This window comes from Epargyreus clarus, unplaced genomic scaffold (assembly GCF_041222505.1).
Source record: "Epargyreus clarus isolate Ecla_fem2 unplaced genomic scaffold, WU_Ecla_fem_2.2 ptg000009l, whole genome shotgun sequence".
Taxonomy (NCBI): Eukaryota; Metazoa; Arthropoda; class Insecta; order Lepidoptera; family Hesperiidae; genus Epargyreus; species Epargyreus clarus.
This window is the reverse complement of record NW_027332217.1, coordinates 7,886,700-7,958,788: the sequence shown is the minus strand read 5'-3', so window position 1 is coordinate 7,958,788 and position 72,089 is coordinate 7,886,700. Positions and strand designations below refer to the sequence as shown.

Below are 72,089 nucleotides of genomic sequence, written 5' to 3'. Positions count from 1 at the left end.
GTGTATAAAATACACACACACACGTTAAAATTCGCCATGTTCACCACTAGCTATATAAATAGGGTTTAATACGCCCATATGTCAGGTGATTGCCACAAATTAATTTATACATAAGTCTGACGGCTTAATTCTGAATGCGTCAGTACTAATACGTAGTTAAATTGAGCTGTTTAATTAAATCACATGCATGCATATATGAAATATTGTGTCAGAGCCAGTTACGTTCTGAAATGCGAGGTTAATATTTCCTGTCAGGGTCTTATGTGACATAATTTTAATTAAAGTCATCCGTGTTGAGTGTTCTAGTCATTATCAGGGTGGCTCGTTAGGAGATTTACATACATTAGGAGTATTTGCTTATTTATGTATGTTCTATGTATTATGCGAATTGTAAGATATCTGTAATATATGTTTGTTATAAATTTATTATCTTTAGCATGAGTATAATACGCAAACGGGTTTTAAGGGGTATGGGGAGTTACACCCTAGCTTCGGCGAAAAAATATTCGCAGGGTATTTACTTGTTGTACAATATATGTATATTTAGAAAATTAAACGTAAGTGCAGCTCGGTTGTAAGGAATTTTGAACATTATTTTGTTTCATTTTGGCATAAATAAATGCTTTTCAAACACTATTTAAACATTTTAATTAAAAGTACATAGTATCGTTCTTACAGCAACTATCATTTATATAAAGCTATTATTGGAAATAATTAATTAATATTTAGTATTTATTTGTATTTAATTGACGTAGGCATTGAGAGTTATGTCTTATTTTCCGTGAAGTTTTGGGAATGTAGTTAACCATTGTACATCTTTAAACTTTTGATAACAACGCTAATAAAATATAATAATAATAATAGGTAGTCAGATACGATTATATATAAAGTTATTGCCCTAATAACAATACCCTATTACAGGTTGAAAAATACATTACTCGGAAAACAAAATTATGTTGTTTAATGTATAGAACGAAGCTGTTACAGAGGTCACAAAAGAAAAGGTTAGCAACGACACATGTTGCCCCGGTTTACATACAAATGTATCAGATGTTTAGCATAAATTGTTGCTGAAATAAAGCCAAGACGTTTTTGCAAACGTAGACGCCAGAACATGCAATGACACACCTGATTTATGAACGAGTGGTATGGAAAATTTGTGAAATTGGTACCACAAATTTAATATTTCTTCAATTAAAGTAATATAATTTCTATCGTCTTTAAACCATTACCGTCCCACGGCTGGGCACGGATCTCCTATTAAAATAAGATGGTGAGGCCATAGTCTACCGCGCTGACCAAATGTGTATTGGTAGCTCACATACCTTTGTAAGCTTTTTTTTATTTCTCAGGTATGCATGATGATGACATTTTTCCTTATCATGTTTTCCTTAACCGTTTAAGCAAATGATAACTAATTTCTAATATAGGTGTGTGCTAATCTGAACACAAATTACAAATAATAGTGTTTATCTACGCAAACAAATGACGTTTTAAGGTAAAAAATCAAATTGGATTATTCCTATCATTATTTCATTATCAATATAATATTTTTATGTAATACAATTAATGTGCAGTCTTAGTAAATTTTGCATATTAAAAAACAGCATTTTCAGTGTACAAAGCAAAGTAACGAAATGTTTTTTTTTCATAATACAAGCATTCCCATACAAGCAGCAGACAAGCATGCAATCCACCTGATGGTAAGTGGCTACTGCCGCTTATGGAGATCTGTAATTAACCCCAGATAGGATTAGATATTCCTACCTGAGGTCGGCCACAGATGCGCCGCTACCCCTGAAAACTAAGCTGGAATGCCTCGGAAAAGTATGTCTCCCTTACCACACTACAGTCCGCCTTATTAGAAGTTGTTTAATATAAAATTATAGGACTTATATTAAAACCTATTTTAAATAAACATTCCAATTGTATTTAAAAATATATATTTTAAAAATGTATTTATATCGCATAGTTCAGTCGTTTGAGAGTCAACTTAAGTAGATATATTACTTACATTAATTTACTTAGTATAGTAACGATTGCGGGAAGTCTAGCAAATCTAATATTTAATTAAATTTATCTCCGGTTTTGCAAATGGTAAACATTTTAAGCTTCCGTCTCTGACCTTCCATCTCTTATCATAAGTAACTGCAATCATAATGATGTCAATCTTTCCACAGAACATTTATTTGCTCATTCAAAAATATAAAGCTTTTTAACCTAATTAGGTTAATATACTTACGATGGTTTTCCCTCCAAAAAAGTGGTCTTCGTATTAATGAAGTGCTTTAATGAGGTTTAATGGAAAACCGCTCTTTGTGGGCCGTAATTACGTAACCTGGGTAGGCTCTTGTAAAATGTTTTTTGATGTAATAAGGTTTGGTACCCTAATCTTATGTATTTCAGAAGAAAAGTCTGGTCTAAATTAAGCAGTTAGGTTTTTATATTATACTCGTAAAAGAAGGTTCACCTGATGGTAAGTGTTCACTGCCGCCCACGGACATCTGTGACCAACTCTATATATAACAATTTCTACCTAAAGCCGATCACAGATGCTGATGATGTAAGTTAGCCGGCATCCAGCATACCTTTTTACGGAAACGTAAAATTTCTTTACGCTAAAAATGAGCGTAGTAAATCCTCTCATCATTATTTTTCTTATTATCATTACTATTTTCTTAAATCTCTACTTATTAAAAACTGAATACACAGCTAGAAGTACATAAAGAGTTGCAGCCTAGAAATACAGCAATAGTAACCAAAGAAACATTTCAAAAGGCAGGAATATTTTCTGCAGAAATGTACAGATAAACCTGCATATTGATGGTCCGCATGCCATGTTGGATTTGAATACGTCGCGCAACCATGCATGCATGCTGCTCATGTTACCGCATAAAACGTTCAGTATTACTTCGCCTTATTTGTATGCAATATTTCCATATTCTACTAGTGTGGGTTATGTAATTAGATCGTATTTAATATGTATAGTCCGCGTAAAACTGCTAGTCCGCTCTGAATATAGAAATGAATCGCGTCACCATAGCAAATGGTATGACAACACCTACTTGTAACAACTTCAGCGGACTAGCAGTTTGGCGCGGACTATACTTTATTATCATATCCTATTTGTTGTATTTAATAGATACATATAATAGGACCTTTTTACATAGGTGTGAAACTTTCTGTAATTTTTCATATACCAGACAATTCTTGATTATTTAATATCTATTGTATTTTAAAATTCAAGACAAAGACGCTTTACATTCTGCGCTATATTACATTATTGCGTCCTTTCATCTCTAATATCCACATTATATTTAATAAACCTTAATAAAATAACCTGATATAACGCCACTAACAAAATAAACCCTTGTTGATATAATGTATTGTGTTTTATGTATCGTAGAACTAGTAAGCGAACATGCAGTACATGGCAATGAAGCCCATAGACATCTGTAATCAACCAAATAAGACTAAATTCCTATCCTACTTGAGACCGTAAGCATCGGTCACAAATGCCTTGCTATCGCTTCTTTAAAAGTATTATCCTGTGAAATATTAAAGGTAGAGCACGGATAAAACACAAAATCTTCGGCCAGTGTTAGATCACTCCTAAACGTCTAATTCCTTATTCATTGTAATCCGGCCCGGCTTGCTCCGTCTCTCCGGTAACGTTAATCACAACGTTTATTTGTTTCTTTACTTTTGATTTTTGTACTCTTTTAAGCTCTTCTTAACAAGCGTATTCGTGGAGAAAGGAAATAGTCTGGAACAGAGAATTTTACCACATATTTTAGAGCGTAAATATTAGTATTATTTTGTAGTAGTATAATTAGTCAAACATACGGTTTGTACGGCTAATACAGGTAAAAGCTACCTGAGTATTTTTAATTGAATATAGAGACTGAAGCAGCAAACAAACGTGTAGATTACTTGATGGTTACAAACACTAGCATTGCCGCTTGTAGACATAATATGTAAGCACACAAGCTTAAGTGAGTTACTACCTCGACGACTGAGTTGGAACGCCTTGTATATTTCTTTTCTACAAAGATAAGTATAGATATCTTACCGCCTTGTAATTGAAGCAAGCCATTAAATGACTTAAACGGCTGACAATTCTGCCAGCCGTTTAATTGCTGTCATGGTGTAATTTACGCGGAACAATGCCGACATGCGCAGTTAAGACACGAAATCGAAGAAAAGGTATGCGAAGCATGCATATGCGAAGAAATATCGTTTCATTCGTAAATGATCTAACAACTACATTAAAAAAAAATACATTTTTTAAGTATTTTTCAAACATGAAAATAGATGAAAGTGACGATTGTCAAAAGATTACATTTTCTTGTTAGGAGCGAGTAATCTTTACTAATCTATGCTTTTCTACCACAATCTTCGAACTCGTATACAAGAGCGTTTGATACCTCTGCAATAACTTGCATTTTTGCATGTGATGAACACGTGATCACAAACCATGAAACTGGATCAAAATATCGAAAAGCTCGCTTTTTCTGACAATTAATATTAAGATATCTCAATTCCCGCGAAAATATGAATCTAAAATCATATATCACAGTCGGTTATGTTATGAAAACATTTACATGGGATGGATCTTTAAACCATTTATGATAGCACCAACGCCAAATCAGCTTATAACGCCAATATTAATCTTTTATAAGGCATTACATCTTAGTCCTATAGGACAGCGACGCATCTGTGGCTATTCTCATATTGATGTTGGTAATAAATATCGTGTGCTGCACTAATTACTAACATACGATTGAATGCATGCTCATTTGTTCTAAACACACGATAGTTTGCAGAATATCTACGAGATGTGCAGAGTTAAAATATTTTAATAATCTTATGAATAAACTAGCTGACCTGGCAAACGTTGTGTTGCTATATAAATAAAAAAATGTTAAGGGTGAACAACCCTTATCACTTAAGGGTATGAAAAAATATAGTAGCCGATTCTGAGACCTGCAGAATCTGCATATAAAATTTGGTGAAAATCGGTAAAGCCGTTTCGGAGGAGTACAGTAACTAACATTGTGACACGGGAATTTTATATATAAGATAACGCAAGGAAGTAGAAAGTAAATAGTAAGAAAGATAAAATATATGATAATATTTTAAACTATTTGGTTGTAAATTGTTTTTATTTCGAGCCTAACTAGGTTACTATTCATACTTTTACTTCAAATAGTGAAGCAAGTTCTTTCATGCATCGTCAACATTCTGACGCCTTACCCGGGTCAAGTGATAGAATTTTTTGGCAAAGGTAGAAAGGTTTTCAAACTTTGGAAGTCATAGTTGTTAACTGAGAGTAAAATCTCGTAACTATGTATCGTTAAAATGTAACGAAGTAGAGAAAACCCTGTAAATTATAATGAGAGAAATGTATTTAGACCGAAAAGTACTTTTTGTTGCGAAGCATGCAATCGTCAACCCATCATTGTCCCACTGCTGGTCACAGATCTCCTCTCAGAGTAAGTGGGTTTCTGATATTTGAAATATTGAATAATATTCATTATACCTTACATATTAATATTTCTTTTGCGATCAGGTTACGCACGAAATCAGTAATAACTAAATACGAATATTAATTACATTTTTGAGTCGGTATATAATTTTACTCAGTATTTTTTATTATATATTTTTTTCAAAATAATTAGAAAAAATATAGTAAGGATTCGAGTAAATACACTACACAAAGGAAAATGTATTAACTTTAATTAAATTCAGAGTGAGGTTAGCGCATTAATTAACCTTTTAACTCTTTCTACCATTTCACTAATTATCATGAGATCTCAAGTTAAACTTTTCTAAATTTTACCATGAGAAAATTAATATTATTTAAAGTTAAAAATAACGTCTAATATGAATCGCCAAAGAGCTTTAATAACATTAACGATAACATAACATTTATTCTACATCCTATATATAAGACATATTTCGCAGCAGATAGCAAAATAAAAATAACGGAATGACAGGTAAAGAATCGCCGTGGAGTTACCGAGGACAATAACATAACAGATTTTGACAATGGGAAATAAAAGGAAAGGCACGAAAACGATAAGGAAAATTGTAAAAGTTAAGTATTATTTCGCTTGTATTTACCGTAATAATGCGTAAGGGTATTGTTACGCCATCTATCCCATTTATTCTCCTATTTGTGAAGACTACTAATGAATCTCTGTTTTTATTTGTATTTACTTATACGGTACGTGTTTTTATTGTAAAAAATGTATTGAATAATTAATGTGAATTTCTAAATACTTTTTAAAATTTTACGTAAACCATACCTCGTTTACGTTAAAATTATTATAAGAATGTTACTAAACGGATATGTAAAAATATACAACACCACACATACCACCAACATGTGTTTCGCTCCAAAACGGAGTATCTTCAGGGTAAGTTGACTCTACCACTATTAATCTCCAAGACATAATCTCTACTCATCATCACCAATACACAACTATGTATATTCCTTCACATAGGTTACAAATTACAAGGCATAATCTTAAAATCAAAAGTATATTTTTTCAATATATAAATACTAAATCTTATATATAAAATTCTCGTGTCACAATGTTAGTTACCGTACTCCTCCGAAACGGCTTACCGATTTTCACCAAATTTTATATGCATATTCAGTAGGTCTGAGAATCGGCTACTATTTTTCATACCCCTAAAAGATAAGGGTAGTTCACCCTTAAAGTTTTTTTATTTATATGGCAACACAACGTTTAGCGGATCAGCTAGTACTTAATGTAATAATAATTCCCTTCAGAACAAATAAAACAATACGTACGAAAGGCTTAAAATCGTACTAAATTAGGATTAAGTCGTACTTTGATAAAGAAGTTTGTCCTTTAAATGCAATTCTCCCACTCGGTTTCTTAATTAAACCGTTTGAAATCCTGGATGATTACATTATGCGAAGACTCTCTTAATTTCTGCTCTCAACTGTACTCGTAATTTGAGTGCTGTCCCGATTTAAATTTATTTTTTCGTCGTAGCATTTTAATTAGAATTCTTCCTGGAATCGTCCGATTAAATAATCTGGTGTATTTTTATTATGTAATATAATATGTATTATGTAATATAATAAAAATACACCAGATTATTTCATTAGACGATTCCAGGAAGAATTTTAATTTAAATGCTGTTACATTTTGTTTAGAATAAATTTCTCAACAAGATCGTTAGTAATAAGAAGGTTACGAATATTATAGGTTTATTATAATATTTAAGTAGCGAAAGATTACAGACCTATGGAGATCTGCATGTATAACCGCCCCCATGGGCGGCAACGTACATGCACCGTCAGATGAATTTCTTTCTAGAACTACAATATAATTATAAAAAACAATAAAGATTCAACCAATTTCTCTTTTTTTGCAAACTGAAAATGATGAAGATTATGTTCAAATTTTAAGCACGTCGTGTATTACTCGTAAGTAATTATGGAAATGTTTAAAAACGAGACACTTCTAATAAATTCACGCAGAAGTGTGTACATTGGATTATTCACAAGTATTAAAAGAATCCACCAGTAATGTCCGTTTTAATATATAAACACTGGTAACAAATTGCAGGTGATGTCAATAGGTGAGGCACGTTTCAATTACCGCGGTCCGACCTCGGGCAGCTCGACATCTGACGCTCATTCAGTACTTTTTCACTTGACTTCTATTTTTTTATATACCTTTGAAAAGGTAAAGACAAAACAGTGAAGTTTCTACACTATTTGAAATATTATTTGTCAACCGATTTATTTTTGTTGCGTAACAATTGATGAACAGTGTTATTAGAAGAAATTTTTGGACACATTCAGATTATGGTCGATTTTTATGTTTACGTTTAGTGTTAAGTAATTATATTTATTTATTTCTAAACATGAGAAACTTGTAACAAATTGAAGCGAATAGATCTATATGATTTTAAGTATTTCGTTAGTATTAAATATGCGTTTGTATTGTCCGTTTTAATATATAAAACACTGGTAACAAATTGCAGGTGATGTCAATAGGTGAGGCACGTTTCAATTACCGCGGTCCGACCTCGGGCAGCTCGACATCTGACGCTCATTCACTGCCATTCAGAACATTTACATGTAAAAAATATTTTCAGCACTTTTTGATTAAATGGAAAGCAGATTCCAAGTATTGTTGCACTTATAAATCAGGTAATTATCCGCATTTCTTTGGGTTTTAAAGTAATTGTTTAGTTAGCCGCCAAAACGCTAAGGATAAAATGTAGATTTAAGAAAACAAATCGAATCGAATTTATTTGTGAAATGTAGAATAAGTATGTTAGAATAAGTATTCACTGATATAATTCTTTAACATCAATGAATAACATTAAAATTTATTTGGTTCGGTAATGGAGAAACCGTATTTCGTTATTATTAAAATGCGCTTTTATTTTCCGTTTTATTATATAAAACACTGGTAACAAATTGCAGGTGATGTCAATAGGTGAGGCACGTTTCAATTACCGCGGTCCGACCTCGGGTAGCTCGACATCTGCCGCTCATTCACTGCTCACTCAGTACATTTTGACTTAGCTTCCATTTTTTTAAATATACATGTAAAAAGACAAAGATAAAACAGTAAAGCTATTGCAGTATTTGGTGTATTGTTTGTCAACCAATTTCTTTTTTTGTTTATTAACTATTGGTGAGCACTGTTTTTATTAGATATTTTCGAAAACATACAGATTATGGTCGAATTTTACGTTTGAATTTAGTGTTAAATAATTATAATGATTTATTTTCCAATATAAGTGACTGGTAAAAAAGTTAACCAAAGTTTAATTGATTATGTGTATTTGGTAAATAAAAAAATGCGCTTGTATTGTTTGTTTTGAAATATAAAAGTCTGGTAACAAATTGCAGGTGATGTCAGTAGGTGAGGCACGTTTCAATTACCGCGGTCCGACCTCGGCCAGCTCGACATCTGACGCTCATTCACTGCTCATTCAGTACTTTTTTATGTAAAATATTTACAGTATATTTTTAAAATACTTTTGACAAAAATATTTAAAATATTGTTGCGCTTACGAATAGACCAGGTAAGTGCACGTGTATGTGTTTTAAAGTAGAGATGGGTTGTACTAGGTAAATTTGGGACTAGGTATGCCTGTTCCTAGTATTAAAATATACGTGATCCAGAAACCTGTTCCACCTAGTCCCATAAAGTCTCATTAGTTAGTACAATTTGGTGTGGACTAGGTACTTATTCTTGGACTAGGAAGCTAGTTCGTTCATGCCTTGTACAATACGTAAGGGCGGTAAGGGTTGCACACGCACTCACTAGTAATAATGAATTGTTATCTTTCCTTCATACTTTATACAGGCGTAAGACTGTCAACGTTAGATTCATCGAAATAGTAGTTTGATTTATCATTAAAGGTTTCGTGAGCCGGCGCGGCGTCTACATCGATTCATCGTATTCATCGATTTTATGTTTGTGCATAAAGCCAATTTAGTAATATTGTTAGGTACAGTTATTAACCATCAAAATATATTCAAAAGGCCATAACTGCTTTATCACCGAAGTATACCTCAACAAAAACCTTTGAAATAATATGAAAATGTGGTTATAAAAATGTCATTCATATTGTAATTTATCCTTCTTTTGCTAGCGACCCTTCCCAAGTACTTATTATTTGAATGATGATGTGATATTATGGCAATAGGTGGTTTTATAAGGGTAATTTTCAGTATACTTAACTTTTCATATACTTTAATATAAATTTCTAAACCAGTAAATTATATATTATTACTAGCTGACCCGGCAAACGTTGTGTTGCCATATAAATAAAAAAATGTTAAGGGTGAACAACCCTTATCAATGATTGGTATGAAAAATAAATTATACACATGGTGTATTTTTTAACTAAACTATAATCTGCAAAAATCTGCATGATGCAGTTTTACTTTTTATCAAAATCGGTCTCTTAACTCCTTTCAGCATTTTTCACTAATCCTTATAATTTGGGATTTGGCCCTGAAGGTCCATTTGAAAAATGAAAAATTCATCCTGTATTTGACTTCGAAAAATCTGGGATGCAAACTTCGGACTCTTGATGGAGGCATCTACAAGGCTATCATTGCTTATTATTTTATTCAGTAGGTACCTACGTAATGAGACTCTTCTTTGTGATTGAAAATACCCAGTCTCTTGAGTTTTATTCCAAGTTTACTCTGTATACTCGCATAATATCAACATCGTTTGTCGACACGTTTACAATGTCCCGGACACGCTATTGTTCGTGCAAGATACGTAATCTTATATTAAAATATCAACTTTGCACGGTTCAAAGAATTTATGTAGCGAGGGAAACTGTCCTCGCTCTCAACGATATACGACTCATATAACGTAACCATACGTGATGTTTTGAACGGGACTGTCCCATTTTCCGCTACTGTGTCCTGGTGTCCGAAAGAATAATTCGGAGACACGAAGATGGCAGATTTTAGAAAAAATAAAAATAGTAACGTTTAGTTCATCATCAACCCATTAGTGTCCCACTGCTGGGCACGGGTCTCCTCTCAGAATGAGAAGGATTAGGCCATAGTCCACCGCGCTGGCCGTATTGGTAGACTTCACACACCTTTAAGATTTTTTTTAATGTAAGTCTCTCAGGTTGCAGGTTTCCTCACGATGTTTTCCTTCACCGTTTAGTAAGTGATACTTAATTTCTAATACGCACATTGAAACTTCGCAAACGCAAACAACGCAACTTTGAAAAATCAGAGGTGCGTTCCTGGGATTTGAACCTCGGACCCCTCGATCGAGGGGCCGAGTTTCTTAACCACTAGGCTATCACTGCCTTTAACGTTTAGTTAGCGAAATTTTAAACAGGAAGCGGAAGTAGGAATAGTTCCTATTTATTTTTCGCAGTATTATTGAATTACACATTTTAGGGAAAATTTACTTTCAGGGTCTTTTTTTGTCGACATACGAGTACTTGTTAAAGGGGACAGCAAACTTAACTGCCGCCTTAAACTGCACGAGCCTCACAGAATGAAATGTTACATAATTATGTTTTCTAATTTTTTACCCAAAGATACTACATACATACATAGGTGTCCCGTTTTGAAGTCATATAAAAGGGTCAATATACTCATACATAAACTTAAAGCTTTAAACAAGGATAACACTGCTATTTGAAATTTGAAATGAATTGTCGCTTGAACAGTGAAGGAAAACATTGTGAGGAAAACTAACATGCCTGAGTTTTCTAAAACACTATTAGAAAATATATTTTTTAAAGTATATCGTAAATAACATTTGGTTAGAGAGTTGATTTACCATCGAAGTTAATGAGTACTGAAAAGTGTTATGTCGACTTCCCGCTACTCGCCAAGAGATGGCGTTACACGTTTCTAAATCACGCTATCGAAGTTTTCTTAACTTCTTGCATATATACAAACTCCGAACTGAGACTACCAGAGCACGGCCACTCCCCGAGCATGATCACCCGACCCGGCCGTAGATCTTCCTTTGCCAAAGTGTTAAATAATGCTACAATGTTAATGTTAAAGGACAATATGAGGGAGAAATAGTATAACCAGTAGAACAATAGTTATAGATGATGTAACAATAAAATCCTTATCCTTACCAATTTTATAAATCCGAAAGTAACTCTGTCTGTCTGTATGTCTGTCTGGTTGTCTCTTCTTCGCGCCTAAACCACTGAACCGATTTTAATGAAATTTCGTACAAAGATAGTCTGAGACCCGAGAACGGACATAGGATAGTTTTTATCCCGGAAATCCCACGGGAACTAGGGATGGCGATCTAAAATCTATTAATCGGAGAATTGATGTTTTGGACCAAAAAAAAAACGATTATTTTAATCGATATTAGAAAGGATTGAATCGTAAACATGCATTCGATCAAGTGATGATCTTTAGCAAAGTTGTTGTCCATGAGCCCGCGAAGGTTCCAGAGTTGGTACGACCAATTTTCGCCAGATGGTGTCACTGTCGTTCCAATGAAGGTACGAAGGTTTCAGTTTTATGTATGTTAGTATGTCATATTTGTCATATTTGTGAACTCGACGTTCGACGTCGAATTGGCATAGCAAAAAATCCTATGACAAAACTTAACAAAATATGGATCGACAGGAACATCAGTGTGAAAACTAAACGCAAACTGGTGACAACATTGGTTTTCTCAATCTTTCTTTATGGTTCGGAAACGTGGACACTTAAAAAGGCCGAACGTATGCGGATTGATGCCTTCGAGATGTGGTGCTGGAGGAAAATGCTGCTAATATCCTGGACAGCTCACAGAACCAACGCTTCTATCCTACAAGAACTTGGAATCACATGTCGACTGTCAACCATCTGCCTCCGCAGAATTTTTGAGTTTTTCAGCCACATTGCTAGGAGAAGAGGCGAGAACCTGGAAAAGCTTCTGGTAACCGGAAAAGTTGAAGGCAAGAGACCCCGGGGGCGCAGTCCGATGCGTTGGTCTGACCAAATCCGCACAAATCTCGACACCACGGTATACAGTGCCATAGCCGAAAATAGAGGCAGATGGCGCGAGATCATAAAGAGAAAGATGACTAATAGAGACCACGACCCTCAGCACTGAGGAGAACGATGCAAGGAGGAGGAGGAGGAGTATGTCATATTATTTTCTTTTAAACGCGGACGAAGCCTCGGGCAAAAACTAGTGTAGAATAAAAATTGTTTGTGCTGATACCAATGATATTGTAAGAAAACCAATATGTATAGTAAGTATAATTGACCACATCAAAACATAATATACTTACATAGATATTTACATACAAAACCATTAACATGTCTAAACTGCGAAACAGCAAATATTTCTCTGCTTAATTAGTTTAGCAAGGATTACGAGGTGATCAATAATGCACATTAGGATAGTGCTCTAATGTTGACCTTTCGAAGTTCCGGTAAATAGGGAAGGAGTTAGTTACGAGTATTCTATCGATATAAATATCCATATTTATATCATAGATCTAAAATACATTGAATAATGTCGAAAATATCACGCGATATATTTGAATGTTGGCCAGTCATAAAATTTTCATGTAAATGATGACCTTTCTTTCCAACGAAGTCCAAGGATTACTTAATTTGACTGTTATTTCGTCGACCCAGACTATAGATTAGTAAAGATTACTCACTCCTAACAAGAAAATGTAACCAGTTTTGATAATCGAAATAGTTGTGTAATACAATTTTGCAACGTCTTCTTGCTAAAATGTCCCTAAAATATTTGAAATACTTATTTATTTACGCAGTATTAGTTATTTATTCGTAAATTATCTCTAAAACTTTTTTTATTTGTCAAGAATTCAAAAAAACAAATGACAAACAACTGAGAAATCAGCCGTTTAGTGGCTTCATTCAATTTCAAGGCGGCGAAGTATCTTTACTTATCAAAGATCCAGACATATTATTAGATTTTTCAAGTATTAGCAAAAAAATAAATTAAATAAATATAATCTCTACAACACTATATTTATATCGTTATATCGTTACATCCCTACCTGTGGTAAACTCCGCGGTTATCAAGATGGCGGCATTAGGCCTCTGCTTCGTTAATGGAATCTTGACCCGAGACCTTTACTTTGTTCGATGTTCAACATTTACTTAAACTCCCATTCCTCTTTAATGTTATTTAACTAAAGAAGTAAGAGTTACGTCATTACAAATGGCAAAATAGCAACATATTCTCCTAACATTTTTACAGTATGTTATAAACTTACATAAATAAAAGCGCAAAGACGAATCATCCCAATCCCTTTGTCAACTTTTTTTTGTCTCTTTTCTTTGTCAACCGATGTTTTGTTTTCTTCGGTAGATAATAAAGAGCTTGAGTGTTATTAATAAAAAGTTATTAATATTATCAGTTATATTATATTATTTTTTAATCACTAAGCGACTACTAGCTAGCTAGTATTACTACATTACGAAATAAACTTAGATAGATAATAGATAAATATTTTATGTTTACCTGATTGATACCATTGCTCAGAACTTCAGTACTGCAATTTTCCAGTATATATCATACTAGAGTATATAACATACCTAGATAGTCCAGTAATTGTAGGTAATGATTTAAATTATCGAGAATATATACATTATTGTTTATAAAAATACATTTATTTAAAAATCAGATGCACATGGGCATCATGTAGTCGAATGTTATACTATTAGTGCAGTTAAAGACAAACAATGACGAAATATTATTTGTCTAATATAGAGATTAGACGACGAACATAGTTGCTACAAATACTCGTATAATACTCGTTAGTCAATTCATTTATGGTAATAAATGAAATTATTCTCACCGGACAGACTTATCGATTATCGCCCCCGCATTCTAAGGCTTGTATTCCTATTTCTGTGTTATATAATTGTAACAAAGTCGGGAAACATTTAATCAAGTAGCCTATTAATAGAGAAGCTACTGTCTGTCTTAAGTTCAATGTGTACTTATGTATAAACATATTTTTTGCGTCACGTAAGTAAATCCGACCTCAACTAAGATTTATTTCGTTATTAGAGTGAACCATACATTAAAATAAAACAAGAATCATGTGGATATGTCGAACATGTTACGTTTAAGCGTAAGAATAGTCTTTTTTTGTACCATTTCAGTAAGAAGCATGCACTCCAACATGCTGCCCATTAGGCATAAAGTCAACTTAAGATATGGTTGGAATCCTACTTCGTTTAGCCATGCTATCCCCGAGGACTAATATTAATACCGTTGTTATAAGTCATAAATAGATAACATTGTAGTTCTTCTGAAGTCGAACCACGAGGATTACTACCACCTTCAAACACTCCCAATTTCATTATTCTGTTTTAATTTGGTATTTAATAAGTAATGTACATGTTTTAATATTTCATTATAAATTTTTCAGTATGATAAATTTCAAATTTATTTACGTTTCTGTAAAGCAATCTGTTAAACTAAAAAGAATACTGAATATGTTGATATACAGCTTGATAGCTACAGTTATAGCTTGAAATAACAACACAGCACTCAACGATCGGATCCCACGGGGGAGGTAAATAATGGTTGATTTACGACCATCCCTCTATTGTTGGCTTGACAAGTGTCACTTTATTTTACTAGCTTTCATCCCGGGATTCATCGCTGCCTTTATAGTACACCCTTTTAGTTGAAAAAGCGATAGTACCTGTTATCTCTTACTATTTTTTATTTAAACTGTGCATTTTTTAATAATAGTAGAGTATCAGATGAGCATGCAGTCTACCAGATGGTAAGTGGCTACTGCCGCCCATGGACATCTGTAATCAACCCCAGATAAGATTAAATTCCTACCCGAGATCGTACCACAGATGCGCCGCTACCTTTGAGTACTACCTCTACTTCTAAAATGGAATGGCTCGAAAAAGTCTCCCTTAACACATCCTTCAAACTAGAACACAGCAGCGCTTAACACTGCTCTTATGAAGCAGAAATAAGTGTGGCGGTGGTGCCACCGGAGTCGATCCACTGAGAGGTCTACCAACTGTGAGCACCAGTCATTCTTCTCTCTATTACGAGGTTCAACATTTTTATCTATCTTCAAAGCCTTTAATAAGTTTTAAAGATGTTAAAGACGTGAAAGTTAAAAGGACAAAGGTTAGTCATGCGCAATGTTTATTAACTTGTCGAGACAGTTCTAATTTAACAAGATCAACAACAATTGTTTGTTCAGCATTTCCAGAGTAATTTAAAAGGGTCTTTACTGTAAAACTAGGCATCGTTTGTGACGTAATTCCTTTCAAGGTTTTACTGTAGGTATATTTACAAGGACACTGCGAGCAAATTAAAGGCAAAAGATCGATACCTTCGAAATGTGTTGCTGGCGGAGGATGCTCCGTATTCCATGGACAGCAAAGAGGACAAACATCTCTATACTGAAGGAGCTGAATGTAAAAACAAGAAATAATTATTTGGAGGCAGATGGTTAAACTATCAACCATCTGCCTCCAAAGAATTATTATTCATACTTTGGCCATATTGCACGACGGGAAGACGACTGCATGGAGAAGATCAAGGTCGTTGGTGGAGGGTAAAAGACCGCAAGGCAGATCGCCAACCAGATGGTCTGGCCAGATCAAGGACTTAACCAAGATGGCTGTCACAGAAGACCTAAGAAAAGCAAAAGACTGAGCACTTTGGCGAAATTTGCAGTACACTTGCATAGTAGACCACCACAGCAGGCACGACATTCAGCAATGAATAAGCGACTAAGAAGAAGAAAATATGTACAAGATTGTAGCTTTTTCTTATAATATAAGAGTAGCAGACGAGCATGCAGTCTACCTGATGGCTACTGCCGCCCATGGACATCTGTAATCAACCCCAGATAGGATTAGATAGTCCTACCTGAGGTCGGCCACAGATGCGCCGCTACTCCTGAGGACTACGCTGGAACGCGTCGGAAAAGTCTATCTCCCTTATCACACCCTTCAAACCGGAACACAGCAGCGCCTTACACTGCTGTTACTAGGTAGAAATAAGTGTGGCGGTGGTGCCGCCGGAGTCGAACCACAAAGGGTTCTACCATGTTTTGTAGTCTAAGTACTAGAAAAGAGCTATGATATCTCATGTATTTTGTAAGAGGCAACCAAGAGGGCCTCTGGGCGGCATAAATTCTCGAACCACTCAGCCAGCAACCTCTGAAGGGCGAAGATATGTGTAGCCGCATATCGTCGTAGACAGCCGAGGCTATGGAAGTCGCATCGTCCTCCTAGGCAGAGTATGTCAGCGATGCCGTGCACGACTCTCATTACGCTCCGTTCAAGATCCCAGAGTTTTCTACAGAGCGCTAATGACGGTGACTGGGGAAATCTTGATACAGTAAGAATCCCACATAACCCAATATCGCTCCCACTGCAAATCTTTAGTAGGTTTCTCATCACAAGAATTATAAGTGATATTACTATAATATTAATCTAACTCATAATAATATCTGTTTGACCAGGTTTTACATAAATAATCCAGAGCAAACAGAAGGCTATCAAGTGACCATCTCACCAATTGGACCAAAGTGCTCTCATTAAATATTGAGATATCGGCTAATAGCAACTGAGATTCTGGGAATTATTTAGGGGAACTAAAAGCTTCTAACAATTATTTCAATATTAATTAAGCGAAAAATATGCAATCTTGTAAAGGTTCAATTACCTACCGCAGGTGGCATTATAGTTAATTTTTTATTATTTGATTTGTTTGATTTCTCTTGCTTTTTTTTATTATTAATTATGAATTGTGGGCTATTTTGCCAGGCACTTTTAAATATTAGTATTGAAGTGAAACAGTTCAAAATAACCTTCGATTTATATATTTTTAGTACTAAGGAATCACTAACTTCACTTATATTTTTTAATAATTCGTTATATTCTTACGAGCTTAGCATCTTTCCTTTCAGACCAGCTGTAGGTATTTTATAATTCCCCTTTTTTTTAGAAAATAACATTGTTTGTTTCAATAATCCTGTATTATTACAATTATTACGATAAATTACTATATTATAAAATAACTTATTAAAAAAAGAACCATTGTAAACGATGAAAATAACAACGTATAATCGGAAAAAAATAAAACAACACGAAACTCTTGCTCCAAACTCCTTTGATCTGTACAAAAACAGCTTAAACCACTTTAGTTATCGGTATTCGCTTAGCGGCTCTTCAGATAAATCTTTGCACAAACGAAAACAATAAGTAGCTACATAATCGCTTGTCGTGCTATTCGTATCTTTGCGGAAAATCACCATTGAATTAATAAACTCAACAAGAACCTTCAAAGAATACAGAAAACTTTTGTTTTTCCGACAATTACGGGTACATTTTTAAAAACAAAATTCGTATTCTTACCATCATCATTGAATGGATTTGGCTGTCACAACAAATCGCCCAATTAGGGTGATGGTAATTACATTTATTAAATAAAATCTGCCTATTTACAACACGATTGCACAAAGTTATCTTCCAGTTAATTGAATATTAATTTAACAAAACAAAGTTTAAAAACTATATAAAAACGAATTTGTATAAAAAAAAACACATGACCCAATCCATTCGTGCAAAAAAGAAAGATGGCGTCATTAAACTTTGTAATAAGCTTTAAAATGCTTGGTTCTAAAATTTTTCGTTATCTAAATGTTACAACATTTTAAACAACCATTAATAAGCATCCAAGCCCAGAAGAAGAATTGCCACTGTTATGTCCTTAGCACACATGTTATTTTTAGCATCAGCGCTTCGCGTTTGGGCGATTGTATCGATGCCGCATTTTTGACGACATGCTGCGTTCGGTCGCATTATTGAAAACGCGAGTTTTAGTGACTACATTAATGTTGTAATTCGTTTTTCGCGTTCTATTGCTACATCGAGCATAAATGTAAGTACGATTAACGGTCAGACGTATACAATGGACTTTGGTCGTACTATCGAAAACGCAGGTTTCAGTCATTACATTAATTTTGCAACTCATTTCACGTTCAATTGCTACATTGAACATAAAGGTATCTATTGGCGCTCAGACATATACAAGATTTTGGTCGTTGCATCTAGCTTCCGCAAAGCAACTAAATCGCCAATCGCTGATACTAAAAGTGGTATGTCTGCTGGAGCCCTTACTGCCTTTATAATCCCTGTAAGTCTTCATGAATTACAGTGATATACTTTTGTGTTAGCTATTAAAGTAGAATTGGAAAGATTTTGTCTAAAAGCAATGCAATTTCAGTTTTACGACTATCGTCGTATCTAAATGTCTTAATATGATTTTCAAATGCTTATATAACAACTAGAAGGTGGTAGAACCCTTTGTGGTTCGACTTCGGCGGCACCACCGCCACACCTATTTCTGCCCTTATAACAGCAGTGTTAAGTGCTGCTGTGTTCCGGTTTGAAGGGTGTGGTAAGGGAGGCAGACTTTTCCGAGGCGTTCCAGCTTAGTCCTGAGGGGTAGCGGCGCATCTGCGGCCGACCTCAGGTAGAAATATCTAATCCTATCTGGGGTTGATTACAGATGTCCATGGGCGGCAGTAGCCATTTACCATCAGGTGGACTGCATGCTCGTCTGCTATTCCTATTTTATATAAAAAAATGTGTCTTTATGTATGAATTCATTCAGATATTGTCAAATGTTGATCTTTGGTAGACAAAACATCAGATAGATCGTTAATTAATAACGCGCCGAATGATCTTTATTTTTTTTTTCGTATCATGTAAGAACAAAACTCAGATAATAGCGGTAAAGTCACGCACTAAATGTATTTTTAGATTAAAGACGCAAAAACACCCATTCTTGTTAAGTGTTGGGATAGGATTGTAATAACAATTTTCATAAGAGCTTTTCTCTGTGAATTGGATAAACAGGGCTAAATTATCGTTCTGTTACTTATGAGATCGGTACAAGAAACCTTCTGAAAATAAATTCTCATTTAGTTTATATTGTGTTTCGTGTTGTGTAATAAGGGTTAAGCTTATTTATGGACTTTAATTTAATATTTTTGAGACATTCAAACTTAACTCTCAATGGTACTAGGACATCTGTGGTAGGATTTTAAATTTATCGTGGGTCGATTACAGATGTTTATGGGCAGCACTTGCCTTCGACTGGACTCATCAGGTTCGTCTGATAATTCTATATTTTATAAATATTTATAAAATAAGTGCGACTCGAACACGCCCACGGAGGGTTCCGTACCACCAAAATTTTCATATATATTTTTTATGTTTAGTAACTGTTTACAGCAGCCATTAAGTAAATATATTATAAAAATTTAAACTGTCTGCTGATTATGGTTAAATAGATAAAGCGAAAAATGTTGAAAAATTTTAGCGGTTTATTGACGACCCCATTTATTTTCATTTTTTTTCTATTTTTAGTATTTGTTGTTATAGCGGGGTGGCCGTATACGTACTCTGTAAAAATCAAGTATCGATCTATTAAGGTTCAGAAGACGAGCCCTGTGACAGACGGACAGACAGCGAAGTCTTAGTAATAGGGTTCCAGTTTTACCCTTTGGGTACAGAACCCTAAGAACATACATTCTAATGAATGTATGTTCTTAGGGTTCTGTACCGTACTGTACTGTAAACTAATGTTTACAAAGTGCGTTTTGATAGACTTCATACAATTAATACAGTGTGTTACAATGTATGTAACTGTGTTTCAGCTGTAAACTTACTATTATGACCTGTTAACTGATAACGACCCCGTATTTAACGGTCCATACTTCACTCTGACTACCACAACATAGTAACCATATCTATTAAAAGTTGACTTTCTATCGCGTCCGTGGGATCAATATTTTTGACCACCTCTCCACCCATTTCTAGCGTGAAGCAATCCTTGCGTTATACTGGAAGATGGCTGGCGACCACCTTAATCTTTAGGAATAGCAACGCACCTGAGAGGTAGTTGGATCTTGTGCTGTTCTGGTGGAAACGTACCTGGTGGAAATATTTTTTATCTATGTATCATATAAAACGTTAGACGCCCATAAGAATGTAAAACAAATCAACATTCCATACAAAGAGAATTCAGTGAAATAAAATCAAGCATCACCGCATATTTTCTTGGAAATAATAACATCATTTTCTCTCAGCGACGGTACTTTGTTCCCGTGAGTAGTCACACTTTTCTGCGTAATGCTCAATTTATATTTGAAGAACAGGCGAGTAGGGTACGTTGGGGTAACATCGGCACTGCCGCCAAGACGAATGAATGAATGAACGAATGAAATGAATTAAATAACGGAATAATTTGATTTTTTTATTTGCAACATCATACATGGCATAAATCAAAGTGGTGTTAGATTTTGCTAATTAAAATTGCTTGAAATTTTAGTCACAAAGCCATTATGTTTCCCCGACAGTATTACTACTGTTCACAATAAGAGACAAGAGCTGGTTTTGTTTTCATAAATCAGAAGACAGATTGATTCTCATTATAATTTGAACAGTACCCTTAGTATCAGTTTTACTTTTGCTCGAAAACGTTCAATGTTTACGAATTCGCTCATACAGCGCCCCGTGGATCATATCGGAACTACAATTCCGCAGTATAAGCTTCAAAAACGGAACTATTACACTATCAAGATTGAATTAAAAATGTAAAAATAAATCGCAATCTATTTATATTTCTTAAATTAAATGTCTTTTCAATTGACTTACTTTTAGTTCCGATAAGGTCTACGGGGGCGCTGTATGACCGAATTCGTAAACGTTGACCGTTTTCGAGCAAACCTAAAATCTCTTACTAAGGGTATAGCACGATATGATCGGCGAACGGTAAAACTGTCAGCCCGACATAATGTAAACGGAACCATAAGATTTTAGCCCAGTAGCACTACCATGAGTTGGCATAGAAACGCCACTATAGAAATTGTAAATAGAAAACTATTGTCATTTTACTAGTGAATAACAATTACGGTATTTCTTGACAACGTCTGTCAAATTAATGACTCATGGGACCGAATTTGTATGGCAATAGATCATAATGACATTCGCTAGCGATTTGATTTCGATAGGTTTTTTACGTATCGAGTTACGCCACTACGGATTTTAGTTCTACGAGTAACCACCAGAGGCGCTGTACAATTCTTCATACATTTATTTTACGCAGTCGCTAGCAAGTAATACTTTTGTAAACTCATGGTAGTGCTACAGCGCCGATCTTACCCCAACGTACCTAGTGCTTGAGGAATAAGAAAGCGCAGTGAAATTCAACAAGGAGACGCAGTCATCTGCTTTGAAATAATGTCACGAACTTGTTAGGGCCGCTAAGAAATGAGACTTTACTTTTGCTTCTGGCTTTCGTACTGTTTACAGCTTCACTGAGACTTGACTGTTTAACTTGGGATTGTATTTAACTTAAACTGTTTTGAATGCAAATGGATACAAAGTACTGACGACAAATCCACACTATGTAATTTTGGATAATAACAGAAATATAACCAATCATTATTTCCTTTTAGAGCTTATTAGAGCGTAGAGGTAATTGAATCAAATATTCGAATCTAATAATCTATATATATATATATTATATATATATATATATAACTCAAAGGTGACTGACTGACATAGTGATCTATCAACGCACAGCCCAAACCACTGGACGGATCGGGCTGAAATTTGACATGCATATAGATGTTATGACGTAGACATCCGCTAAGAAAGGATTTTGATCAATTCTACCCCCAAGGAGATAAAATAGGGGATGAAAATATTACTTCGTAACGCAAACGAAGCCGCAGGCAAAAGCTTGTAGTATTATATATTCTAAAATGCCCTATGTTCTGTAAGTGAAAAATGTAATCAATGCCTTGGAAATGAGAAACGTAATTCGATTTTTTTTTAATTACGAGTTCTTTAATTGGTATTATTTGGCTTACATTATTCTCCGGATAAGTCCGCAATTCCTCGGAAAATGGCTAACATATCTCAAAGTGCTGAATGTTTTACTTGTGAATACATACGGAGAACTCATTTTCCAAAATTAATTCAGGAACTTGTTCTGAACAAACAAGACTATTTTAGCTACTATTTCTGGAAATAGATGCCAAACCTTAAAGGTACGTTACAACAAAGTACTAATGAGTTTTTACCTCAAACAAAGAATTAAAATAGGAATACAAGTAGGCACTATTGCTTATCTTCTTATATATACAATTCTCGTGTCACAATGTTAGTTTCCGTACTCCTCCGAAACGGCTTTGCCGATTTTCACCAAATTTTATAATATTTTATATGCATATTCAGTAGGTCTTAGAATCGACTACTATCTATTTTTCCATACCCCTAAGTGATAAGGTTTGTTGTTGTTGATAAGGGTAATTTTTGTTGTTGTCAGCTAGTATTTATTCATATCTGTTATTCACGGTACGAAATAATATTCACGACAATGAAACATGAAACGTCTTCTCAAACATGTATCTATACGGGTGAATCAGGGAAGCCTGAACCAAATTTGGCAAAACATTTACACACAGATAGAGTACACCGAAAATCATTATCTACTTTCAACTCATGGGTGTCAAAATTTAAGATCTCTTCGTAGAAAACGAAAATCCATACATGATAACCGTAAGTACATTCATATGTTTAAAAAAACTATATGTATGTATGTCGTTTCTAGGTCTTGTTTTTACGTTGGCTTCACTACATAAAAATGTCAAGTCACAAATTGAATTTAAGGCAATTGAAATCATTTACAATCATTACAACTGTATTTGTCTGTTTCAGGAAAATCCTTTTTTATTAAGAATATTTCCTTTATTCACATATGTATAAGTTATAATCCAATAAAACACCAAAACTTTTAATGGTACTTACCATTAAATGTTTATTTTTAATCACTGTAAGATCATTTTAAGGTTTTTCTTCATTTATTTTCCTTTCTAGAATTCATCTACCAAGTTTTTAAATTACGTCGATATTCATATTCATTCATATGTATGGATGTATGAGTTTCTAAGTACCCAAAGAGTTTTGAAAGTTCCACAGAAAGTTCAGCATACGTTTTCATGGAAGACTCCCTAACTTCTGTTCCACTTTCTACTATAATTTGAATCAGATCTACGAGTCGTGAACCGGTGCATTCAATTCAACTGTACCCTTACCAAGAGTTACGTTTTGACAAATACGACTGTTTTGGTATTTGTTTACGTATTTATCCATATGAATTCCAATCAGCGCCCCTAGCGGATTTTATCAGAGCTATAGTGTCAGTAACGTAAAACATTAAATGTCTAAATTGTCAAAATGGCGCTTTATGTTTTGTCTTTGCGAACATGTGAGGCCGACAAAAAGACTCGAGCACTTACTTATTACGTAAGTGCTCAAGTCTTCGTCTTTACGTAAGTTATGTTAGTCTTCTGTAGTCTACTGAAGCAAACGGAACAGAATAATGGATTGAGTAAACGTAACGTAATATTGTGGGATGTTTTGAAACTCATGGTAAGGGTTCTGATTACAATCCAATTTGTCCGAATTGAAAATTGATTAGAAGTTGATTAAAAAGATATAGATAGAAAAATAAGATGTTTTCATCAAGTGAAAAATGTGGCTATTTTGCTAACCGGTAGGTACAATATTGATTTTTTTTTACTTTCAACAATATCCATTTCCTAATATTCAACACCCTAAAAACAATGAAGTAACAAAATAGCTACACTAACGCTATAGGTCTAGAATGCCAAATAAATTGAATTAAATACAAGATTATTCTATCATCAACAACCCATTACTGTCCCACTGCTGGGCACGGGTCTCCTCATAATGAGAATTAGGCCATAGTCCAACGCGCTGGCCAAGTGCGTATTGGTAGACTTTACATACCTTTGAGATTTATTTTTATATAAATCTCTCAGGTATGCAGGTTTCCTCACGATGTTTTCCTTCACCGTTTTAGCAAGTGATAATTAATTTCTACTACGCACGAAATTTCGAAAAATCAGAGGTGGGATTTGAACCTCGGACCCCTCGATCGAGAGGCCGAGTTTCTTAACCACTAGGCTATCACTGCTTTGTTCCTATCACATTCTACTAAATAGACGTGATCAAATATTATGTGTCAATAATCTGATCTCGCAGTCTACCAATTTGCACGTGGCGAGCGCGGTGGATTCTCCTAACCTAACCAATGACCTGACCTTGAGTGACCTTGAGTGACCAGCAGTGAGGCAATTATGGTTTGACGACGAATCTGACATTGATTCACAGTTTTGGGTTAATATGATTCAAATTGATAGATATATTAGAGTTAGAAGCCAAACGGCTATTAAATGTCTAGAAAGGATTTAACAAAATTGAGATAATTCTTTTTCACGTGCGATAAATACCATTCACAGTTTTATATTGAAAAATCGTACCGAGAAAGACTGTGGAGGGGGGTCCTTTCCTTTTACACAAAGATTTGTGGAAAAGGAAAGGTCCATAAATATTTAATGCAACAATTTACGTTGTACAATCCTTTGGATGTTCAACAATACGTAGAAAACCACTATCAACTAGCAAGTAATTGAAATGTCGTGCAGTGCAACCCCTGTGGAGGGCCAGATAAGTGTAGCCCACGGAGTTACAAGCAACGTAGAGCGCAACCATGCCGCCAATAATATATCTTGGTACGAATCGTAGGCAGGTGGGCTAAATTAACTGTCTAAATCTACAAAACGTGGGCAAACGGGCGATAGCTGTTTAAAAGGAGTATATTATAAGTAAGCTTATCTGTAGTGATTTAACAGCACCTTTCTTCTTTCTTCTCTTTCTTTTTTCTTTTCTTTCTTTTTTCTTTTTTCTTTCTTTTTTTTTTTTTGTTTTTTGACTAACAGTTAGTTAGTTTCACTATAATAACAACCTATGTGGAGTGCGTCATACCAGTCTGACTCGCAAATTCAGAGTTCTTGCTAGGCATGATGGACATATGAATGTAGAATTCTGTCAGCGGTATGGCTGTTTATGTATTCGTCTTTGTGTCTTTATATACTCATGACACAGGGAAACCTAGTTAGGGACTATGCATTTAGTAACCGTCTACATTTGCAATTTTTATTACTGAATGAATAAATAAAGTAAGGAAAATATTATGCAGTTCACTTGAGCTTTAATTATGACAGTCCGTTTCATTCAGTTCGTTTTACTCAATAAATTAGGTGTTCTTACGTATGAATACTGTTCGCACCCAAGCAGCAACGCTCTCTACTTTATTATTACTCAGAGGTCCAGCAACTCTACAATAGCGCTAGTCACCACACCCAATCCAATCTGGTCCAGTGAAATATTCTTAACCAAGAAACAATTTGTTTATCTATTTCGTTTGCCTAGCTCGAGCTTAATAAAGTTTTAACCGTACTTTGGGAATATTTTGATTCATGTTTAGTACGATACTATTATATAATGGTTAGTTACAAAATTAAAAAATTAATAGTACTTTCCAAATGAAATAAGTAAAAATACTACTTTTGATAATAGTACTCTTGTTAATAGTACTCTTGATAATCTACACTAATATTATAAAGAGGAAAACTTTGTTTGTTTGTTTGGTTGTAATGAGTAGGCTCAAAAACTACTGGACCGATTTTAAAAATTCTTTCACCATTCTAAAGCTACATTATCTATATATTTGATAAATAGATTTTAGAAAGATAGATTTGATAGATAGATTTTGAGGCGGTACAAAGTTTGCCGGGTCAGCTAGTAAAATTATATGTCGGAAATGGCGGTACTAAGGCGCTTCCGGAGCGCTAGCGCCATCTAGTGGCACTCGATGAAGTAAGTGTTGGAATGCGCCGGTGTGGGAGCCGACCGGGCGTGAGAGCGGGTCGACAGTTCGACACTAGATTATTGTTGGCGGTCGGCCGGTGCGGACACTAAAATTATCACGCGTTCCTCGAGCTACTTATACCTGCCTAACTAAGTTAATTCTAATCGAAGTAATTCATGTGTTGCAATAATGACCACTGAAGCCCACAGGAGATTACGATGAGCGTTAAAGAACCACCTATTACGAAATATAGGTGTTTGTCACTATGCAACTCTTGCTTCTATTGTTATCGTTAGGGTTTCGTAGAAGTATATTATTTAACCTACGCCACCCACACTCCAATGATATTGGTTGTTTTAATTTATATCTTCAATCTCTACAGTGATCTATTCGTAACGAAAAGGTGTGAATATACCAAAGATAGCTGAATTACAAGTAAAACAATTAAGTAACTAGCACAATATTCATAATAAACACCTAGCAATTTAGATTCCTCACATATTGCTCCGGACTTTATCAATATATACTGTCTATATAAATTACTAGCTGACCCGGCAAACTTTGTACCGCCTCAAAATCTATTTATCAAATATATTTCATATAAAATATAGCCTATGTTACTCGTGGATAATATAGCTTTCGATTGGGGAAAGAATTTTTAAAATCGGTCCAGTAGTTTTTGAGCCTATTCATTACAAGCAAACAAACAAACAAAGTTTTCCTCTTTATAATATTAGTGTAGATGTCACATTTACGGTAAATAGCATTTTGACGTATATAAAAAATGAGATAGCTATATCTTATTAAGGGTTGTCGCGGTCAATTTGACTTTTATCCGCTGGAGGAGAGCCAGCGGAGGATTGATGTAAGTCATAAAACTTTAGAACACTCGAAACTCTGATAAAAATAAATCTGCAAGTGCAATGTGCTTTTGAGATGGTTTAAGCAGATATTGCATTTCGGTATAAGTTTAAGCCACGGATGTAGGAAATTTGGACTTCCAATCGTTCTATTAATTACTTGCTTTTATGGCAAAAAAAAATATCGCGAAAAAAGTTACGTCAGACCACTACTGACACCACACTGTTATTAAAATAAACGAAATGTACCAATTCCAAATGACTGGAATAGTGAACTTTGGCTCAAGTCACTGTCATATTAAAAAAAACCTGCGCTTAAGAGGAGGTAAAAGATATAAAAATTACTTCGTAGAACAATAAACAATATTAAATTAACGAGAACCTTGTTTTCAAAACACAAGCCACTACGTTTCTTCATAAAATTCCAACTCTGACTCAAAATAAAAGTTTATTTCAGCTCGAAACGTTTCTAAACGTAGAATAAATCGAAACGATTAATCAAAAAGTCGCCGCATCAACACAAACTGACACAGAGACTGCAAGTTTCGTAAGAAAACGATTAAAATCGGAATATTACCTGAAAGAGCATTAAATCACAAGCACATTTCTCGAAGCAGAGAGTTATATTTCGAGACGTATTTGTAAGACCAGAGCCAGAAGTAGCGATTCGTAATCCTTCCACAGATAAGCATTTTTCATATTTTTTAAGTATAGTATATAATTGCATGCTTTACATTTATAAAATAAAATAAATAAAAAAAAATCTGTAATATGACATTGCTCAACCAATTTAAGGACTACTTAATGTAAGTAATTGAAACTGAAACTAAAGGTTTTAAAGTGAAATGCATAACTGTATAATTACCTATTTTCTGAAAAGCCATTAAATCTCAAGCACATTTCTCGAAGCTGGACGGTCAGAGATACATTTGTAAGCTTAAAGCCAGAAGAGCCTGTTTTTATTCCTCTGCCGGTTGTTTTTTCTTTCATTTCAAAGTTTAATGTACATATATTCAAATTATACACTAAAACTAACCTAAGTATATTTACTTCTGTGATTTGAAATGGCATAATAAATTTAAGGGGTGTTTTAAACAAATAACTTAAATCTGCCCAGAACTGCAAGTTCCGTAATAAAAATATTAAAACGGTGGGAATATTTCCTGAAAAAGCATTTATTCTTGAGCATATTTCTCAAAGTAGTGTTTAGAGATTTGTTTGTAAGCCCAGAGCTAGAAATGGTAATTCTCAATCCCACCAGAGAAAGGCTTTTTGCGCTTTTAAAGTTTTGTATACATTAGCTTTTGTTACATTTGAATAATAAATAAATAAATCTGTAGTTTGTGTGATTTGAAATTTCTGCAACAATTTTAATACTTAGCAGAAAGATACAGGACTTGTATATTTTTGCGTCTAGACTACTCAGTCTTTTTACATGTAGTAGAAGGCAATAAAGGAAAGAGCTAAATAATGGAATTGACAGTCAACAGTAGATATCTAAGACAACATGGACACTTCATATCCCAAAAATATTTGAAATTAGTATGGAAATGTTGTTATATATTTAATCGGTGCTATATTTTAATGCACCCTTAAGTAACTAATAATTTTAGAAGAATAAAGTAAATCGTAAAACGAGATACTTTTCCGAGACATTGAATAAATCTAGATTATTATTAGAGATCGTCATATTATTGGTACAGTGTTTGTCTCGGGTGTGTTTTCTAATAAGCAAGCAGGCAAGCGAGACGAAATTTTTGGACTTATTTTTATTTTGTTACGACAAAGATGTATAATTTTATACGGGTATACTTGTGTACACCTATTTTTTATGTTTATTGTCAAAGAATAGCAAATCTTTTTTATAGACACGTACACAAAGATACCCGGAAATCGGCGATCAGCTGAAGTTTTCGCTATACCCCCATATTGGAATAGTGCCAGTTATCATACATAACGGTGTTTTTACACAGCTTTTTAAATTCAAAAACCGTCAAAATGCCAAACACAAAAAAGAATCGTATGTTATCGTAAATATATTTCGTTCGTTAGACATTTTTATTTTTAAAGACCAATAAATTTCCGGAGCAGAGAGCAACGTGCAAACAAAAAAGTTTTACCAAGTGCAAATTTCCATAGTTAGGTGCGAAATGCAAACAAACTAAGCTATTATATTCATTCAGGCCATTAAGCCCAGAACTCCACTTAAACCGACGGTGGTGTACGAAATATGTAGCGCAATCTGTTCTGTTAATAGGACAAGAAAACAAATAGGTGCGCCAAAAACGCCTATATATTTGATGTTTTCCTTCTTACGAAAACCCGTTTTCAGGCACCTTTGATTAGCCTTGCATCGCTCATTTTTATGCACAAACTTTTATTGTGGTGTGTCAAAGGACGAAATAATCGTGACGTGAATAATGAAAAGACAATTTGCGTTGACGACGCGATTCCTCCGCGAGTTCAACGGACGCCTGGGTGCGTGCGAGCGGGCGGCGTAACCACCCCCTACTGGAATATTTTATTCTACTATTTTACACAATACTTTAAATAGAAATTACTAATGAAACTTTAAAAAATAGATTTACATTTACTTAATTCAAAGTGTTTTTTATTACCCGACTGCCAAGGAAGGGTTATGTTTTTCGCGCGTATCTTGTATGTTTGTCTTTCTTTATTTGATCCGATCTAACAAACGGCTGGATGAATTTCAATAGGTAAAGTGTCATTATATTTGTCTTAATGACCTGAGTGTCCTTAGATAGGTGTTAGGAAAAAAAAAACAAAATGGCGGATTTTTGGCGCGAAATAGTAACACATTTAAAAAAAAAAGTTAAGCGAACCTATCGAGTAGGGTATCAAATGGAAGGAAATTAAACGGAGATTATAAAAACATATTTGTATATATATATAACAGTAAGGTGACTGACTGATTGACTAACTAAATGACTTTTTCATTTTTCAGAAATCAACGTACAGCCTAAACCAAGGACCTTACAGTTCTGAAATTTTGCACACAGGTTCTCTATATAGCTTGAATAAGTACTAAGAAAAGCCTTTTGGAAATTCTACCCTTAAGAGGGTAAAATAGGGGAAAACAGTTTTTTTGAAATCCTTTAATTTTGAAGCAACTACTATAAAATTTTGTATTTGGCTGTCTGGATAGGAACAAGGACGCACTTATTTATCCCCCTCCGAAAAATCAACCCCGTAGAAGGTAAAATAAGGGTTAAAAGTTCATTTGAACAATCGTCAATTTTGAAGCAAACACTATGACATTTTGTTTCAGGCTTGTTGGATAAAAATAATGAAATGCTACCTCTAACGAGGTAAAATAATGACCGAAACTTTGATTTACCGAAGTTATATATTTTATAGACCGTAAATGGTGAATTTTTTCGCGAAATAGTAACACGTTTTAAAAAAGTTAACCAAATTTATCGAGTAGGGTGTCAAAATAAAGGAAATTAAGAGGAGATTACACATACATTATTTTATATATCTAATATATAAAATTCTCGTGTTAGTTACCGTACTCCTCCGAAACGGCTTTACCGATTTTCACCAAATTTTATATACGTATTCAGTAGGTCTGAGAATCGGCCACTATCTATTTTTTTTACACCTAAGTGATAAGGGTTGTACATCCTAAACATTTTTTTATTTATATGGCAACACAACGTTTGCTGGGTCAGCTAGTACATATATACTCGTATATACACATCGAGATGACTGTACGACTAAATGAGTGAGTTGCTGTGCCAGAGATCAACGCAAAGGGAAACCGCTGAACTTAAGCGTGCTAGAATTTTACATATAGGTTCTTTATATAGCGTAAATGAACACTACGAGGATAAAATAGGATAATATTGTTTGAACATCTTTTGTTTCTGAAGCACACCAACTATGAAACTTTGTATTTGGCTTTCTGGATAAAAATAATGAAATGCCTATTTCACTGCTTTTGGAAATTCTACTTCAGCCTTTTTGGTGCAGTCAGGTTTTTGATTTTTTTAATTAATTATTTATTTATTATTTATTTACTTAATTAGTTTTATAAATAGAGCATTGGCAGACAAATGTCGTTTGCGTATTAATATTTAGTGGTAGAGAACAATAAAAGAATTTAATTAAATATGTTTGTGAGGCATTAATTAATTCGCGAATGTTTGGGTGGCGGGTGCTAGCTACACGCATGCGCGGCGAGGCTTCTGCGCTCCGAGCCCGCGGCCGTCAGCTCGACGACGCCACCCGCGCGGGCGGCCGCTGTCGCCTGAACCCACGCTATCCCACTCGATTGTAAATCGATACCTTCTCGATCAAATCAACCAAATCGAGCTAATCCAATGTGCTAACAACTCCAGTGCTCAATGCCGTCGACAAATCACAACCCACGGGACGGTACCGCGAATGCAACGAATGCTCGCTTAATTAATTGTGTTCGGTGTTTGTGTGTTTATGCTGTGTGCGTAATGTATTCATAGCTATGCCATCTGAGGGATGTCTTTCGCTACATGGTTAATGGAACGTCAATGCTGCACGACTTGAAACATCGAACAGGTATGTAAATAATTATTGTCGCTGTAAATACAACATAATTTAATATTGGTTGGTTCCGTTATGTCAAACACTCATTTTATGAAATAAATTAAAAAGATAGCATATTTGTACATTTAATTTGCAATATCTACATTCGATAATTAACGTTAAATTGATACATTACCCAAATTTGACTGTAATACCTTTTCTATACGTATTTTATGTACTTTTATCCTAATATAAGTACCTCTACGGCAGCGTATACCTTCTAAACGTGCCACAATTTATTTTGAGCTCATAAATATCTTAAAAGCGGCCAGTCGTGTGTGAAATTGCTGGTTTGATGGAAGATCAAAGACTGGGAGGCATCAACACGCTGGCATGATTGATTCCTGACATCGCTCGCTTTATTGGCAATGGTCGAAGGTCAATGCACGCTTAAGCGGTATTTCATAGAGTCACGTCGTTTTCGAGAGATTGGAAATTTTGACCTCAAAAGCTGCGACATATTAATGTATTTGATAGGTAATAAATTAAAAGTGACACGATCGAAGTATTAACGAAAGTAGTAGAAGAAAATCATTTAATTTTACTTAAGTTTTAAGGAAATGTTCCGATATAATATTAATATTAGAATACATAAAATAATCTTTATTTCTCGACCTTGCTTGAACAGGCTAAAGATTAAGCCTAATCCGATTTTATCGATAGAATGCATGTTTATTTCAATCAAGTCAAGTATTTCAATCGTTGGTAAAATGTTGTTGAATTAATAATCATCATAAATAAATATTATTGATATTATTTGAAGGTGGTAGAACCCTTTGTGGTTCGACTCCGGTGGCACCACCGCCACACCTATTTCTGCCTAATAACAGCAGTGTTACGCGCTGCTGTATTCCGTTTTGAAGGGTGGTAAGGGAGACATACTTTTCCGAGGCGTTCCAGCTTAGTCCTCAGGGGTAGCGGCGCATCTGTGGCCGACTTCAGGTAGGAATATCTATCCTATCTGGGGTTGATTACAGATGTCCATGGACGGCAGGAGCCACTTACCATCAGGTGGACTGCATGCTCGTCCGCTACTCATATATTATAAAACAAAATAAACATTATTGTTAGTATAAGAGCTCAGTTACGTACTTATTTGTTTTACTGCATTATAATAATTCCCGTTTCGGACTTTTTTTACAAATACAGTTTTTTGAAAGGTGGTAGAACTCTCAGTGGTTCTACTCCGGCGACGCAACCGCCACACTTATTTCTGTCTAATAACAGCATTATTAAACGCTGTTGTGTTCTGGTTTGAAAGGTGTGGCCATACTTTTTCAAGTCATTCCAGCTTAGACCTCAGGGGTAACGTCGCATCAGTGGTAGACCTCAGATAGTACTCTGATCTTATCTGGGGTTGATTACAGATGCCCATGAGCGGCAGTAGGCACTTACCGTCAAGTGAACTGCATGCTTGTTTGCGACTCTAATATAATAAAAAATATATATAAAAAAGAGTGAATTTTGTAAACTAGACGTAACTAAATCCTATCCTTCCTATAAATAATAACGAAAAATTCTGAAGTACAAAACCGATCTTGACATCATCTAAATAGAATACTTAATTAGGTTGAAAAAACAATTTTGTTATCCAGAAAACGAATAAGTTAATTATGTGAAAAATACGAACTGAAATACTCCATCAGATATACGAGTACATAACATATCAAATACACATACCTATGTACAATCCCATCTCTGGGCAATACCAACTTAACCCACTTGACTTCGTGCAGAAACGCGCGGTACGAATCGTCAACGACCCCAGGATCTCCGATCGGTTAGAACCTTTAAGCTTGCGGAGGGACATAGGTTCCCTCTGCGTGTTTTACCGGCTTTACAATGAAGAGCGTTCCGAGGAACTAATTGACCTGGCGCCTACGTCACCATTTCATCCATCCACACCGACTGGACTCGTGGCGGTCCTCCACGGTTCGGTTTGCACGGACGTTCTTACCACGGGCGTGCAAGATGTGGAATGAACTTTCTCCTGAGGTATTCCCGGTGCGCTATAACATAGGGCTCTTCAAAACAGTTTTAAAAAGAGCTCTCCTCTCCTCCAAAGCCACCGATTTGTTGCATTGGCGACTCCTCTGGTGTTACAAATGTCCACAGGCGACGGTGACTACTTTCCATCAGGTAGCCAGTCTGCCTCATCGTTTAGGTATAATTTAAAAAAAAACAACATTCGTTTTAAGAAGTCTGCAAATATATTCACTCAAATTACAATAGCAAAAGTAGGTTCTAATTATACTTTATGTTACGAGTATCATATAAAAACTTAACTTGTTCAGTTCAATGTTCGCTAAAACAGCTAAGCAAGAATATTCTATTTTTATCACGTAAAACAAACACATACATATTCCTAAACCCGTAACGAACAAGTAATATAAATGTAAATATAACTAAAGTTACTGCGAGGATTTTGGAATAACAGACGAATTTCGGAATTCTCTGAAGTTATATTATTCTTTCATAAAAGATAACATTATATTTTAGTCTGTCTTCAATGGTCAAGGTCGAACCGTAAAGGTGGTAGAAGCCTTTATGGTTTGACTCCGGCGGCACCACCGCTACACCTATTTTTAACTAATAACAGCAATGTTAAAAGCTGCTGTGTTCTGGTTTGAAGGGTGTGGTAAGGGGTTCATACTTTTCCGAGGCGTTCCATCTTAGTCCTCAAGGGTACCGTCGCATCTGTGGCCAACCTCATTGAGGAATCAAATCTTATCTGGTGTTGATTACAGAAATTCATGGGGTATCGCTACTGCCGGGAACCGCCGTCAACCTCCGACCACAGATTCGCTGCTATCTTTAAGGACTAAGCTAAAATACCACTTCAAAGCTTTTGAAGGTGGTAGAACCCTTTGTGGTTCGACTCCGGCGGCACCACCGCCACACCTATTTCTACCTAATAACAGCAGTGTTAGGCGCTGCTGTGTTTCGGTTTGAAGGGTGTGGTAAGGGAGACAGACTTTTCCGAGGCGTTCCAGCTTAGTCCTCAGGGGTAGCAGCGCAACTGTGGGCGACCTCAGGTAGGGATACCTAATCCTATCTGGGGTTGATTAAAGATGTCCATGGGCGGCAGTAGCCACTTACCATCAGGTGGACTGCATGCTCGTCTGCTACTCTTATATTATAAAAAAAAATAAAAAATAAAAAAAAACCACGAAAAAGTATGACTTCCTTACCACACTTTCACACCACGAGACAACAAGACTTAACACTGCTATTATTGAACAGAAATAGGTGTGGCGATGGTGCTGCCAGAGTTGAACCACTAAGAGTTCTACTGGCATCAACTTGGTCCATAGGACATCCTATTGAGAATTTTATTCAACGAAAAAGTCATAATACCAACATAAAACCAGGGTTAATAAACTACTTTTGTACGTGCAACAACCCTGATGTAAAGTCATCATCCATCAGTTTTATGTTCACAGCTAGACATAAGACACTAGGGGAGACCTAACCAAAGCCATTACAACCTCTGAAATGAACGATTTCCCGCTGTCTTCTCCAGGTTATCATTCTACGTCATCTTCGATGAGCGAAATTTGGCGTATGATGTTGTTTATAACAACCCTAAAAGATAGAGTTTCTTGCACGACATCGCCTGTACCCTTACCATGAGTTTTTATGTTTTGACCAATATGACTTTTTGGTATTTGTATACAATTTGTATTTGCCCATACAATTTCCAATTAGCACCGCTAGCGGATTGTATTAGAACTATAGTGTCAGTAACGTAACATTAAATGTCTAAATTGACAAAATGGCGCTTTATGTTTTGTCTCTCTTTTTTGCGAACATGTGAAGTAGACAAAAAGTTCATCGTCACTTGAGCACTTATTTATTGTTACGTTTACTCAGTCTACTGAAGCAAACGGAACAGAATAATGAACTGACGTAACGTAAAATTGTGGGATGTTTTTAAAACTCATGGTAAGAGTAATGATCCGTTGTTACTCTGAAGACTATGTGGAACGCTTCATATTCTGCTATTCTGCACCAAAACCACACTATGGTATTTTGATATTGCTACTAAATACAAAAAAATTAAGGTGATAGAATCTATGTAGTTCGGCCTGGACGATACTAGCGCCAAAGTTATTGTTATTCTAGCGTAAATAAAATCGTTTCAGTATGAGGATGTGGATTCCGATTAACTTACATACAAGGTAACCATGATAGTGCACAGGAATAGCAACACATTAGTGATCGACTTTAGTACAATCCCTGTATTATATGGAGTTGGTAACAGTTGTCTATGTGAAGCAGGAACCAATTAACATCGGATGGACTGTATATTTGTTTACTACTTACATTTTGTGAAAAAGAAATAGATTTAGTAGTGTGACTTCAAACATCCAGCGTGTAACTAAATTAGGTGTGATAATCTACAAACTAATCTAAATGCTTTACATAATATAAAGCAATACAAATAAATCACTAACATTATGACAGACATTCGACTATACCGTGTGAAATAATTGTGTAGGAAGATCTTACTCCCACGCTGCATTTAAAATGTACTGTAGAAACCTGTTAAAACAACCCCTTCAAACGATCAAGTGATGGTAACTCGATGCTGTTTAAAATAATAACCTTGAGGCGCAAATTTGTGAAAATGTTACATAAATGTTATCTTAAGGAGACATTTCAAAGATGTCGTTTGTGTTTTAATTTATACAACATATTCCGGGAATAGGAAGATAATAATGATGTTACAAAAATATGTCGTGAATGTTATCTGTTAAATACCTTTTTTGTCAAATAAAATTGATTGCACATTTAACTAACCATTTTTAATCTTAAAATCAATATTGATTTTTAGATTAAAAATGCGAGAGAGCGAGAGCATATGCTCTCGCTATTTCCGTGTACAATTAGAAGAATAAAGAAAAAACAGAATAACATGAGAAATTGAACTGTAATAGAAAAGTCGTAGCATAGGTAGATGAAAACTATTGCCAGGACATTTTATGTCATAGTGATATTAAATTAACGTAAAACCCATGGACACACAAATCTCATAAAATATACAAGGTTTTGAAGATAGTAGAAGTCTTTGTGGGTTGACTTCGAAATCCATGTGACGGGATAACCCGCTGCGTGCTCGATTGCTACTTCTATATTATAAAAAACATTATTATGACGTCACACATACACTGACACACACAAATGACTTAATACATGCATATAAACTGTCACCGAATATCGTAGTAACTTACACAGCGACGCTTAAACTATAAAAAATCACAGTGACGTCACACACGCACAAATGACTTATTGTAGTATATGCGTATAAACTGTCACCGAATATCGTAGTAACTTACACAGCGTGGCTTAAACGATTAAAAATCACAGTGACGTCACCCACACACATGACTTATTGTAGTATATGCGTATAAACTGTCACCGAATATCGTAGTAACTTACACAGCGTCGCTTAAACTATAAAACATCACAGCGACGTCACACACACAAATGACTTATTGTAGTATATGCATATAAACTGTCACCGAATATCGTAGTAACTTATACAGCGTCGCTTAAACTATAAAAATCACAGTGACGTCACACACACACAAATGACTTATTGTAGTATATGCGTATAAACTGTCACCGAATATCGTAGTAACTTACACAGCGTCGCTTAAAGTATAAAAATCACAGTGACGTCACACACACACAAATGACTTATTGTAGTATATGCGTATAAACTGTCACCGAATATCGTAGTAACTTACACAGCGTTGGTTAAAGTATAAAACAATCACAGTGACGTCACACACGCACAAATGACTTATTGTAGTATATGCATATAAACTGTCACCGAATATCGTAGTAACTTACACAGCGTCGCTCAACTTCGTGAGCAAACATGATTTATATACATTTTCTTACTCGTTACATTCCTGAATAATGGAAGTTATTTGTTTTCTTTGTTCCAGGATGAGAGGGGCGAAGGCGGTGTTTCTTATTTTGTTTATCGGTCACCTTTCGGCTCTACCAGACACTATTCGAATAGGTAAGCATTATATTTTCTAATATTTAGACATTATTTATCACTCGCTTAAACGGTGAAGGAAAACATCGTGAGGAAACCTGCATACTTGAGAAATCTTTAAAAAAATGTTCTTCAAGGTATGTGAAGTCTACCGACACGCGATAAGCCAGCGCGATGGACTATGACTTTCTCATTCTGAGAGGAGACCGGTGCCCAGAAGTGGGATAGTAATGGGTTGATGATGATGATGATGATGATATTTTCTATTTCAATATTAAAATATTTAAAATAAATAATATTATAGTCTTTGTCTAAATTAACTTCTACTATGTCATAAATCTCCCTCTCTTCCCTTCGCCCAACAAATTATGTAATAATAAACCAAACTAGTTTACTAATCTGTTGAAAACAATTTTATGTAGTTAACATATAAATGTAATGTACATTGTTTGTGAAATGTCGACGTGATAAAGAGCTGCTAAACCCGATGTACCTACTGACATATTACGAACGATATGTTAAGCTTTTCGTAAATACACAATAAGTGACTGCGGTATGCGAACTAAGACAAAAGTCCAAAATAATCGAAACTATGCATACATAGGTCGATTATTTTGGACTTTTGTCTGAAAATGTTATTCTTATTTTGTTTGAAAAATGTGATAAGTATTTTTGTATCAGAACCACTCATAATTACGAGTAAGGAATTTACAATTAAAAAGTTTGTGACCGTTTTATTACTTGTTATGTCGCATATCGCTGTCGCCTGTTGCAATTTATAGCTTTAAAAGCTTAATTAGATGTAGTTAAATGATAAGAACCTAGCCCATAGTATAAAGCACCCATATAAAGGTTTTAGGTATTCAAGTTTTAAGTTGAATAAAACCTATGACATGTTGATGAGGGTTGGTAATGTATGTAGACAACATCGTGTTAGGTTTGAAACTTACTTGGATTTTTTCCGTGATATTAAAGGTTTACTAAGCAGAGGAGTTTGGTCACGTGACTCATTTTCAGTCATATCTTGAGGCGGGTCCTTTAGACTAAAATAAAACCTGCTTAGATTCAGAAATGTAGTACATTTGGCAGCACATTAAAAGGTTCGAATTATTTATTATCATTTCCATGACCACTCTACATTACCTAGATGAAATCCAGGCTAGTGATTACCACGAATAACGTACATTAATTAAAATAACAATTTTTTTAACGCAATATTGGAGGCGAATGGGTAGTTTAAGATATTATAAGTTTAGATTCGGCCGAAGTAACTCTAACTACTCTCATCTGTACTTATTCTTATTAAAAACAAATATTTGAAATGATGTGTTCCTTTCTCGATAGTGGACAACTTTATGAGAATAATAAAATATTTGCGTGGAATAGTTAATACACTTTTACCTTTAAAAGGCGAAGAAAATAATAATGTTAATCCATGATGATTAGGTCCACCGTTAACAAAATTTTAAACAATTTCATATTAACATATTTTCCATAATTTCCATTTCCTATTTTCGCAACTGCTTAATCACACTGCTGTTAGTAATCCAATTTTAACGAGATGTGTCAACTTACTGACCTAATAAATGATTAATTACATTTAAAGGTTTTTGGAAATCGTATTATTCGTGTTAAATTTAGCTCTATCAAAATAAATAAAAGGTTACCAATTTATTAATACGGCACTGCTATGACAATGATAAAAGTAATTACTTTTAATAATGAGATAGGTATCAATGCAAGCAAATAGAATAGCATATGCAGGATTTAAACATATAAATACATCAAAATTAATAAAAGGTTTCTAAATTATTACTTTGTTATTACTATGGCACTGACAAAAGTAATTACTTTTAATAATGAGATAATTAAACAAACTCAATTACAGCGTAAAACCAATTTTCATTTACAAATCCACATAACAATTCAGGTCAGTTTTGTGTCCAAATCGCTAACTTAGTAAAATGACGGTAAAATTTCGTAAATGAAGAGATAAAGCGTTTTCTAACCCATTTCCCCACAATACCCCACCGTTCAGAATAAGTGCGATACAAACCACCAATTAGTCCCAAGCCTCCTTTGGCCGTATGAACCCGACGGAGCGATACCAATTGACCCAGAAACATCATTATGATTTATTACTGGCTACTGCTCCCGTAATATTTGTTCTTTCCACTAAGATAGATTAGTTTAAAATACTTTATTAAGAAAAGTTAATGAAGTCAGTTATTTTAATGAAAAACTAAGATAGACATTATTTACGTATTTACAATCTATCTTGTCACTTTATACATTATACATACATAAGTCCTTTTAAGTTTCAACGCAAGCAAATATAATAGCATATGTGGGATTTAAACATTTAAATACCTCAAAAGGAAAAAAGGGTTACTAAAATATTACCTGCACTGACAAAAGTAATTACTTTTAATAATGAGATAATTAAACAAACTCAATTACAGCGTAAAACCAATTTTCATTAACAAATCCGCACATAACGATTCAGGTCAGTTTTGTGTCCAAATCGCTAACTTAGTAAAATGACGGTAAAGCCTCGTAAATGAAGGGATAAAGCGTTTTCTAACCAATTTCCCCACAATACCCCACCGTTCAGAATAAGTGCGATACAAACCACCAATTAGTCCCAAGCCTCCTTTGGCCGTATGAACCCGATGGAGCGATACCAATTGACCCAGAAACATCATTATGTTTTATTACCGGCTACTGCTCCCGTAATATTTGTTCTTTCCACTAAGATAGATTAGTTTAAAATACTTTATTTAGAAAAATTAATGAAGCCAGTTATATTAATGAAAAACTAATATAGACAATTTTTACATCTTTACAATCTATATTGTCACTTTAAACATTATACATAAGTCCTTTTAGGTTTCAATGCAAACGAATAGAATAGCATATGCGGGATTTAAACATTTAAAGACATCAAAATTAATAAAAGGTTTCTAAATTATTACTTTGTTATTACTATGGCACTGACAGAAGTAATTACTTTTAATAATGAGATAATTAAACAAACTCAATTACAGCGTAAACCCAATTTTCGTTAACAAATCCGCACATAACGATTCAGGTCAGTTTTGTGTCCAAATCGCTAACTTAGTAGATGACGGTAAAACCTCGTAAATGAAGAGATAAAGCGTTTTCTAACCCATTTCCCCACAATACCCCACCGTTCAGAATAAGTGCGATACAAACCACCAATTAGTCCCAAGCCTCCTTTGGCCGTATGAACCCGATGGAGCGATACCAATTGACCCAGAAACATCGTTATGATTTATTACTGGCTACTGCTCCCGTAATATTTGTTCTTTCCACTAAGATAGATTAGTTACTTCCGCGGTTGCCAGCGATATCTCTTCATATACTTTATTAAGAAAAGTTAATGACCTAAGTTATATTACTGGAAAAGTAATGTAGATAATTGTATGCCTTTACAATCTATCATATTATGTATGTTACATTACCTATACATAAATCATCTTAGGTTTCAATGTAAGCAAATAGAACAACATAATTACAATAGATTTTCTAGGTCGAGTCCATTCACTAGGAAGATCTCGCTTATTATTTATTTCAGCCCTTACATACCTCAGATTAATATATTCAATAATAATATGTATGTGCCTTACCACATGTGAATCTATAGAAACCATAGATAACGGCACAAGTTTATGAATAATCCATAGACAGTTGACTGATTTTTATAAAAAAGATCTTAATAATGTGTGTGCATGTAACACATATAGTGTGTAAGATGATTGATGTATGATCTAAAAATTATCTTACATATCTCTAATAACACTGGTGGTAGAACTCTCAGTGGTTCGACAGTCGCACACCTATTTCTGTCTAATAACAGCAGTGTTAAACGCTTCTGAGTTGTAGTTTAAAAGGGAGACGTACTTATCCGAGGCATTCCGGCTTAGTCCGGTACCCTTGAGGACTGTGCACATCTGTGACCGACCTCGGGTAGGAATCTAATCTTATCCGGGGTTGATTACAGATGTACATGGGCGGCAGAAGCCCACCATCAGGTGGCCTGCATACTCGTCTGCTACTATAACATTATATAAAAAACACACACACGCAAGTGACGAGACTGCTTCTAAGAAATGTAAACCTAGATTGTTTTAACATTGTTATTTAAACCAGGTGGGCTATTTCACCCGGAAGATGATAAACAAGAGGTGGCGTTCCGGTACGCGGTGGAGCGCGTGAACGCGGACCGCGCGGTCCTTCCCCGGGCCAAGCTTCTCGCACAAGTGGAAACCATATCGCCCCAGGACAGCTTTCATGCGTCAAAACGAGGTTTGTAATCACGCACTGCATGCTTTTATGTAATTATATTTTTAATAGATAAAATAACTAAGTAATAGTAAGTCAACATGACATAAAATTGAATTCGTAAGAATCTCAAAGTCAAGCTGTGCTTCAAAGCAATATTTCGCGAAGTATTCTATATTGTATATTTCTTTGTGATCAGAGTATCGTAATTGCGCGCTAGAGTATGCTACAGTTTTTACTTAATTCTTAGAAACAGATCATAAACTAAAATAACTACTACAATGACTACTACAAAATCATACCTGTAGATTTATGTGGTTTAAGATATTTACGACAGTTAGTAAGCTATTGTATGAATTGTAAGTTTTGCACTAGCTTACTGGGGCTTATTTCCTGTCACGCCGGCTGATATTCGCGTGCATGTCTCTCCCGCACGCGTGAATTGAGTCGCTATAGTCCATTCGTGCTTTTTCCATATATTTATGTACCACGCACCTGCGGTTAGTGCAGACTGAAAGCCTCCTATCGAGTCATAAAAAGTATTTATGAGACGACAGAATGCAATAGGTGTAGTCCGCGCCAAACTGCTAGTCCGCTCTGAAGTTGTTGCAAGCAGGTGTAGTCATACAATTTGATATGGCGACGCGATTCATTTCTATATTCAGAGCGGACTAGCCGTTTTACGCGGACTATACTCATGCAGACCAATTCCGCACGCGCGCACACGCATGATAGAAACATTGCATCGATACAAAGACGTTAATAAATGTAGGTACACAAAAATATATTTTGATATGCTTTGGAAGTCACTTGTGAATTATAAATTATCACTTACTTCCTTCACCGTTAAGGAAGACAACACAAGGAAAACTAAATGTCAGAAAGTTTTTCATAAGGCTCTCAAAGGTGCATTGTCTATTATTCTGCACTTGGCTATGGGTACTACATAAATGGCTATAAGACTTTTTACGACCACTGGTGAGATTTATACTTATAAGTAGCTACGTAATTACCTCAAGATATTAAGATTTTTTTAGGGGGCTAATACACAAGGGGCAAATAATCTATAGTCTGATTCATAATTAGGTGTCCAAAATGTAAACAAAGAAATGTCACTGTCAAAATTAACAAGAAACACAAACTTTAACAAACTCAACAAAAAACGAAAATTTAACAAATATACACAATTTAACAAAAACATTATGTAAACGAGAAAACATTAGAGTTTCATCACAATCACGAAAATGAATAATATCAGTTACGAAACTTAAAAATGACAGCACAAGAAATGTCTTGGATTCCGATTGTGTTACCATTATCACATTTTAATTTTCTACCATAATTTTGTTTTTTATTATTATTACTCTATGGAACGAAATTGAGGTGATATAAATATTAGAAAATGTGAATTAATCTTAATTTATTTAGATTATTATTTTATTATTGTTGTATTACTTAAATATCGACAAAAATAAAAACTACCATTTCTTACGTATTTTCTTGATAGGTCAACACCTTTGTTTACATTTTGGACACCTAATTATGAATCAGAGTATAGTTACCTTCCTTACGTAGTATGAGTACCAACGTACCAAAAATAAGTACCTAGTATGATAGAGCGCTTATAGTGTAGAACTGTGTAGGTAGTATATGTTTTTTTAATAACGTCTTCTTTTACGTTTTTACAAAAATGTTTTGGTATTTGTTTACGTACTTGCCCATACATTTCCAATCAGCGCCCCTAGCGGATTGTATCAGAACTCATTGGAAATATATGGGATATAAGCAAAAAAAAACAAAAACAGTCATTTTTGTAAATCTCGTACTTTGTTTATTACTACACCTAGATCATACTCATATTGATTTCAAAGTCGTATATAAAATGGAATACACAAGCTTAAATTTAGTCTCTCTTCTTCTCGTCGGGATCATCAGGATTAACTATTTTCTTCGTGCGATTTCAAGGTGATTGTTTGTTTTTAACTCTAATTTATTAACCTCACTAAATCACCGTTATTTTCGTAGTGTGTCATCTCCTCCGGAGTGGGGTGGCGGCCATCTTCGGTCCGCAGTCAGCGCCCGCCGCAGCCCACGTGCAATCTATATGCGATACGATGGAGCTGCCCCACTTAGAAACCAGATGGGACTACCGCACTCGCCGCGAATCCTGCCTTGTCAACTTGTATCCACACCCAGCTGCCTTGAGCCGAGTAAGTTATTATACTTTCGTAATCAGCGCCCGCCGCAGCCAACGTGCAGTCTATATGCGATACGATGGAGCTGCCTCACCTAAAAACCAGATCTTGTATCCACACCCAGCTGCTTTGAGCAGAGTAAGTTGATTTACGTAAATATAACAATCATTAGAAATTAATCACTTGCTTAAACGTTAAAGGTAAACATCGTGAGGAAACCTGCATACCTGAGAGATTGATAAAAAAATCTCAAAGGTATTTGAAGTCTAATACGCACTTGGCCAGCACGGTGGCTTAATCCTTCTCACTCTGAGAGGATACCTGCGCCCAGTGGTGAGACAATAATGGGTTGACTAGAACGATAGACCTAAATAGCAAAACAAAGAACCCGACTGCTTAAAAATATACCTTAAATAAGCTTATATCAGTTCCACAATTCAGACGAATTCAACGACATCTAATATGTTAAAATTCGTCAAGCTTATTTGGCTCTAGGACCTGAATAACACATATATATACATGCTATGTATATGCGATGAATCCAATTACGTCTGGTTTAATTATAGTCAAGAACTATTATACTCGTAATTGAGAACTATTAGTCCATAAGTACGAAATAACTTCATCAAAATTAATCAAGACTTTTAGGAGAACAAACAAACAAACAAACAAACAAACATACATACACATTCCTAAGTTTTACATACAAGGATCGAAGTAACGTTGACTCAATTTAAAATTAAATGCAATTTTTACTCTCATACGTAAATATTCACGTAACTCCTTTAAGAGAAAAGTAAAAACTTTTTTAAACTTTCCACCTCCTTATTGCTTCGAGCTAATTTGGAACACGACTAACCAAAACTTTCATGCAAGTAGGGAACCAGGAAGTTACATAAAACTTACCCTGACGTTTCCGAGGTAAAAATAAAAAATGTCCAAGTGCGAGTTGACACGAAACCATGCCACGAAAGTTTCATTTATTTTATTATTTTTAGGTTTATAATAATAGCAGCCATGGAAGTAAATACAATGTGATGAACTTTATACTTGTTACGGTTCAATAGATAAAGCGAGAATTACCAAAAAATAGCGGTTTCTTGTATGGGAACGTCTACTTATTATTAACGTTTTTTTTTTTATTTTTAGTATATTTTGTTATAGCGGCCACTTTTATTCATATTCTGTAAAACCAAGCATTTATCTATTACGGTTCAAGAGATACAGCCCTGTGACGGACAAACAGCGAAGGTTAAGTAATAATTCCATTTTTACCGTTTGGGTACGGAATCCTAAAAAAATAAAATCCGTTTTAAAAATGTTCCCTTGCTTGTTAGAACTAATTTGGAATACGCTTAACCAAAACTTTCATGCAAGTAGGGAACCAGGAAGTTACATAAAACTTACCCTAACATGTTTGGGTTTCGGAGGTAAAATAAAAAAAACACCGACCGGGAAAGGCAAGTTTTTCAAATTAAATCATTTTTTTTTAATTCAAAATAGGTTCTTTACAGAGCACTTTTTCAATGTCAATACAACTATCACCACTTCACAAGGTATTTCGTTATGGAGAAGAAGCGGCGAAAGAAACTCCATAACACACATCTTTTAAAAAATGTTATTTACAATATTAAACTTAACCTAATGGTACATGTGGAGCTGGAACTACTTCAACCACACCGTTTTGTCAAATAATCATTTTGCTTTTGTTTAACGACATGCTTGAACTTTTTTTCTGTGAGATTCAAAATGTGGTCAGGTATTTGATTGTAGAAGCGAATACAGTTACCCATGAAAGATCTTGCCACCTTTTTTTAGTTTGATCGTCATAGGTTAAAAATACGGGTCTAATTGGTCTGCTTGTTTGAATTTCATTTAAATTACGAGTATTGAATATCACTCTAGAAGCACGTGGCACTACATTAATATCGAACCCTTCGTTTTATATAGGTTTTAATGAGCAATTTAGGTAAAAAATCAGTAACATTTACCAAAAAGTTTATATTATTTACCTAACTGTGGATAGTAATGTTTTTCGAGCATTTTCTACGAGTATATACATAGAGTAATACATAGCTTGGCTAATCTTAACATATGTGGTGTAGTTGCGTTCCTATAAATGATGGAAGTGACTCAGGCTACATTTTTAGCAGTTTGGTTTTTCGTTTTTATAATAATCGGTGTATCATATTTTTTCTACCTGTCTATTTTCCTATCTATTTACTTCCTATGATTTTTTACATTACAAATGCATGTATTCTATATAAATGAAATAAAATAAATTCTTTTTTAGGCTTACGTGGACTTAGTAAGGGCATGGGGATGGAAATCATTCACGATAGTATATGAAAACAGCGACGGTCTGGTCCGTCTCCAAGAATTATTAAAAGCACATGGTCCTTCAGAGCTACCCGTAGCAGTAAGACAATTGCCTGATTCACATGACTACAGGTCAGTACTTCATGTTTGATATATAACATTTTTTTAATCTGTGCACGTATCACTGTCAAAAATTACAAAGCGTAAAAATACAATTGTTTTACTAGTTTTCAAACCTCAATCTGCAAATCATAGAAACAGGTTTCAACTGAGAATGAATATACATAGTACTAGAATAGTATTGTACTACTATATTCGTAGTAATTTATTCGTACTTTTTACTACTTTGGTACTTTGGTAGCTCCAAATGGGCAGATAAAAAAAATGTTATATTTTTTATTTTTACTCATATCATTGATATTTCATTAAGGAAATTTCTCAACAGGCCTCTATTGAAGCAAATAAAAAATTCAGCGGAATCACACATAGTACTCGATTGTGCCACAGAAAGAATAAGGGACGTGCTTCAACAGGCACAGCAGATCGGCATGATGTCTGACTACCATAGCTACCTCATTACTTCACTGGTATGAGAAAAGTATTAAAAGTTGCGATTTAACTCGTTCACTGCGTTTCACCCATAATCGGCCGGCCATAGTGATTTCATAATATGCGTATGTGAAAAATAGCTTTTGTTACTAATTAACCTGTTCTCTGTGAATCACCCATCGCCCACAATGCTTTCACAGTGTGAAAGCCAGGTTCTTTTTGCTAGCGCGAAACGTTTATCTTTGACAATTTCGCGTTAAGTCCTTTTACGTCCACCGCACTGAACGTTTACATAAGTAATTCATAATTATTTTAATTGTATAAAAAATTAGACTATTTATATGCAAGTCTATAGCGTTTTATATACACCCTTTAGTCGTAGCAGGTCGAAAGGGCCTGCCAAAGCTTAAGAAAGGTTTAATGGATACATTTTTGATCCCCCAACGCACCAGATGTAAGGTCTGGATTGATCTACAGTGAGCGAGTTAATCAAAAAAATATTTCAACCAAATTCCCCCCGTTTAGGATCTTCATAGCGTCGATTTAGAGGAATTCAAGTACGGCGGAACTAATATAACTGCGTTGAGATTGCTCGACCCTGAGCGGTCCGAAGTACAACGAGTCGTACGTGATTGGGTCTACGACGAAGCCAGGAAGGGTCGGAAGCTTCAAGTGGGGCACAGCTCCGCCAAGGTAGCGTATCATTTGTATTTTTCTGGCACACTTCACATAATATCTCTGAGTCGAGCAATGATTGATGCGTAACCTACTTCTCTTGCAGGAAAACATGACTTTCATAAAGGTGAGTATCGGCGTTATTTGAATAATATGTGGAGGTATTTTTTAATAAACCCCAGCGTTTAATATTGGTTAGATATTAAAAAGATTTAAGTTTTATTTTAACATGTTTGAAACTGAACAAGTATCAAACGAGCACGATTGAAACTGAACAAGTATCAAACGAGTCAAAAAGATCAGGAGTTGTACTTGGAGCCGATTACAGAAGCGTTGCCATTTCTGGGGTTTAAGGACTAAAATGTAATTTCAAGTTATTTAAGTCAACCCTTCCACCTCAAAGAAAGAACACTTCACGTGCCAAATATGTGTGGCGGTGATCCTTGCCAGCTTGAACCATAGTAACATAGTACATAGTACATAAATTCAATTCATCCTTTTTATATTAGCTAGATTCCATAAATATTGAAGATATTTTTCACAACAGACAGAAACAGCTTTGATGTACGACGCGGTGCACTTGTTTGCTAAAGCTTTGCATGATCTCGACACGTCACAACAGATTGACGTGAGGCCTCTATCTTGCGAGGCGGAAGACACCTGGCCCCATGGGTACAGCCTCATCAACTATATGAAGATCGTAAGTAGAAGATAAATTCTATCTTTAAAATAAGTTACTCTCATACATTACGACGGAATTTCAGATAGAATATCTTTAAAATAAGTTACTGTCATAAGTTACTAACTAATTAGAAAATTGTCGCCGTTGGGATGTAAAGCTCTGTATATTCCGAGGAATTTAGAAAATGTGCCTCCATTAAACATATTCATGATTAAATTCCTGAATATATGATGTCAAATTATTCACCGTTAACGCCCGCTTTTAAAAATAATAAATTTTTCCTTTTTTGCCCATCAAAAATATAGTAGGCAAATATTGTCAAATTTCTAATGGCCAAATATCGTCAAATTGCAGTCTTTAGTAGACAAAACATTGGATAGATTGTTTTTTAATAGCGTGACGTATTTTTTTCCATTTTTCTCATAAAAATAAAAAGTTTTCACGAGAACAATGATTCTTTAAACCGATAAATTAACTTAAGTGAACCGTCAAAAGCAACTCTCTAGATAGATAACTCTTCACTTCAAACTTTTGAAATACCTCGTTCGAAAGAAGTCAAACAAACAATAATATTATTAACAAAATGAGGTGCAGGATTGGATGAGTCTACGGATTAACTGCTTCACCGTGTCGGGAAGTTCTCAAGCCGTTTAAGTTACTTCACTTAAAAGAGTAATGTGGTGTTCTTAGCTCACTTCATAATGTGTTCATTTTGTACCACTTTGGTGCTTCTTCTTATAAACAGTGTTAAAATTTACGTTTTAAACTGTTTAACAAGACAAACTATTTTCGTTACACAAGTTTTATAGGGAGACACGGGCCGTATTAGAGAATTGAGCTTTTTAAATGAAGGTCTTACTTATATTCTACCAGTGTTTTTCAGTATGTGGATTGTAATTCCTAGGAGGGACATTAAGATAAAAACAACAATAATTTAAAAAAAATATTTTAAATGAAGAAAATCTTAACCACTATTAATATATGTCCGGTTTGAGTACTTTATTATGTTTTTATATTTAACACAAGAACTTAATATGAAAATTAGGTATTGTACGTATTCATATCTATTATATTTACATTTATTATATTTCATGATGATTGTACAGATTTCATGTTTGTAATTTAAAAAAAACACAAGTTTGCAATATAGGGTGGTAGGTGGTCGCGATTTATTTTTACCTACATACCTACTAAGATGATCGTACCACGCACTGGAAACTTGAAAAGCACTGGACATAAACTAAATATAACTAACTTACCAACTGCTAAAAGTTAAAAATTTCCACGTGTTACGAGTACAAATGGCGGTTGTTAGAAATACTTCAATAAATTAATGGAACTTCCACAAAGCGTTATGTTTCAAACAGGTCGAGATGAAAGGATTAACGGGAGTTATAAAGTTCGACCATCAAGGATTCAGGAGCGACTTTACTCTAGATATAATCGAACTTACAAGGGATGGATTACAGAAAGCGGGAACTTGGAACTCCTCAGAGGGTGTCAATTATACTAGATCGTACGGCGACAACCAACGGCAAATAGTGGAAATTCTGCAAAATAAGACTCTCGTAGTCACTACAATTTTGGTAAGCAATAAACACGCTCCAAGTGTACAGTATTAATCCACCAGAAACATTTTACAGCTCTCCGGCGACCCACAAAAGTAAAATTAGCGTTCTCAACATTCTACTTGTGTTTTCTCTTGAAAGGTAAACAAGGGATTTGTTCACATATAATTTAAGTACACCTCAGTATGGCTGCACGTTTCGTATACTCTTTGTTTTCCTTAAATAATATACAAAGTTTCTTTTACACAAAAATGTTCAATTTCAATCATTTAACAATTTTTTATTCTGTGTTTTTTATATATATTATAATGTACTCATCAATATTCATTAATATCATTTATGATACTGCAAAAAATATGTTGTTACGACATTAAAGATGAAATTTCAGTATGATTTTTCAAATCAAATGAAAAAATGCCTAGTTATTAGTAAAATACATAGTTTTAAATAATAATATATTTCTCTATATCTTATTAATTTGATAAAATATTACGAGCATTTCAATGGCGCAAAAGAGCGCACACTTTAAGCATAAATCTTTTGCGAGTAGCCGATAGCTCACATTTACATTCCGATCCCTAGATCTCACCATACTGCTTGAGGAAAAAGGCTAGTGAGTAATTGACGGGTAACGCAGTTCGAGGGTTACTCCATTGATCTCATTCGTGAGATATCTTAACTTCTGAGCTTTAATCAAAACTAAGAGATTTGAACATAATTATTTATTATTACCTTCACTTACTGTATACATACATTGTAAGGGCCTAATATAATAATATTGTTGTTTGAACCACACGTTAGAGCTACAGTTTAAGCCTAATTTGTCTGCAAATATTTACATTAATTCCCTAGAGCTCGCCATACTGCATACAGAAAGAAGCGAGTGAACAACTGACGGGCAACGCACAGTTCGAGGGTTATGCAATCGATCTCATTCCAGTTATATCTAATATTTTGGCCTTCAATTACACATTCAAACTGCATCATTTGTTCCGAAATATAACTGTCATAACCGACAATATAAAACGAAGCAGCCTAATATAACAATATTGTTATTTAAACCACGTAGATGTGCTACGATTCTAGCATAATTTGTCTGCAAATAGCCGATAGCTCACATTTACATTCGTTCCCTAGAGCTCGCCATACTGCATGCGGAAGGAAGCGAGCGAGAAACTGACGGGCAACGCGCAGTTCGAGGGTTACGCCATCGATCTCATTCATGAGATATCTAAAATTCTTCACTTCAATTACACATTCAAACTGCATCATTTGTTCCGAAATATTGCTGTCATACCGACAATATAAAACGAAGTAGCCTTATATAATAATATTTTTATTTATACCACACAAATGAACTTCAGTTCAAGCCTAATTTGTCTGCAAATAGCCGATAACTCACATTGATGTTTAATTCCCTAGAGCTCGCCATACTGCATGCGGAAGGAAGCGAGCGAGAAACTGACGGGCAACGCGCAGTTCGAGGGTTACGCCATCGATCTCATTCATGAGATATCTAAAATTCTGGGCTTCAATTACACATTCAAACTGGCGCCGGACGGTCGATATGGGTCCTACAACCGGGAGACTAAAGAGTGGGACGGAATGATACGGGAATTGCTGGAACAACGTGCCGACGTCGCGATCGCCGATCTCACCATTACTTACGACAGGTATTTGTTTGTGTATTTAGGTAAAGACCCCGTTTAATAGACGTTTTGATGTAGATAGACAATATTTCTAGTATTTTATATAGGTTTCAAAGATGTGTAAAACCTACTCATCTACATTTGGGCTTTTCATTTGAAAGGAGACTGGTGAGCAGAGGAACAGTATGGCTTATTTTTGTTTCCCATTTAATTAATGTTTTTGCCAAATTAGTTAATCGAGCTTCTTTTTTCGTTGCGAGTATTTTAAAATAAAATTTTCTAATGGCTGCAATATTTCGAAACCTTAAAATTAATAAGAGTAAGGTACTCGTTAAACACGAAATTCGAAAAGTTGATTTGATTTGTTGTTTATAGCTCAAATAAAAACATTTTCTTTAAGAAAAGGATTCAGCTTTTATTTTAAAACAAAACGAGTAGTAAGTTACAGAGAACAAATATCAGTAGCACTACCATGAGTTGGCATAGAAACGCCACTATAGAAATTGTAAATAGAAAACTATCGTCATTTTGCTAGTGAGTAACATAACTACTATCGTTACGGTATTTCTTGACAACGTCTTTCAAATTAATGACTCATGGGACCAAATTTGTATGGCAATAGATCATAATGACATTCGCTAGCGATTTGATTTCGATAGGTTTTATACGTTACGAGTGGCTCACACTACGGAATTTAGTTCTACGAGTAACCACCAGAGGCGCTGTACAATTTTTCATACATTTATTTTACGCAGTCGCTAGCGAGTAATACTTTTGTAAACTCATGGTAGTGCTACAGTAGTTGTTGGAACAAGCGTTATTATTTTAAGTTGTGATTCTGACTGCTATAGTATCAGACAAAGGGCTTATACCAAAGGACTTATTTACATAACACAGAAATAATAACAGCTCACTCGCTATCTAAGTTATTTTCTCTATTCTATTTCTATTAAATTTAAATTTTATTAAGTACAATAAATACACCATCTTTACCCTTCATTAATAACCAAGAATCGGGTTATATTATTGTGCTTCTTAGCGCTGTAATGAAACAATAATGCTTAGTTCCTATGGATTCTGAAAATAACGACAAACTATGAGCCTTTGTGAAGACAAAACGTGCCCAAACTTAATGAGATTATGTTATTTAATTAAGAAATTCCTATATCGTCTATGAAGTACCGATCATTTTAACATAACGCGCTTAAAGGAACATAATTTCGAAGCTATTCATCAAAGTTCATCATAGTTTTATCGCTTAGGAAAATTATTATTACAATATACTTAGTATTATTCGACATTTGATTTTTTATAATATAGTAGTAACAGACGAGCATGCAGTCCACCAGATGGCAGATGGCAACTGCCGCCAATGGACATCTGTATTCAATCCCAGATAGGATTAGATATTCCTACCTGATCTACTAAGCTGGAACGCCTCGAAAAAGTAACGTGAAAAGTGCTTAACACTGCTGTTATTAGGTAGAGATAGGTGTTGCGGTAGTGCCGCCGGAGTCGAACCACAAAGGATTCTACCACCTTCAAAATTGAATTCAATCTTTATTGAAATAACTCGACATATACATCCAAACTCTTATAGGCGAAGACCTCATACCAAGTACCACATTTCTGTTATGTTATAGTCACATTATGAAAACTAACTTCACATGCAGGCAAAACTGCGGACACAAAGCTGTGTAGCATAAAAATGGAAATCCCCAACGAGTTAGAACGATAGCTCGTTTAAAACACATGAAGCGGAATGGTGTGATAATGGCTGCGTCTCTGCACATAGTTCTAGTTCTACGAGTATGTTACAGAAATGTATCATCTATTTCTGTCTTATAACATTAGTGTTATGTCTTCCTTACCAACCCGAAAGCATAGCGCTTTATGGGTTGGTAAGGAAGACATACTGATACTTGTATAATAGACTTGTCTGATATATCTTAAAAACAACTCAGACCTAACCTAACCAGGTAAGGTTAGGTTAGGTCTAAGTTTTCTTTCTTTCTGTGGACAAGTGCTGTTAGCGTACCCGTGGTCCCAACAAAGGCCGCCCAGTGGAACTTCGAGAAGTTTTCGTTGCTAGGAACACGGCATATCCTCTACGGTTCCCCCGCGACTGAGAGGAACTCATGCCCAGGATTTCCCCATGTAAAAAAATAATAAAAAAGTTTGGTTTAGGGATTTTTTTTTAATTTGTTTATTGCTTGTTTATTGTTTTTCTATATCTTGAAAGAAAATAAAATAACACAAGTAGAATATTTTAAAACCTGATCATAATTATTTTGTGACAGAGAACAAGTGGTAGACTTCACGATGCCGTTTATGAACCTGGGCATCTCGGTGCTCTACCGCAAGCCTATCAAGCAACCACCGAACCTGTTCTCTTTCCTGTCACCACTCTCCCTGGACGTGTGGATCTACATGGCCACTGCCTACTTGGGCGTGTCGGTACTGCTATTCATACTTGCCAGGTAAGACTCCAGCCACTAGAAATGCACATATTATCTAAACTTGAAAGAAACTACTACAATAGTATTATAAAAATAGAACATAACAAATTGAGAGATGATGACGAAATACGAGACCTTTATAGTAAGTAGTTATTGCTTCTAGTAGTAACTGATGTCAATAAATTGATAGTATTTATTGTTGATTATTTTTATTACGTTTTATACAGAAAGTCCAGCTTACATCAACGTTATTCTGCAAGTAACCAGTGGAACAATTTCTTAGAATAAGTAGTAAATGTACTGATATATCAAATAAGTTCATCCAATAGGTTTACTCCGTACGAATGGCACCAAACGCATTCACCAGACGGCGAGAAAATGGAGAATATTTTCTCTCTTGCCAACTGTTTGTGGTTTGCGATCGGATCACTTATGCAGCAGAGCTGTGACTTCTTACCCAAGTAAGAGAACAGATACTTCGCATGTTGAAGAGATGATTGAAACACACTTGTATTCGCATCAAGTGTGTTTCGATCACAAACATTGACGAGATCTGAGTGAACTCAGCGAAGTCCACAAATAGTTATTGGATAATTCGCCGACGCGTTTGCGGGGTAAATTGGCTATTTTTTTCTGTTAGGGCCTTTTTCCTGTCGCGCGGTTCTAAGCTCGCACGTGTCTTATCCGCATGCGTGAATAAACTCGCTGCAGTTTACGCAATATACATGCATATTTCATGCATACCAGGAAAGGAAAAAAATGCATAGAATGTAAGTGGAACGTATGTGGACCAAACTGCACGCGAACAAAAACCTGCGTGACAAGAAAAAGGCTCTTATACTCGAAGTATCGGTTTCAAAAAGTCAATTACAAATTACTTCACTGTAGGTGGGGAAGCGGGCGAATAATTCAAAACTATATTGTGAATGACGGGCCGTGTTTGGGCGCAGGTTCAGCCCCTACGAGTGGGACAGCCCCCGCAACTGTCTTGACGAGCCGCCGGTGTTGGAGAATCAGTTCACTCTCTTGAACTCGCTGTGGTTCACTATCGGATCCTTGATGCAGCAAGGTTCGGATATCGCACCGAAGTAAGTTCAATCGCCAGCTCTAACCGATGGCTATATCAATGATGACTTGGCTCTTAAAATTCTTTTTAAAATCATGACTTCTCAAAGGGCTGTTTTACATCAGATAGTTAACAAAATTGAGTTGGAAAACGATTTTGTATCACTGAAAAGTAGCTTCAAATCCGCAGTCTGGATGGAGAAGACCGTTTGGCTAATTAGTTTCAAAGCGACCACAGCCCTTTGTGAATTTCAAGCTTCGGTGGTTGCCTAGAGCGTCCAATTTAAATAGAGACGTGCTAGTAATATCAACTAGCCTTGGTTTTCACTATAATTAGTTAAAGACTCCGTAATTTAGTTGCTAATCAACTTTAATAGGATGTTTTCGATGTGCACGCGATATTTCTGTGCTTGTGTAGTATCCTAGCTTGCTGCATCAAAATTCTAAATTAAAATTAATCTTATTATAAAATAAAAACGCAATTAGCTTTAGATTTCTTTTACTATCAGTCAGAATAGATACATAAAACCATCTTTGTTTGTTATTCCTATGCTGAGAACTGTTATTAAATAAAATTTAATTAAGTTGGAGATAATTAACGTTATTTACAGATGTAGATGATATTTGTGAGTTTGTTGTAGATATTAATTGTGTTTGTGTAATAGTAAACTGTGACGGGTATTCGGTAGTAACGTATATTTTTGGATTTAACCAGAGCCGTGTCAACTCGAATGGTAGCTGGGATGTGGTGGTTCTTCACTTTGATCATGATATCTTCGTATACCGCTAACTTGGCTGCTTTCCTCACTGTTGAGAGAATGGACTCGCCCATAGAGAGTGCTGAAGATTTGGCCAAACAAACGAAAATTAAATATGGCGCGTTGAAGGGCGGCTCTACTGCTGCCTTCTTTAGGGTAATATTTATTTCAATTATTAAGTTTTCTAACAATTCTGAATATTTTGTGTAGAGGATGAAAATTAGATAATTACTTTAGAGTTTAGTCGTCTTCAAGTTAACCTTCTCTTACTTTTCTATTGTTGAAAGCTTTGTTTAATAAAATAGGCATTGTAACATTTAAGAATGGATTTGCTTTCAATCTTAAATTCGATCAAAGTTTGCAAACAAGAGAATTGTAATTGTTATTCAATTATAACGTGACACTTCTAAAACTGGTATCACTTCGAGTTTGCTTGTTCGAATTCATAGATTTCATTAATTACACTCATAATATTTGTCCCAATCTTGTTTCTTAGAAAATGTGCCTCTCAGATAATTGCCAATCAATGTAAATCGATAAAAGATATATTTTATCTTACGTTAAAATATAGACAACAGAACAGTCGCGAATGAGAAATGTATTATTTTTCGAGCGTATATATTTGTATGTATATGTGTGTGTGTGTGTGTTTGTGTCTCATTCTTTGGTCCGACGTAAAGCCCAATCGGCTTAACGGAAAAGTAGAGTATAAAGTATAATAAAATATATATAATATAAAAAATAAAGTATAATATAGTATAAAGTAGTTTCATTTAAATTGTGGGAGTGACATAGACTAATTTTAAGAACTCTGTTTTTTGTTTCTAAAATAATTTATTGCATCTTTCTTAAAGAGCCTCAAGTCAAGGCTACATTACTAACATGACTATTTTTGTGTAGGATTCGAACTTCTCAACGTATCAACGGATGTGGTCATTCATGGAGTCTGCGCGACCTTCGGTATTTACCAGTAGCAACAAGGAGGGGGAGGAGAGGGTGATGCGGGGCAAGGGGGCGTACGCGTACTTGATGGAGTCAACCACCATAGAGTATGTTGTTGAGCGGAACTGTGACCTTACGCAAGTTGGTGGCATGCTCGATTCGAAGGGCTACGGGATTGCTATGCCGCCTAGTGAGTACTTGATTCTTTACACAGAATATATATATTTTTTTTATAATTTAGAAGTAGCAGACGAACATGCAGTCCACCTGATGGTAAGTGACTACTGCCGCCCATGGACATCTGTAATCAACCCCAGATAGGATAAGATATTCCTACCTGAGGTCGGCCACAGATGCGCCGCTGCTCCTGAGGACTAAGCTGAAGCGCCTCGGAAAATATGTCTCCCTTACCACACCCTTTCTACTTTATAGCAGCACTGAGGAGGTGTTTTTAATAACCATGTCCGTATCTAAAAAAAACTAATGAATTAGCTATTAGCGAATAAATTTAAACTCATTATAATTTTAATCAACATTTTCAAAGTAGAAAATATTTTTCAAAGTGTGCACTTAACAGTTTGCTGTTTGAACTTTACGCATAAATTGATCACAAGCATCAAATTAACTAGGGTTAATTAATTAATGTGTTCACTCAACCCAGTTCACTAGTGACTGAATAAAAATATGAGCATAATTTTCTAACGTAAATTTATGTCCACTTAGACTCACCATACCGCACTGCCATCAGTGGCGCTGTATTGAAACTACAGGAGGAAGGCAAACTGCATATACTGAAAACGAAATGGTGGAAGGAAAAGCGTGGAGGAGGTTCATGCAGGGTGAGGTTTTGGACCTAATAAAGAAATAACACTTTTTAATTATAGCCCGTTTTTTTTCTACGACTGCATGGACATTGACGAAGACTAGCCAAACCAGAAATATTCGCCTTTTTGATGTCTAACTAGCCGCAGATAGAACCCGGAATCTTGTATATTATACCGGTGTATTGACTCTAACCCAATGCGATGTCAGAGAGTATCAAACTGGTATGCAATCCAGGTAATGTTTACGGCAATGTTCACAACTAGCCATGAACAATGGACAACTACAAAAAATAGCAAATAGAATAGGTGCACCAAATTCAGTCACATATTGAATACTGTCCCCACCTATTTTAACATTCTAAAGTCAATCATACCCTTGTTACCCCGCAAGACTTACTTGGACCTCCGCAAAAAACTGCCTGCCATACAATTTTTTTCAAACACAAACATAAGAGCTCTACACTCTTAACACATCATTCAAACCAAACAGAAACGCAAATACAAATACAACAGCTGGTATGAGCCAATAAACCGAAAATAAGAGTAGGTGTTGGCAAATCGTCTATATGATAAACACTTGACATCAAATATCTGACTATCGTACGGCTTACGTTGAGAGAATCCAAGCCGGATCAAGTTTCAATATACCTCAGATGCCAACCCCTCGGTGTTAGCCGAAGTGAAATTCAATTTCCTCTCAATACGACCAATCTGATAACCGAGCGAAAATATCTATCCTCGATAGCTAATAGGCTCAAGTTACACTTAAATAGTAAACAATTTATTGTTCAGTTATAATATTTTACATAAATAAATGATTGATCCTTGATTTAATTTATCAAGGTAATATTAAATAAAGGTAAAATTAGTCTACTTTAACATTTGCGATTGTAGTCATCTGCAGCCTCATCGAACAAAATATAACAAGTCAAAATATAACCTATTTTACATTTACAAGTTTAGATGTCTCTGGCCTAGGCGAGTCGCTATTTACACGATCGATTATAATCATAGGTCGCCCGCGCAGCAAAAGTCGAATCCTAGCGTACTTTGACATTCGCAATTGTAGTCACCTGTAGCCTAGTCTAATCACTATTTACTCGGTAAATTGTAATCACCCGTCGCCCGTGCAGCAAAAGTCAAAACCTAGCGTACTTTGACATTCGCAATTCTAGTCACCCGTAGTCGCCTTTTTTTTACGCGGAGAAATCCTCATGGATCCTCTTCTGCCCGGGGGAGCAAAAGGGGTATGTCGGACTCTTACCGATTAAAACTCCGCGGCGTTCCTCTGGACGCTCGGTGCCGGGTCACGAGGAGCGTGAGCATTACATTCGCGGCCCGGCAACGTCGGCTGGCGCTGGTGTTAACGCCAGCCACGTCCCGAGAGGGAGGGGCCCCTCTCATTGGTGTCCCTCATAAGATGGGCGTGCAGAACGCTCACACGACATCTCGAGCCCTTGACGCTGGAGTTGGATTCCCCCGAATCCACCTCCGTAGGCTTATGGGACGGGGAAAGGGTGGCCTTCAGAAAAAGCCACCCTACGACGTCCCGTGCGTCTGCGACGCCTGGGACGTCGTAGGGTGGTGGTAGGGAAGTGCCTGGGAAGACAAATCGTCCTCTCTGGCTCTCTCCACCGCCTCCTTCGCAAGCATCACAGCTTCACAGAAGGAGCGAACCGAGTCACCTGTAGCCTAGTCTAATCACTATTTACTCGGTAAATTGTAATCACCCGTCGCCCGTGCAGCAAAAGTCAAAACCTAGCGTACTTTGACATTCGCAATTCTAGTCACCTGCGGCCTAGTCAAATTGCTATTTACTCGGTCTAATGTAATCACCCGCCTCCCGTGCGGCAAATGGCAAAATGTAAATACTTTGACATTTGCGACTTATTCACCTGCGTCCTAGTCGAATCCATATTTGCAAAGTCGAGTATAATAACCTGTCGACCGTGCAGCAAAGTCAAAACCTAGCGTACATTGGCATTGGCAATTTTAGTCATCTGTGGTTTAGTCGAGTCGCTATTTACACGGTCGATTGTAATCACCCACCCGGTAAAAGTCATCTGTGGCTTAGTAAAATGTTTTTTTTTTTTATAATATAGGAGTAGCAGACGAGCATGCAGTCCACCTGATGGTAAGTGGCTACTGCTGCCCATGGACATCTGTAATCAACCCCAGATAGGATTAGATATTCCTACCTGAGGTCGGCCACAGATGCGCCGCTACCCCTGAGGACTAAGCTGGAACGCCTCGGAACAGTCTGTCTCCCTTACCACACCCTTCAAAACGAAACACAGCAGCGCCTAACACTGTTGTTATTGGTTAGAAATAGGTGTGGCGGTGGTGCCGCCGGAGTTGAACCACAAAGGGCTCTACCACCTTCATCTACACCTACATCTACTTAGATTTTTTTCGCGACGCTAGTTTTCACCGTGCCGTAAAAATCAACTTTTGAAAATCCTGCATAATGATAAAGTCGATTAGGAGCTGTTCTTGCGCATGAACTAACAATTCACACAAATACATAATAATAAGCTGAACCCTAAGTTTGTCCCGGGCCAATGTTTAGGAATATAAGATCGCACTAATAAGCGAACAGAAAGTTAACGACGAATTTTACAGTAGACATAATATTCTTCTCACGATCCCCATTTAGCAGCGTAGACATTTATATTTTAGCGCAAATAAAACTAAAATTAGGTATCATTCATAGCCATATTTTATGATTAGTCACGAAATAAGTCACTTATGTCCCATTGAAAACTATAAAGTGGGGAGTTATTGAGTTTAATAGGTCAGCGGATACTTGTGAATGCTGACATATTTAGTATGTACTTTATTTGTAACGATCGATGGTGACCGCGGAGTGTTGCTTCCTTTTTACTTTTTTCTAACGAGCGTTTTGGTTGAAAAAAACATATGATTTGAAATTACACTTCTCAAGTGGGGAGAGTTTTAAATCCCATGTCACTCACTTATGATTTTTCTATGTTATGTACGTGTTAGTAGCTACAATGCCAAAATTATTACTTGTTTTAACGATGAAGAAAAATATCGGGAAAGACCTACGCGCCTGAGAGTTCTTTAAAAAAATCTCAAAGATATTTAAATTTTATAAAGCTCTCCCGATTTGACACCCAGGTACGTACCTCTGATTTTTCAAAATTATGTGCGTTTTAGAAATTAATTCTCACATTCTTTGTGGCTGAAAAAAAATATCGCGAAGAAACCTACACGAATTAAAGTTATTTAAAGAACAAGTTTCTCAAAGATGTGTAAAGTCTATAAACGCCTTTAACTTTGAGAAGAAACCCGTGTCCAATATTGTGCAAATAATAGTTTAACGACGAACAATTAATCAACCAAGAAAACGTCGATTTTATAACTTTAAGATTTAATAATTTATAACTAAAAATTTAATTGCAACAGGATGAAACATCAAAATCATCGTCGACTGCGAACGAGCTGGGCTTGGCGAACGTGGGCGGCGTGTTCGTAGTCCTGATGGGCGGGATGGGGGTGGCATGTGTCATCGCAGTCTGCGAGTTCGTGTGGAAGTCGCGGAAGGTCGCTGTGGACGAGCGGGTATGCCACTCAATACTAACTATGACTAAGAAATGATTCTTTAACGTAAATAGTGTGTAGATAGCCTACACTCATTGCCTCTTGGAAATCTAGGTTACGATTTAGTTCAACTAATGACAGGAACTCTACTTAGTTTAGTTAGATGTTTACCTCACATTGATTAAATAGTTGTGGCGGATACCACAGTTACACAATAAGATAAATTATGAAATAGACCCTGAAAAAATATTGAATTAATCATTTGCTTTGCCGGAATCGAACCTGAAATTATTTGCGCGTCTGATCAGTATCCGACTTCTTATATACAGACGATAAATGATTTTCTGAACCACGTAACTATTCAGAACAGCCTATATATCGGGTATAATCCAATAAAATATAAAAATATTTCTGAATTATAATTTTAATAGACTAAGAAACAAAAATATCTTATTTGTCTAAGTATAATATGACGTTACGATATAAACGATAAATATTAATATAAAAGTTGTATTAAAAGAAAAGGCAAAGTTACCTATTAATCTAATCAAAGTAAAATACCTGGACCGAAACGAAATTTAATCCTTTTTTTCTGGAATAACCTCTAACAAAGATTACATTTTTATTTGACTTAATCTTATTTAAGTCTAGTTTAGTCATGTTTGACCTTTTGATTAGTTCAACTTTCAATTTAGATTATCTAGTATTTCTTAAGAAAAATTGTGACAAAAATGTACTTACAAATATTACGTAATACTTTACTTTTTATATTAAGATACACTTAATTCATATTCCTTTTTTTGTTCTAGGTTTACTTTTAATTGTTGGTAACAACTTTATTTTCGTTATTAAGTAGGCTCAATATAGTAGATAACGCTAGCCAAAGTAAATAGATTTGGATATTTTATAAATAATATTATGTGTTATGAACTTATTATTTAACTACTTAAGTAATATAACTTGTCGATTATAAAATTCTAATTGTGTATTTTTATCTTTCACGCGGCAACGGAATAATAGAAGGAGGAGGTAAACTTTTTCGAAAATTAGTTACTCTGGGGAGCGCATACAAAGCCTTCTGATGTGATACTGTTTATTCTGTCCGTTCAGGCTTCACTTTGTTCGGAAATGGCATCGGAGTTGCGTTCTGCGTTGAAGTGTCCGAGCGGGGCGGGCAGCGGGGGCGGGGCGGGGAGTACGCGGGACGGCGCCGGCTCCCCGTACTTGCACTACGGGTTCAGTACAAAGAGCCAGCTCCACTAACGCCCGGAGCGGGCCTCCTCGCCCCCCAGCGATGTGTAGGCACGCGACCCTCCGGAGGCTCGCACCAAACCCGCATACGTGCTATTGACTGCCAAAAGGACCAGTGCTTATCGATGTTACGTAATGACGATTTGTAAATAAGCCATATCTTCATCATAGCGTAAGCCACTGTTGTGACGTAAGATAAAGTGTTTCAGTGTTTTAGTCTATAGCTTAAGATTAATTATTGTGATCCGATTGGAATTACGTAATTCTCCTATCCTAAACTACGTCAATGTATTATGCACGTGCCAAATTTGCATTTGTGCCAATTTTGCGGTAGTTTAACTATGTGGATGTAAATACTGTAATACAAATTAAATATCGTGTTATCTATTACATCCATTACATTTCTACTTACTTAGTATCGATTTCATTTTGTTTAATGTCGAATAATTCAACGTTCACTTATAAAATTCATCGAATTTCACTATGTACTACCTGTATATAACTCATTAGGTAGCAGTAGATTCGAAGCATAATTCTCAAATTGTGTTTAACATTCGCATAAATACCATGAAAGTGTCTAATACATCTTAAATGTTTAGATATAACTTACTAAAGTTTTGATAAATATGTATAAACCATACGTGTAGCTGGTTTAATCTTAATTGATATAATAGATAATTTAATCGTAATTGTCTGCGTAATTAAAACGTAATTATAGGAAGGTAGATAAGCAAAAACGTTTCAATTTACACTTTAACTTTATGTCAGATAAAGTCTGAATATGACTATTTTTGCATAAAAGGGCCTCTTTCCTGTCACGCAGACTTGTGCCCGCGTGAGGACAGGATCCGCATGCGTGCAACTCGCATTCTATCGCTCATAGATACTGGTATGTAAGCATTACATGCGGGAGGCGAACAGACTATACTAATTAATAGTCACATGCAGTCAAGACACATGCGGATGTTCCTGCGTGACAAGAAAGAAGCTCTTAATGTAACGTCAAATATAAAATTTTACTAGCTTAAACCTAATTAATAAACTTTAACATAACTTTGATGTCGGGTCTATTTGTATTAATTTTCGATCTATATTTAGATTGAAACATTTTTGCCTAACTAAGTCCAACAGAACTGCGTATGTATGTTTATATTGAAAAGCAAAGCAATCGACAAGATCAGCTCAAAGTGTGCCAAGATCATTGATCAACTCTCTTTACTATATTTTGTAAGTTTACATATAAAGGTTACAATGAAAATAAATACATCGTTTTACTTATCTGTTGTATTATTTATTCCTTTAACATTTATTTTGCCAAATGATGCAATTCTACGTATAATAAACATCATTATTTAACTTGTTATTTTTTATGAAGACTATTACTTGAACATGTTATGATTAGTAATTAACCAAGATTTACTTATTTATTAAATGATCTCTAAAAATAATAAATGTTAAAAAAGGCAAAGTTAAAGTCTTTTGGCATTCCACCGTTAAATCCTGAGTGGAGGCAGAAAATTATAAAAACGAACAAAAAAACGATTGCTTAAAAATATAGACTATATCACTCTGCAATTTAATGAGATCTCATATCTTAAAATCTGTTAAGCCGTTTAGGTTGCAGGGCATGCCAAAAAATGAGACACAATATATACCTTCGAATAACTTTACACTCCGCGGACAGCAAAATAAACCTTTATTGGCGGTTCTCTAATAATAACATTTATCTTTCCCTTATATTTACCTAACCAAGCATAAAATATAACACGAAACGTAGGTCAAATACCAAAGTTTACATATACATTACTTTCATTCCGACCAAACGAACTACGCTCTACCATCAAAGTTGCAAGCATTAAACAATAATAATCAGCAAACGCTAATCAAACTAACAATAAAATACATAAAGATGTCAGGTAAATACGTTAACCCTTATCCGAGCCTACTTTATGGCTTTTATACGGCGATGGTATGTTCCCTCGTAATTTATACGAGGGGCAGGCCGTAAAACGTAGCACCTATTAAATAATGCTTTGTTGTATTACAACGTGCTACGGTATCAATACTATTTATAGGATATTTATTGAAGTTATTTGTTTAAGCACGCCATAAGAGTATTCATCATCATCATCATCAACCCATTACTGTCCCACTGCTGGCGACGGGTCTCTTCTTAACGAGAAGGATTAGGCCATAGTCGACCGCGCTGGCCAAGTGCGTATTGGTAGACTTCACATCACATACCTTTGAAAAGTTCTTATTTTTTTAAGATTTCCTAGATATGCAGGTTTCCTGACGATGTTTACCTTCTCCGTTTAAGTGGTAGTTAATTTCTAATACGCACATGACTTTGAAAAATCAGAGGTGCGTGACTGGGATTTAAACATCAGACCCCTCGATCAAGAGGCCGAATTTCTTAACCACTAGGCTATCACTGCTTAATAGTAAGCAAGCAAAAAATAATAATCAGCAAACGCTTATCAAACTAACAATAAAATACGTTAACTCTTATCCAAGCCTACTTTATGGCTTTTATACGGCGAAGGTATGTCCCCTCGTATTTTATACGAGGGGCAAGCCGTAAAACGTAGCACCTATTAAATAATGCTTTGTTGTATTACAACGTGCTACGGCATCAATACTATTTATAGGATATTTATTGCAGTTATTTGTTTACGCGCGCCATGAGAGGCTATTCCTCTAATACGATTATTAATGAAACGATTTTTATAAAGGAAATCGTTACGCTTAAAAATTCTAAGCCTATGAGCGTTACGGTACGATTTTAATATTTATTTATGTTTGCTTCATTCATGTTATGATTGGATACGCTACGATACAAATACGAATACACATCCGATACATAGATTAGTACAGATTACTCACTCCTAACTAGAAAATGTACCCAGTTTTGAGAATTGAAATACTTGCGTAAAAAAGTTTTGCCACGTATCCGTGCTAAAATATCCCTAAAATATTTGAAATAATTATTTATTTATTATGTAAATTCATGTAAATTACGCAGTATTAGTTATTCATTCGTAAATTTTCTCTAAAAATGTTTTTATTTGTCAAGAATTCAAAAAAAGAACTTACGATAATAAGCCATTTGTGGCTTCATTCAATTTCAAGGCGGCGAAGTATCTTTACTAATCTATGATCCGATATGATACGATGTGTATATTTTTTTTGTTTAAACATCTGTTCTTGGGCACAGTGATTGATACAAGCATTATTTTTAGTACACGAACATTTTTTTCTATATTTGTAATTTCTTCAACAATACAAGAAAGAAGAAATGTAATTACATACATTACATTACATTACAATACATTGTTACATTATAATATTAATTAATTTGTTATCTTTTTTAATATACATATAATACTGGCACAAAATTTAATACTGGTACTTAGAAAAATAAAACAATTTAAAAAGTATACTTACTCTGGGAAGTAATGTTATGTGACAAATTAAAGGAAAAGAAAAATTTACAAGAAAATACATATTTTTCCATACATTGTCATACTAATCCTTAAGGATTATACATAACAAATGAGTTATAAATAATTCTTTAGAAACAAACATAAGTCATACGATCGAAGAATTTGTTGGTTAATCAATTAATTATTCGATGTTATGACCATGACATATGGCTTAGTATGAGAAAGTAATAGTTTGGCAAATAAGTTACCGCCGTTTTTAGGATTTATTTTGTAATAAAAATAGATAACTTATTAAATAGTAAATTCTTATTGTTTCTTGTTTAACTTATTTGCCAAACTATTACTTTCTCATACTAAGCCATATGTCATGGTCATAACATCGAATAATTAATTGATTAACCAACAAATTCTTCGATCGTATGACTTATGTTTGTTTCTAAAGAATTATACATAACTCATTTGTTATGTATAATCCTTAAGGATTAGTATGACAATGTATGGAAAAATATGTATTTTCTTGTAAATTTTTCTTTTCCTTTAATTTGTCACATAACATTACTTCCCAGAATTTTATCCTTATAAGCATAAGCTTATAAGAATTGTATCTTTGTTTATATTGTCTGAAATAAATGGTTATTATTATTATTATAAGCGACACTATCAGATAGTGGACCAATATAGAGGGTGTATTTTTTTTCAAAATGAACTCGTTCGATTCCCGGCTATGGAAAAAGTTATTTTAAAAAAGTGATGATGCAGTTTAAGTTTTTATCAAAATTGGCCTCGTAAGTCCTTTCAGGATTTTCCGCTAATCCTTATAGTTTCGGATTTGGCCCTGAAGGCCCGTTTTAAAAATTCACCTGTATATATTTCAAAACAGTGTTACAAGTATAATATTTTGGTGAGTATTTTAAGATATTTTTGCATGTTATTTTACAATTTAAGTATGATTTTTTGTTTCTTATTATATTTCCCAGATGTATAAATCCAGTCACGTTTCGCTTTGGGACTAGGGACTAGATTCTATGGGATACTAAATGCTATAGTAGACAAGTTTTGCTTACCTAAATTAATTTTTAAAGTCAGGCATTCTATTTTCATCCATCAAGACATTATTTTACACGAAAATATCGTATTTTAATTACAAATTAATTCGTCAATTTCCTTACAAGTTTTTCACATACAAAGCAAACACACAGGAGCCGATTATTTTTCCGAGAAATTATTTCTTCGATTTTATCATATTTATGCATTTTTTGTCTTGTAATAGTTTTTTTTTTGCGTGTTACTATACTTACGTTTTTTACTAACTACAATAAAAAGTATTACTTCTTACATGCCTACATAAGTCCACAGTCATACCATAATAGTTACGTAATGGAAAAACATTAATTGGTAAAAGTTTGAAAATTCCTTCCGTGGTCCTCAGGGACTCATGGGAACGGGTAGCGGAATGAGGTTATGTTTTCCGTGTTTCACGAGGGTCGGCGAGATGTAAACGATGTCAGAATATGTCCACAAACACATACACGTTTACTTTTAACTCACTCTTTGAACAAGCTACTTCTAACTAAGTATATTTCATACAAAATGCTAGTTCGTTTTTAATTTTGTTTAAGAAAAACAATGTCAGATTTGGATGTTTCGTCTAAAATGTGAATTGTTTTCTGTTTGGCATTGTGGCATTTGTCCACAATGCCAAACAGAAAACAATTCACATTCAACCTCATAATATCAAGTCAATTGCATTCTCGATTGCTAATTGTAAAAACATACAATTTTATAGCAAACCAATTATGATTTGTAACAAAACATGTTAATATTGATCATACAAAATTTTATACTTATACGTAGGTATGCGTACCACTTTATGGTACAATTTCGTTACAAAAAGTCCAAAATCGCAAAAAACAATTGCAGATGTACGCGAAAAGGCCTAATTCCGTGCGCTGTTTCATTTTTTACGTTCACAAAATATGCGGCTAAGCGAAAACGACAATAAACTGGGTAAGGGACAGTAAGGGTTTAAAATATAGCGAAAATCCGGTGTAAGCGGACGCCGCGCCGTAATGAAAACCGGCTGCGAAAAACTGATACAACACGAAAACATTTTGTACTACTTTGTTATTATCCACTGGAATGATAACAAAAAGTTAGCAAAAACTGTTTATAACAAATACAGTTTATACAATAGAATATACAATTAAATTACTGTTGCTTTCGAAAATATACACTATAGCAATTTATAAATATACAAAATTTTCTTTTAGTTTAATTTTAGTTTCAATTTACATTGATTTTTAATAAATACGCAAAATTTAATTTTACATTTTGTGAGCTATTCGTTATTATTTATTACAAATGTATTTAAATTTATTGTTTCCGGTAATATTTAGGAAATGCATTTAATAGCTCCTCTAATTACGAAGAAAATAATCAAAATGTAACATATCTTCTTCTAAATATATGTAACTCAAAGGTGACTGACTGACATAGTGATCTATCAACGCACTGTCCAAACCAGTGGACGGATCAGGCTGAAATTTGGGAAGCAGATAAATGTTATGACGCTAAGGGCATCCGCTAAGAAAGGATTTTGATCAATTCTAACCCCAAGGGGATAAAATAGGTTAGGTAGGATATGAAAGTTTGTATAAAACTTCTTAGTTAATAATATTACTTTGTAACGCGAGCGAAGCCGCGGGCAAAAGCTCGTGATACATAGTATGAGTATGATACTATTGTTTTACACCTTTTACCTGTTTTTCCATGTCCTTATTATTAGTCATTGTCTCATTGTTGAACACATAATAGAATTTAGTTTTAATTCAAATTTTATTGCAATAAATGGAAACATTTTTAAACATTAATCACAATTGGATAGAACGTCATCGATAAAAAAAATTTATTTCAATATATTTCGTTTGATAATGGAGTAAACAGCGTGTCTAATATGAGCGCCGACTTCAGAAATATGTATTAAACCAAAATTTATTTCAATTATTTTTTACTTTGTAGTGACATAGAAGTCGGTTTTATTTTTTTGTTAAAATTTTTTTTTCACCCTTTTTAGTGATGATATAATAACGTTTGTATTAATATTATGTAAAATTGTATAAAGGTGATCATGAATAAAGGTAAGGTCTGAATTCATACGATTGGACCCACCCGCTTGCAGGGCGCTAACGCGCCCTGCTCGCTTAGTTTTGTATTGCCTTATATGTTTCAACCTAACCTAACCAATTCAATACGAAACACTATAGGCGAGGCTACATGCAATTCTATATTGTTTGCTAGGTTAGGTTGGAACAGAAAAGTAAATAAATCAAACTAGGTGGTTAAACTCCAATTTACCTTAATTCAATAGTTAAGGAAAACTACAGCGTATTCATTAATCATATTTTATATTTGTAAGAAGTGATTGTCAAGTTACTGTTGTTTAGGCCAGCAGTGTCCCTGCGTCACTAGGATTGAAGACTTTACGGTCAAAGTTATCAGGGTTAAGACCTAGAATTTTAATCCTATGTGTCTGCTTAGTGACGTTAATACATATATGAAAGCACAAAATGGCTAACTCCTGTGGTTTAACTTGGAAGCACACCAGCATTATCAGAGTGAAAGAGTTGAAGGTCATTTTTTTCATTACATGTACCTGCTTAGGACCTGTAAAATATGTGTGAAAGCACTAAATGGCTTATTCATGTGGTTTAGGCTGGAGGTACCTCTGCATCATCAGATCTAAGGAGTTGAAGGTCAAATTTTTCATCATATATCTCTGTCTACCAACTTCATTAAAACAAATGTCTAATCTATATACTTTACATTGAAGGCACCTCTGCATCATAAGGATTGAAGAATTGAAGTTCATATCTTCCATCACATGTACTCAAAGATCTTATCATATATTCGTAAGCTCCAAATGCCTAACTTGTATGGTTTAGGCAGGAGGCACCTCTGCATTATCAGAGTTGAAGAGTTGAAGGCCAAATTTTCCATCACAATATATCTCTACCTATCAACCTTATTAAATATCCATAAGTTCCAAATGCCTAACTTGTATGGTTGAGGCAGGAGGCACTTCTGCATTACCAGGGTTGAAGAGTTGAAGGTCGAATTTTCCATCATATCATGTTAATCTAGATACTCAATGTTCATTTAAAGTTTCATGAGAATTGAGTGGGCCGAAGGAAAGTTGTCATAAAATATGTAAAAAGCAGGGGTAGTGATGATGAGTTCCACCCCATTACTTAAGTTCTAATCATCAGAGCATACTAATGTTATAGTAGGAAGGTACCGCAACAAAACACCCTTTCATATGAAAAAGAGAAAATTGAAATTGGTTAAGAAATACTTGAGTTATTGAAGTTTATATCGGGAAAGGAAAGAAAGAAATCGAGTTTTTCCAATTTCCCGGGAAAACTGGCGAAAATTTTCAAATTTCCTCGAAATGGGACCCCCTGTGAAACTAGCCGCATACAATGGTGTATGAATCATGTCGATCGGTCGCGGCATCGTGAAAAAATCGCCGAACAAACATAAAAAAAAAAAAAAAAATATACGGTCGAATTGAGTAACCTCCTCCTTTTTGGAAGTCGGTTAATAAAATAAAACAGGTCAAAATAATAGAAATAACGTCAAATAACGTAGCACTCGTAGCGCTACGAACCGTAAACTCCGCCTCTTGCTATACTCGTAGGTTTGGGAATTGTGCCCCAAAATCTCTTTCACCTTTGACGAAGCCGGAAACCGGAAAACCTGTATTCAATGGCCATCCGACGAAATTTTACCACGAAATTGATTTATTGTTCAAAGCTTTTCGGTGGAAATTTTTCTTTGATATCTTTTATATCGATGTTGTTTCTTATAAAGATCTCATTACAATGTTTGTTATATTCTATTTTATGAAACTTTTTTTAATACTTCCGTTCATGTTGACGGTTATTACGTACCCTTGTTATTTAAGTAACCTTCATATTTTCGGCACTTGTTTTTATTTTTACATGTATGTATTATAAGAAAGCATATGATTAAAGACATGTTCGAAGGTATTTGCAAAAGAGGATTGGAGTAAATTGAAAAAGCAATTAATGTATTAAAATTTATTTTGTAAATCATCCTTTACAGTATTAAACTTGGAGACGCAATAAAATTATTTTGACTCGTAACTATTACCTACATTGGCATTAAAGTTGAAAGTATATGTTACTGAATATTAAATTAAATTATAGCGAACTCATAATGGTATTTTATTAGATACATTCTACTTTATAACACACATTGTCCTTTAAAATATGTATAAGTTACCTTCATAATAATTTTACAGTATATTTAGGTTTAAGTAATTTGTGCTTGTGTTTATTGAGAAGTTACGACAACTTATATTCTGTTCTGAAATTAATCTACATTAGAAAAAGTTAATATGAATTATGCAATAAAATAATATATATAAGCATAGTTATTTTGATCATTTTAATGCGCTTTTGAAATAAGCGATAAAATTACCTAGTAAACTACCTAGTACATTTAATGAATATTTTAAATTTCGGATTACATTGTATAGTAACTTTGATCTATGTTTCTAAACAATAATGAAACCAAATATAAATTAACTAACATCGTTCGAGAAATGAAGAGTGATTACTTTTCTAATTACGCATTATTTTCTCATTACCAATTTGCGCTTAGCTAGATATATTTTACACTGTAGTTCCGGGACAAGAATAGGGCTACGGTATCCCCTGCCTGTCGTAAGAGGCGACTAAAAGGGGGCTTCTGGGGTCGTGGGTGGCAAGAGTGGGAGCTCGAACCACCCAGCCAACGGCCCCGGGAAGGACGGCGGTATGTGTGGTCGCATACCGTCGTATGCACCAGACGGTGCGGTGAGCGATAAGCTCACCTGGGCGGAGCCCGACGGGGCAATGCGCTAAGAGGACTCCGGTTGCGTTCCTTTGGAGATCCCGGAGTCCTCTACGCAGCGCTGAGGACGGCCACCGGGGGGGTTTTAGTGCGGTAAGAGTCCCACATAACCCTGTGTCGCTCCCAAGGCATCGGGTACCTTTTGGAGGTTTCCCCCTCGTC

General features: G+C 35.1%; 1 protein-coding gene across 1 annotated transcript; it reads left to right on the top strand.

Annotated features, from left to right (window-relative positions):
- Window positions 1–31,386: 31,386 nt before the first annotated feature.
- On the top strand, window positions 31,387–62,941 carry KaiR1D (Kainate-type ionotropic glutamate receptor subunit 1D). Its single transcript, XM_073076608.1, has 19 exons — window positions 31,387–31,720; window positions 37,705–37,781; window positions 41,934–42,089; window positions 44,091–44,275; window positions 46,554–46,711; window positions 47,025–47,166; window positions 47,654–47,821; window positions 47,910–47,930; window positions 48,351–48,503; window positions 49,853–50,071; window positions 51,476–51,726; window positions 54,003–54,182; window positions 54,491–54,622; window positions 55,942–56,140; window positions 56,885–57,116; window positions 57,650–57,765; window positions 61,180–61,335; window positions 62,335–62,343; window positions 62,425–62,941. The coding sequence occupies exons 2-19, from the start codon at window positions 37,706–37,708 to the stop codon at window positions 62,575–62,577; spliced, it is 2,706 nt and encodes a 901-aa protein (XP_072932709.1). The 5' UTR covers window positions 31,387–31,720; window position 37,705; the 3' UTR covers window positions 62,578–62,941.
- Window positions 62,942–72,089: the final 9,148 nt, after the last annotated feature.

Excerpts from the sequence above, each read along its gene's own strand:
- KaiR1D (XM_073076608.1), top strand. The coding sequence starts at position 37,706 with ATGAGAGGGGCGAAGGCGGTGTTTCTTATTTTGTTTATCGGTCACCTT. Across the intron at positions 42,090-44,090 it reads CTTTCATGCGTCAAAACGAG|TGTGTCATCTCCTCCGGAGT; the intron begins GTTTGTAATCAC and ends TTATTTTCGTAG. Across the intron at positions 50,072-51,475 it reads TCGTAGTCACTACAATTTTG|AGCTCGCCATACTGCATGCG; the intron begins GTAAGCAATAAA and ends TTAATTCCCTAG.